General features: G+C 40.8%; 1 long non-coding RNA gene across 2 annotated transcripts; it reads right to left on the bottom strand.

Annotated features, from left to right (window-relative positions):
• Nucleotides 1-7,209: 7,209 nt before the first annotated feature.
• LOC736199 (uncharacterized) lies at nucleotides 7,210-55,308 on the bottom strand. Of its 2 annotated transcripts, XR_010148118.1 has the most exons (7): nucleotides 54,951-55,308; nucleotides 53,284-53,322; nucleotides 49,352-49,430; nucleotides 48,133-48,278; nucleotides 13,478-13,677; nucleotides 9,811-9,891; nucleotides 7,210-8,988 (listed from the first exon to the last, which is right to left on the bottom strand). It is a non-coding gene; the product is annotated as an uncharacterized LOC736199 (long non-coding RNA). The 2 variants fall into 2 exon arrangements; XR_010148117.1 differs by lacking the exon at nucleotides 7,210-8,988 and having other exon boundaries at nucleotides 9,027-9,891.
• Between the last annotated feature and the right edge of the window lie 16,781 nt (nucleotides 55,309-72,089).

Genomic DNA, 72,089 nt, shown 5'->3' on the forward strand with positions numbered 1-72,089 from the left:
GGCATTAGCCCTAAGGACTTACAAAGCAAATGAATGTATCCGTAGAGCAATGGGTAAAAATAAACCGAACTATTCTTGTAACACTATCAAAAATGATCTGACCAAATAGAAGATCACATTTCACGAGGTAAAATAGTCAAATGAAATGTTTCCTCACGTTTTATGATTGGTTTGGCTTATTTACTGCGTATGAAATAGCTGACCTTCATTCCAGGAGAATGAGCAGCAACCAAATTTAATGCTGTTTGCTCAGGGGTTCAAATCTGGTTTAGCTGGTTTCATTGCCTCTGAGGCAAAGTTTCTAAATGTGCTACTGTTACACAGAGACCCAATGCTTGGCACATAACTAAGGAGGAACATTTAAGTCAATGGACACTATATCAGCTTTGTGGGTTAATCATGTGATTTCAGTGTGTTCATCTCTTTGGGAATAAAGTTCAAGTAGAAGTTGGATAAGTTATTAGCTTTTGCAGTTAGCATATATATATATTTTTTGAGTAAGCACATATATATATTTTTTGAAGTAAGCATATTTTTGTGCTTCTTATATATGTATAATGCTTATTATATATATAAAATATATATATTATATATATAAATTATACATATATAAAATATTCTCTATAATAAGAAGTTCCCGGCTGGGTGCAGTGGCTCACGCCTGTAATCCCAGCACTTTGGGAGGCCGAGGCGGGTGGATCACGAGGTCAGAAGTTCAAGACCAGCCTGACCAACATGGTGAAACCCCATCTCTATTAAAAATACAAAAATTAGCCAGGTGTGGTGGTGCACGCCTGTAATCCCAACTACTCGGGAGGCTGAGGCAGGAGAATCGCTTGAATCTGGGAGGCAGAGGTTGCAGTGAGCCAAGATGGTACCACTGCACTCCAGCCTGGGTGACAGAGTGAGACTCAGTCTCAAAAAAAAAAAAAAAAGAAGAAATTCTCCAGGACAGACAATTATAAAATCAACTAGTACTGTCACTCCCTGGCTCACTATTCTTTAGCCATATTGGCAATGGATTCCTTGGAAAACCTAGATGTGGTTGATTGAATCATTGTTCACAATTTTTCACATCTTTCCTATATTAAATAATGTATCCACATTCATCTACATTCTTCCAAAATACCATCTGCTATGGGTAAAATATTTTCCCCATCCCATTGATTTTGGGCTGGGCCATGTGGCCTCCTTTAGCCAATGAAGTGTTGCTGAACATGTTAAGAGGCCTTAAATGTGCTTGTGTGATTCCATTTGGGCTCTTGTGCTCCTGTCATGTGCTATGTAAGAAACATGTTCCTGGAAGCTATTGGTCAACACAGAATGAGTAACACACAAGGGAGACCTGAATCCTGGAGTCCAGCCAAGCCCTACCAGTTGCAGCTGGCTCACAGACCCATGTGGAAGGAATAAATGCTTATTGTTTCAAACTAGAGTTGTGGATAGTTGGTTGTAGCACACTGCTATAGCAAAATGTCATCTCAGTGCCTCAGCACATTCCCTTCCCTCTACCAGAAATCATCTTCCACGACCACTCTTTGCCTAGTTAATTCCTACTCATGCTTCAGAATTCAGTTTAAATGTCTTGACCACAGGACAGATGTCACAAACCAGATTACCTGCCCCTTCACATCCTGGGTTTCCTATTTTGTGAGATTCATCACATTTACAATGTTTTGCTTCATGTCATTCAACTAGAATATAAGCTTCTTTAAGCGGTGGGACCACAGTATATTTTTCATTGGTATTATTCTTAGCACACGACACACAATGCTAATACAAAGTAGATTTAATAAATATTTGTTACCTGATTTTTAAAAAAGGCCATGTGGTTCTACTACTTAAGAGTTAGAAAAGAAACTTAATTTGTATGAGTTTTGGTTTTCAGCAACTATAACATGAACACAATAATACCTATCTCCTAAAACAGTGAGGATTAAATAAACCAACCATTAAATTTAATGAATTTGAGGAAAGACTTGTAAGTATCTGACACATGGGTACATAAAAGGCATTTGACAACTGACAGCTTTTATTATGGTTGGAAAGATAAATATATTTGCCCTCTGTCTAAGAACTTGATTTATTTTAAAGAGATATTTTTGCAACTCAAAAAAGAAAAAAATTAGATTAGGTTGCAACTTATGATTATTTAATTTGGACATTTCAAAGTATCCTGTTTACTTCCCAAGCTCTAAGTCCCTTTTAGAAGCACTTTCAGGTAGAATTCAGCTAAGAAGAAACAGGTTGGCGATTAATACTTGGTTTATTTCAAACATTTGTCATTAAATGACTCTATCCTTTTAAAAAAGAATGAAATTCATTTTTGCTATTTATATTTATTTCTATTTGTATTCCTTCCCACTATTTTTGCTATTTAAAATTTTTCCCTGCTTAATTAATTTTTTAGAGTTGGCACTTACTTATTTTCAAAATGTTTTTCTTCATTCCTACAAATAGCTTTTGGAATAGGATTTTATACAACCCAAATCAGTTTTTTTCTTTTGCCAAAAACAATATGTATCCACTACAAAAAAATTAGAAAATACAGGTAAGTGTAAGGAAGGAAGATTTAAATGTTTGTAATCCTGCCACCCAGAGATATCCACTGAACATTCCTCCAAATAGTTTGATTCAAATGCATATATTTAATAATGGTGGAATTATGTTGTACATTTGCCCTTTTGAAGTTAATATTTCATTTAATTACCACAATTATCTTTCTATGCCAAGAAATATTCATCTACATCTTTTATTAGTAGCCTTCCATCATAACATCATTTACCTGAGCAATTCCCTTTTGTTGGAAATTTAGTACATTTTACTTTTTTCTTTTACTGTTATCAGCAGTATCTTCGTGAATAAGTGAAGAGATAAAAATGAGTTACTCAAACCTTTAGAAAACACCACTTAACGGGGTCTTGCAGTTCAGAGCAGAACAGATCATTATCCCAACTGTAATCCAACCCTTTCCTTGCATTTCTTATTGTGAGTCTAGGACCATCATTGGAAAATAATCAAGTTTGGCAGGTGGGCTAAACTAGAATCAGAGAATTTGAGGCAACACTTTCATTTCTGGTCTCAATAATGAATGTGTAAACCAGAACCTACAAATCGACTCATGATCAAAAATATCATAACAGAAAGCAGGAATTCTGAAATGGGAATAAAGGAAAGAGAAGGAGACCTACAGACCACTGTTGCTCTCCCTATCTGCGGCTACCATGTCCATATTTGTTTTGACAGACACACCTTTACCACAATCTGGTCTCTGGTATCATGAGCACTGACTTTCCCATTTTACAGATAAAGGCACTGAGGCACACACAGAGGGGCTGACAACAGTGTCCACAGTGCCACAGTTAGTAGCACAGCCAGGGTCTGAGCCTGTGTGTTCTGCCTCACAGACAAGTGCTCTTTTTGTGCTCACAGAGTTCTCAGTAATACCGGGAATTATTCAGAAGAGGGAACAGGATGCAATGCAGCAGGGAGATTAGCAGAAACATAATTCTCCTGAGAGTCAGCATGGAGGTATTTGTTAGCTACTCCACACTGGTCTAACATCCTCGGTAAGAGGATCATAAATACCTCTATCCACCTCCCTAGGGCAATATGAGCATTATTGCTTACTTAGAAATTTGTCCCTGTAAGAGCTTTGATATTCTCAAAGGAAAGGTGCTGCCAAAAAGTGAAAATATTTTCTATGCTTCCACTATGCACGTGAGAGAAAGGAGATTTGGATCAGGTAAAAGAATTATTGGCAGGCACATAAAGTCTTTATCTAATCATATTAGGATAATACTCCTGAGCTCCTTGGATGGAGGCATCATGAGTACCTGCTGCGCTTAGCACATACCTTACAAAACACTGAAAATCTTACTCAACACAATCAGAACTGCTCATTAATGAGCTCATCAGTAATGTCAGTCAAGAAAAAAAAAGGGGATACATTTATGTTGTAAATGTAATCACTCGACAGGTTCTTCCCGCCTGATGCACAGAAGAAATCAATTCACTGACACCATGGTATTGGAGTAAAGGATGAGTTTAATTAATGCAGGGCTGCCCAGTGGAAGGACTGGCGTTATCACTCAAGTTGGTCTCCCGGAAGGCTCAGAGGCTAAGGTTTTTCAAGGATAGTTTGGTGGGCGAGCGACTAGAGAATGGGTGTTCCTGACTGGTTGGGGATGCAATCAGAGGAATGTGAAAAAATTATCTTCATGTGCTAAGTCTGCCTCTGGGTGGGGGCCACAGGACAGGTTGAGTCATGAGTCACAAGTCCAGGTGGGGTTAGTAGGTTGCCAGAATGCAAAACCCTGAAAGACATCTCAAAAGACCAATCTTAGGTTCTACAATAGTGATGTTATCTATAGGAGCAATTGGGGAAGTCATAAATCTTGTGACCTCTGGCCACATGACTCCTTAGCAGTAAGAGATGATAGATACTCTGCCTATACCTTAGCAGAATTCAGGCCCCTTCCATAATCCTAATCATGTGGCTTTTCATTAGTCTTGCAAAGGCAGTTTCAGCCCCTGAACAAGGAGAGGATCAGTTTTAGGTAGGTACTATTATGATCCTTGTTTCAAAGTTAAACTATACACTAAATTTGTCCCATGGATAGCTTGGCCTACACCTGGGAATGAATGAGGACAGCCAGCCTGTGAGGCTAGAAGCAAGATGGAGTCAGCCATACTAGACTTCTCTCACTGTTATAATCTTTGCAAAGGTGGTTTCATAAACATTGTATTTTATTTTATTTTTTAATCTTTTTAAGATGGAGTCTTGCTCTGTTTCCCAGGCTGGAGTGCAGTGGTGTGATCTCAGCTCACTGCGACCTCCATCTCCTGGGTTCAAGTGATTCTCCTGCCTCAGCCTCCCAAGTAGCTGGTATCACAGGCATGCGTCATCACACCCAGCTAATTTTTTTTGTATTTTTTAGTAGAGGTGGAGTTTCACCATGTTGGCCAAGATGGTCTTGAACTCCTGACCTCAGGTGATCTACCCACCTCAGCCTAGCAAAGTGCTGCAATTACAGGAGTGAGCCACAGCACCTGGCCCATAAACATTATATTTTAAATTAAATAAATATAAATGTATTTACCAAACTGGTGGAAGGCCATGGTTCTTTCCCTCACTATAGATTCACTGGCAAGGGTCCAATACCACCTTTTTTTGCCTAAACCACACCGATAAGATCTCATTTTTCATTTCCAACTTTTCTTTCTTTGTAGAGGGTGAGAACTTAAAGACACTCATGAGCAAAATACTGTAGAGTTTATTATTTTTCCTAATCTCTTATTGTTAACTAATTTAACATTAGTGAGTCTTTCCAAAGCATTCCATTTAAATGTCATTGTAATAATTCTCTCTCTCTTCACCCTCATGTTATTAAAGTAATATTAAAGTAAATAGCATAATTTTAATAACAAGTAAAACCAGCACAAATATGTCAGGGAACAAACAATTCTGATTCTCATAAAGCACAAAACTCAACTCCTCAAAGAAGAAAGGGATCAGTGAGGACAGATGGACAGCTCTGTTCAGTGTGTTTTGAGCACCAGCCCAAGCCTTACAGAGGGAATGGATGCTGGTTCCCTCTATGAATCTCTTAAGTAGAAGTTGGTTTAAAGAGTGCCCACCATAGTTTTTTTAATTAGTTAATTATTAATATTAAACAGTGTATTTGTGGACAATGACTGGTGACAGTCCCAGGTAGGAGTTTAAATCATATGTATCCATTCATACTCAAAGTTTTAAAATCCCATCCTCCCTACCCAAATAAATTTCCAGAGTCTGTCAACTTGCCTCTCTACATAATACATTTGAGTTCACATTATCCTGCTCGTAGGACCATAAAAGACCCAGTTACTCACCAGGGAAGCCTCTTAAGATGAGAGGGAAGAGCTAGAAGAGCAAATTAAATCTCAACTTTTATTTTCTTCCTACTACTTACAAACATTGTAAGCTTTCTTATTATTTCTTATTTTCTGTCTCCCAACTTTGGAAGGTAAGTTCTGCGAAAGGAAGGATTTCATCTCCCTCACCTACCTCTGTATTCTTGGCACACTTAGAAGAGTGCCTGGCACAGAGAAGTTACATAATAAATGTTTGTTAAGTGAATGATTGATTTAATCCAGGTAAACACAACATGGATGTTTGCTACACAAATTTGATCCCACTTAATGGTTAACTTTTTGTTTTTCCATTTTTTAAATAAATTTCTACACTGTTAGAAATTTTTCAAATTTCTTGGCAAAAATATAGCATGCAAAACACTAGCTAGATTTTAATCTTGTCTAAATCAGGTCAGAAAAATCACTTTTATTCCAGAAAACACAAAGGGCAAAGTACAATGGCCAGAGCTACATAACAGCTACACTCACCAGGTGTGCAAAGCGATTTAATATTGTCATTCAGACTCAGCCCTAATGAGCAATCTTGTTTATCTACAAAACTGTGAACAACCAGCTGCTAACAACCGGACATTGTCCCCAAGCCCAGCACACTTCATGTCACCTCTTGATGCACCCACAATCTAGGACCGTTATTAGAACTTCTAATAAGGACCATGATAGAACTGCTGAGAAATAAAGAAAAAAATGGATTTCATGCACGTGCTTTAAAACTTCATGTTTAGTTATTTTAAGTATATGTTTTGTTCTAGTACACTTAGATTTGCAACTGAAAAGAGAAAGGCATATCAGAAAGAAGCTTTTTGTTAAAGCAGACTGATGAAGAAACCAATGCTAGACGGAAAGCACAACTCATTTTAAGTTACCAGAGAAAGCAACAGAAAGTTTCTCCAAAAGAAAGAAAAAATAAAGAAAGAAGCAGCCAATTGGAGAATTACTTATTTTTATTATGCCAACTAAAAAGATAGTCAAGGGGCCAGGCACGGTGGCTCACTCCTGTAATCCCAGCACTTTGGAAGGCAGAGGTGGGTGGATCATTTGAAGTCAGAAGTTCAAGACCAGCCTGGCCAACATGGTGAAACCCTGTGTCTACTAAAGATACAAAAATTAGATGGGTGTGGTGGTGGGTGCCTGCATTCCCAGCTACTTGGGTGGCTGAGGCAGTTGAACCTGGGAGGCGGAGGTTGCAGTGAGCCAAGATTGCACCACTGCACTCCAGCCTGGGCGACAGAGTGAGACTCCAACTCAAAAAAAAAAAAAAAAAAAAAGTCAAGGGATTCATGCCACATCTTTTTTTTTTCTTTTTTTTTTTTTTTGAGACAGAGTCTCACTGTGTTGCCCAGGTTGGAGTACAGTGGCTCAATCTTGGCTCACTGCAATCTCTGCCTCCCGGGTTCAAGTGATCAGCCTCCTGAATAGCCGGGACTACAGACGTGTGCCACCATGCCCAACAAATTTTTGTATTTTTAGTAGAGATGAGGTTTCACCATATTGGCCAGGCTAGTCTCGAACTCCTGACCTCAAGTGATCCGCCCACCTCGGCCTCCCAAAGTGTTGTGATTACAGGTGTGAGCCACCACGCCTGGCCCCACATGTCTCCACAGAGTGAACATGACCACGATCTTTCTTCAAGCATCACCTTTGATAGCCTTTCAATATAGAGTTATGGGCTTTACTTCAAACATTAACTCATCTTCCACATTCAGTTATCAAAACCATTGAATACAACCTTTAAAACATTTTGCAAGTTCAGCACTTCTTCTCCATCCCATTGATACTGATTCAGACTCTGCTCCTCATTGCAATGAGCTGTTATAACAGCTCCTGAATGATATACTTGTCAGTGCTCTATCCTTGTGCTAATCCATCTCCATGAAGCCACCAGGCTTCCCTCTGACCCAGACTCCCTGGCATACCATTTAAGGCTTTCACCCCAACTCAACTTACCTCCAAAATCCTTTTTTTTTTTTTCTGCTCTATCGCCCAGACTGGAGTGCAGTGGCGCGATCTCGGCTCACTGCAACCTCCACCTCCCGAGTTCAAGCAATTCTCTGCCTCAGCCTCCCGAGTAGCTGAGATTATAGGCGCCCACCACCACGCGTGGCTAATTTCTTTGTATTTTTCAATAGAGACAGGGTTTCACCATCTAGGCCAGGTTGGTCTAGAACTCCTGACCTCATGATCCACCAGCCTCGGCCTTCCAAAGTGCTGGGATTACAGGTGTGAGCCACCACGCCCGGCCTGAAATCCTATTTCTAGTCAATCCCCCTGCAGCATATATTTTACGCTTTAGGCACAATTAGTAGATAGTGGGCTACATGAGTCTGAAGCCCAGTGGGACAATCTGGAGCAACTGAACATTTGTAAATTGAGTAGTTCACGATTTCTGTGGTGGATACTGTGATGTGCCACTCAGATCCTTCAAGAGCATGATGCTCATTCTTCCAGCTGCAGGGAAGTGCTGACTCACAGCTAACTCTCTTTCCAAAGAAGCTGCCTTACTCAAGCTCACATGCCCTCCAAACTGGCAGCCCATATCCAGTGACTGGTTGAGGCAGAGCACAGAAGCCCAGACCCCTTGCCTTGATGGCAGATAACTCTGAAGGGTGATCCCAGCTTGAGGACTCATCCTGCGCCATGGGCTCTGTGTTGGCTATATTATAGCTTACCTTCTCCTTCTGTCCAGTCCTGCTTCCCTTACTTCCAAGGAATTCTTCCCTATAAAGCTCCTGCATAGGAATCTTAGGCACAGGGCCTGATTCCAGGAAACCCCACCTGAAGTGGTTTTATTTACATTTTACTCGAAATATTATTATCTTATAAAAATGACTTGCTTTTTAATTAATGTTTATGCTTGACCATTTCAACTTTTTTAAGTTTTCATTTTAATTCAGAATGTTTAATTGAAAGGAAGGAACATCTGTATATTTTTTAAAAGTATTAATTCCTATCCAGCTCCACAATCAGATATTGCTTAAAATATTGGAGTCAGAACTCTGAAACCTGGCTCCATCGTTTCCCGGCTGTGTAATCTTCAGTAGGTTACACAGCCCCTCTGTGTTTCCGTTTCCTCACCTATAAATTGAGGATAATAACAATAAAATGATCCTAAATAAACTATTGGGAAGACTAAATGAGTTATCATATATAAAGCGTTTAAGAATGATGCTTAGCAAAAATACATGTGCTAAAATTCATTAGGGTAACACTAGCTGCTATAACAAACAGACCTAAAATTGTTCAATGACTTGACTATATAATAGATATTTCTTCCTCATTTGTCTACATGGTTTTACAAGGACTTAGGTTGATAGATGCACAGTTTTCTTCACTACATAGTTTCTCCATCCCAATTGGCCAGAAAAGGGAAAGAACATGAAGGAGTATGTACCAGAGAATTCTACGGAGGTCATTCTTCCTGCTCAAATCCCATTGGCCGGAACATAATCACATGGCCACACCTAACTGCAAAGGAGGGTGGGAAGTGTAGGCTAGACAATGGATTGTAATGACTAGCTGTCTATACAGCAGACTTTGCTGTACTGATAATTATTGTTATCATCTCATTATTACCAACTTTCGAGCTTGGGCTCTTATCTCCACTTACCTAGAATGTTGCAAAAGCCTCCTCACTGGTCTCTCTAACTCCAGGCTATTTGCCATCCCAAACCCTTCCTCCACAACAAACCCAGAGTTATTTATGTAAAACACCAAGTCTGATCTTTTCCCTCACCATCCTCCAACTTCAGTTTAATATCCTTCTGTGACCTCCCCACTGCCTCAGGTTCCAGTCAAGTCCCCTTCATTGCCTTCGTGACTCAGTCCCTCCACATCCCTTTAGTTCATCTCCAAAATCCCCGCCCACCTTGCAGCGGGTGTTTGCGATTTGACACCCACTTTGTGCCTGCAACAGTGCTGGACATAGGCTACTCCAGTGAAGAAAGCGGGCGGGATCCCTGCTACATTTTAATGAGGTAGCTGAAAAAACAAGTAAACAAATAAATATGTAATATTAAGCTATAAGGAGTACAGTGAAGAAAGATACAGGGTAAAAAAAAAAAATGGGGGCGGTGAGCTAAATGAACAGGTAGTAAATAACAGCTTAAATTTCACGTGCAAGTGTTAGCCATTCTGCAGCAGGATGCATTGTGGACTTTTTATCTTCACTATCATTACCCACACCCCTGAGACTGCATATTACAAAAGAGTTCTTATCATTGACCTATATTTGCATTCCTTTTAGCTTCTTTTATGGCTGTTATTCAGGGAAATAACATAGAGCACTAAAGATTGCCTAATGTGCTATTTGTGTGGGATGTTGAGAGAATATCATTTGCTATTGCCCCACGGGGCAGTGACGGTACAAATGACTCAATTTTTTTCCCTGCAACCTTCTTTGCAGGAAAATTCAACTAAAAATATTTAATAAAACCAAGTTTTACTCAAGTATGAAAAACTGTTATTTTTTAAAGTTCCCTGGGCTATGTTACTGTCACTGTGGTAGCTTAAAAAGTATTACATATGTGATGTTCCTATCACTTTACTGTATTTAGGTTTTCAAATTCAGAGCAGGTGAAATTGAAGGTTTTCTTTACAGAGGCTGTTCTTTTAACCAGGGTGATTTGCTCCCACCCGACTTAGTCATTTTTAAAAATTTTTGTTTTCGTCTTTGTTTTGAGATGGAAACTCGCTCACTGCAGCTTCAAACCCCCAGGCTCAATCAATTATCCTGCCTCAGCCTCCCAAGTAGCTGGAACCACAGAAGGATGCCACCAAGCCCGGCTAATTAAAAAAAATTTTTTTGTAGAGATGGGGGTCTCCCTATGTTACCCAAACTGGTCTCAAACTCCTGGGCTCAAGCGATCCTCCTGCCTCAGGGAGGATCCTCACGAAGTGCTAGGATTACAGTTGTAAGCCACCGCACCTGGCCCCGACTTAAATTTGTATTGGTCTAACATAAGCACATGCTATAATGTGAGATGCACATTAAACCATGGATTTCCTCTTATAATCCTTCTATTAAAACACTGGAACTTTTTATTCAAAATGATTTTTTAAAATAATCTAATCATTGGCCAGGCACAGTGGCTCACACCTGTAATCCCAGCACTTTGGAAGGCCGAGGTGGGTGGATCACTTGAGGTCAGGGGTTCAAGACCAACCTGGCCAACAAGGTGAAATCCTGTCTCTACTAAAAATACAAAAATTAGCCAGGCCTGGTGGCACGTGCCTGTAATCCCAGCTACTTGGGAGGCTGAGGCAGGAGAATCACTTGAAGTGGGAGGCAGAGGTTGCAGTGAGTCGAGATCATGCCACTGCATTCCAGTCTGGGTTGCAGAGCAATACTCCATCTCAAAATAAAATAAAATAAAAATAATAATCCTAATTGTTAAATAGTTGAGGAATCATTAAATAAAACTTGGAATATTGTACAGCCATCAAAACTCAAGTTTGTGGGGCCAGGCATGACGACTCATGCCTGTAATCCCAGGACTTTGGGATGCTGAGATGGGAGGATTGCTTAAGGTCAGCAGTTCGAAGTCAGCCTAGGCAATATAATAGTGAGACCTTGTCTTCACAATTTAAAAAGAAGAAAAAAAATTAGCCAGATGTGGTGGCATGTGCTTGCAGTCCCAGCTACTAGGGAGGTTGAGGTGGGAGGATTGCTTGAGCCCAGGAGTTCAAGGCTACAGGGAGCCTTGAACTTCATTGTGCCACTGAACTTCAGCCTGGGCAACAGAGCAAGACTCTGTCTTTAAAAACAACAACAACAAAACAGTTGTTGTAAAACACTTAAATACTTAATAGCATGGAGAAATAGTTGGGACATAAAACCAAGTGGAAAGGGGAGAACATTAAAAAAAAGTGTAAAGGGTATAATTGTATCAGTCAGATTTAGAAAACCCAAAAGAACCTCAAAGAACTCAGAAGAACAATAGTCTAGGACTGGCAGAGTAGCTCACAAAACTGTTAGGATCTCAGAGCATTCAACCTTGCTCCTCCCCTATCTTCAGCCCGTGACTTCTAAACAATGGTCCAAGATGGCTGCTTGAGCTCCAGCTGGTATAGCCACAACCCAGCCATGAGAAGAAGAAACAGGTGAGGAGGGCCATGCCCCTTGTGATAAACAGAATAATGACCTGCTGAAGATGCCCAGGTCCCAATCCCTGAAACCTGTAAATATGTCATCTTTCATGGAAAAAGGAGCTTTGCAGATGTGATTAAGTCAAATATCTTTTGATGGAGAGGTTATCCTGGATTATCAACATGAATTCTGGACAATGTATTCACAAAAGTCTTTATAAAGGAGGATCAGATTCAGATAAGGAGATGTGATTACAGAAGCAGAGATAGTAATGTGAGGAGGGCGCTCCAAGTCAAGAAAAGCATGTAGCCTCTAAAAGCTGGAAAAGGCAAAGAAACAGATTATTCTCTTGAGCCCCCAGAAGGAAGAGCCCTTTCAACTCATTTTAGATTTCTGACTTCTATAAAAGTAAGATAATAAATGTATATTGTGTTAATCCCCTAATTATATGACAATTTGTTACAGCAGAAATACGAAACTAATCTATTCTCCCTTAATTTACCAAGGAAGAAGATAAAATTGATAATGGGGCACAACTAATATATTCTGCCACAATGTTGTCCTTTAAAAATGGGAATATGTGACCAGCCTGGCCAACATGGTTAAACCTCGTCTGTACTAAAAATACAAAAAAAATAGTGGGGCGTGATGGCATGAGCCTGTAATCCCAGCTACTCGGGAGACTGAGGCAGGAGAATCGCTTGAACCCAGGAGGCAGAGGTTGCAGTGAGCCGAGATTGTGCCATTGCACTCCAGCCTGGACAAGAAAAAAAGGGGGTGGGGAAGAGGAATATATATCCCAAAGGAAAGGTGCTAATTGTGTTTTACTAGAAGTCATTGGTTATAAATATGGAACCCCAATCCCAATTCTAGTTAAGGCTAAGGAAGGGGAGGGTGAGTTTATTTATAATTTATTTAAATGGCTCACCCCATTAAGGAACAAATGAAGGATAAAGTATATACCCATAATGCCTGTAACCAGGATTTGTCCAGCATGCTCTCTCTCTCATTCTATTCCTTCTGCTTTTCTCTGTTTGTATTCATTCTCTTCTACTGAAGATGGACCTAATTCACATGATGAGAATCAAGGCAGTGGGCATCTCTGGGTCATTCAGTCCAACTTAAAGATCTTCACTTGATCATTCATTCATTTGCCATGTATTTACTGGGTCCCTACCATGTGCCAGGCTAGTGACCAAGACAAAGAAGTCCCTGGCCTCAGCCTGGTAGCTAATACAGATCATAAACAAATGCATAAACAATATCTTCACAGATTATATCAGGCGTGATGACAGAAATGTTCAGAGATAAAATACACTGCAACTGGGGGGACCATTCTAGAATGGGTGGTCATGGAAAGCCTCTCTGAGGAGTGAACATCTGAGACCCCAAAGATAAATAAGGCAGACAGGAGCATGACTGAGGGGACAGTGAAGACTCCAGAGTGATGTCATTAAACAACAAGAAAGGGAGTCATACCTGGAGCAAAGTGGGCAGATGAGGACAGGGACAGTTGGGGCCGCAGCCAGATCTAGCAGGGTCTCATGGATACATCTTGGTTTTCCTGGGAGAGTCCTCCTTGCATCTGTTTTCCTTACATATGTATTAACAGCCATCCCAGTTTGAGTATCAGTCATACAGTCACCCTACACACGCACTACAGGAGTCAGGATTTTATCCTAAGAGAAATGAAAAGGCATTGAAAAGTTATAAGCAGAGCAGTGAAATGATCTGATTTTTGTTCAGGATCCCTGGAAACCAGAGAAGGAGGTAGTAGATGCAGGAAGTTCAATAAGTCAACATTCAGGACACTAAATTTTTTATTTTTTTGTTTTTCTTACTTTTTAAAATTCTTATTTTTATTTTAGAGACAGGGTCTTGCTCTGTCACCCAGGCTGCAGTGCAGGGGCACCATCATAGTTCCCCGCAGCCTCCAACTCCTGGGCTCAAGCAATCCTCCCACTTCAGCTTCCCAAGTAGCTGGGACTACAGGTGCACATTACGATGCCTGGCTAATTTTTTATAGAGACAGGGTCTTGTTTTGTTGCCTAGGCTGGTCTCAAACTCCTGGGCTCAAGCGACCCTCCCACCTCAGCCTCCCAAAGTACTAGGATTATATGCATGAGACACCACGCCCAGCCTGAATTTTTTTTAATATAAGAAATCAATATAAAGACAAAATAAAAACAGGTAAAATGTGTGCCTTTAACCTAAGGTATAGACAAACCCTTATTATCCTCATCTAACACACAGACCTTAATTCTACTGCTGATTTCCTTCCCACTTCTCTTCAACTCCGAAGCACTTTCTGAGGCAAAACATAGCTCCAGCTTTCTGGTCTCATGGCAACTTGGCAGCACAAGGCTTCTAGGCTAAAATCCCAGCTTCCATGGATCCACGCTGTTTCAGTCACAAATATTTACCTTGCCTGGCTCCGCAGGCTAATTAAAGGGGTAGGCTCTGTTCCTCTTGGCTCTCCTCTAAATTGCTTTTAGAGGAAGAAGCAGTGGCGGGACCAGAATGGCAGCCCCATCACTCATCTCCACAGCCACACGGTGACTACCTTACAAATATCCTGTTCAGATCAGAAAAGGGGTTTGCAGCCACGCCCTTGCCTCTCTCCAGCGAGATCTGAAATTGCACCTCCCAGCGATGATTTCCCCTGGAAGCTGACATTAGCCCTAGCAGCGTATTTGACTGATGGTGCCTCTGAAAGAGGGACTCTCAGGATCAAATACTAAGAGCTTATTATACCAGTTAGAACACAGTGTTTCACTGTGAATATATACTTTTATTATAAAAATGACATATGCTTATTATAAACAATTCAAGGTGAAGAAAACGTGGGAAGTTCACAGGGAATTTTTCTTCTGCTCTCACTCAGCCCCAGCACTGATCCAAAGACTGCCCTCCCTCTAGAAACCTCTGTTATCAGTTTCTGGCATTTTCTATGCATCCACAAGCAAATGGATATATATATACATATATATATATATACACATACACACAAACATACATATATATATATGCATTTAAATAAATCACTCTAAAGGCTTTAAAGTGATTTCATAATAACAAGCAAGTCCACATTTGATAAACCATAAAATGGAGTCACATAGTTCCAGTCAGCAAAGGGCTTGGCCCTTCCTACAAAGCAGAGTCACTGGGTGAATCCTGCTTACAACTCACAATCGAGTCAAGAAGCCAAAATCAAATTGCCAGGCCCAGGAAGCAATCAGAACATGAGGTGAGGTTACAACTCTGAAAACAGATACTCAAAGTCTGGGCAGAGGAGGGAAATCAATGGAAAAGGTAGAAATACACTCTGAAAGGCAAGGGGCTCATAGTGCTGGGTCTAGTTGGAAGGGGAGGTGATATGGTTTGGCTGTGTCCCCATCCAAATCTCATCTTGAATTGTAGTTCCCATTATCCCCACCTGTCTTGGGAGAGACCCGGGGGGAGGTAATTAAATCACGGGAGCAGTTTTTTCCCATGCTGTTCTTGTGATAGTGAATAAGTTTCACGAGATCTGATGACTTTATAAAGGACAGTTCCCCTGCACATGCTCTCTTGCCTGCTGCGATATAAGACGTGCCTTTGCTCCTCCTTCAACTTCGCCATGATTGTGAAGCTTCCCCAGCCATGTGAAACTGTAAGTCCATTAAATCTCTTTTCCTTTATAAATTACCCAGTCTTGGGTATTTATTATAGCAGTGTAAAAACAGACTAATACAGGAGAGAAAGCACCCCAGGGTTTACTGTCATCACTGGGGTGATGGGTAGGGAGCAGAAGTGGAGAAGTGGCAATTTGAGTTTGCCTTACAGGAAGAAGCAAAGATACCACTGGAAAAACAGAACACATCCATCCACAAGTTGAGAGGAGACAGAGAAGCCCACAGGGGCTGAAGCTGGATGGCGTCTACCTGGGAGGCAGTCTCCCTCTGCCTCCTCTTTGAGAGACTTCTAATAATATTATAAGTTGCCTTTCAGCTTGCTTTTGTTGCTTTCTTGTTTTAATATGGTAAAATGTATATGTAATGTAAAATTCATCATTTTAGCCAATTTTTTAGTGTACAGTTGAGTGGCATTAAGTATGTTCACAATGTTGTACAACCGGCACGATTGTTCATTTCCAGAACTTTTTCATCTCCACAAACTGAAACTCTGTCCTCATTAATAACTCCCCATTCCCTACTATATTAGTTCATTTTCATACTGCTATGAAGAAATACCTGAGACTGGCTAATTTATAAAGAAAAAGAGGTTTAATGGATTCGCAGTTACACATGGCTGAGGAGGCCTCACAATCATGGTGGAAGGTGAAGGAGGAGCAAAAGCATGTCTTACATGGCGGCAGGCAAGAGAGTGTGTGTAGGGGAATTGCCCTTTATAAAACCATCAGATCTCATGAAGCTTATTCACTATCATAAGAACAGCATGGGAAAAACTCAACCCCGTGATTCACTTACCTCCCACTGGGTCCCTTCCACAATATGTGGGGATTATGGGAGCTACAATTCAAGATGAGATTTGGGTAGGGACACAGCCAAACTGTATCACCTACTTCTCCCAGCCCCTGGCAATTATCATTCTAGTTTCTGCTTCTATGAATTTGACTACTCTAGGTACTTCACATAACTGGACTCATACAGTATTTGTACTTTTGTGACTGGCTTATTTCACTCAGCATAATGTCTTCAAGTTTCATCTATGTTGTAGCATTTGTCAGAATTTCCTTCCTTTTTACAGCTGAATAATATTCCATTGTATGGATATACCACATTTCATTTATTCATTTATTAGTTGATGGACACTTGGATTGCTTCAACGCTTTAGCTATTGTGAACAATGCTGCTATGAACATGGGTGTACTTTCAGGTGCTGTTCTAAATGAAGTATTCTAAGCTGTGAAAGGTGAACAGGGTTTTTCTAAACAGAAGACATTCCCAAGTGAGGGAAAGTGTGGTGTGAGGAAGCACAGCTTGTTCAGTGAAAGGTAGGAGGCCCCATGAGGCAGCGATATGAAAGAGGGGAAGAATGCCAAGTGAGATAAAAAATGTGGGTCAGGCCATTAAAGTTAAAAATACAAAGAAGAATAGAATATATTCACCACCTAGTTGTGCTGTGTCTTAATATCTTGCCCTATTTACTCATTTTTCAAAGAAATATGGTATTACAGATACAATTGATCCTTCCTGCAAAATCCCTCATCTCATTCTTTCATTCCCCTTCATAATGGCAACCATTTTCCCAAATTTTAAATTTATTTTTTCATGTTTTATAAATTTACAACGTATATGAACCATGTCATGTTTTGCATACTTTTACATTTTATATGAGTGACATTGCACTCTGTATATATCCATTTCCAACTTGCTTCTTTAAATCAACATTATGTTATAGGGTTTTACTTAGATTATTTCATATTAATACTTCATAGTATAAATATTTTACACTGTATTTTTGTACCATTACAAACAGTGCAGCAATAAACATTCTTGTACATTTTCCATGTTTATATGGGTATGACTTTAGGCTATGGACCTAACAGCCTCAATTTGTAAAGGCGAATTTCTCTCCAACTAAGTGGTTATATCAATTTGCACCCCAACAAACGGGGTTCACTTGTTCCCATTCTGCCACATCCTTAACAACAGTGAGTATTGTCAAATGTTTAAATTTAACAAGTTGATAAAATAGAAGGTAGTTAAGAACTCAGATTTTAGAGCCAAACCACTAGTATTCAAATGCTGGCTTTACTATTTACTAGTTGTATGATTTCAGCCCTACTTTCCCTCTCTGGAAGAAAAAAGAGGTCATAATACCTACCTCACACACTCATTGCCAGGAATCTGTGTGTTAACATATGCAAAGCATTTGGAATTATATATATATAGTTAATACTCAGTAAAGCCTTTAGAATAATACACAGTGAGTGCTCAATAAGTGTGAGCCTTGTTTTAACATTTTGAACTGGCCATTCAAGTCTGGTCTCCTGTGAATTTTCTATTCCTTTCCTTACCCTAGGACTTATCATTTTGACTTGTAGGTATCCTTTAACTATTCTGAACATAATCATTCATTTGTGGTTATATATTGGAAATATCTTCTTTTAGTCTGTGGCTTGTCTTTTTGATTTTATGACTTTTTTGTTAAGAAGTTTTAAATTGGAATCTAGTCAATATATCGTTTTTTGTACTCTTTTTTCTCTTGTTTAATCAATCCTTCTCTTTGGTGCGGTCATACACATATTCTCCTATACTTTATTTGTAAAAGTTTTTAAAGTTTGTTCTTCACATTTAGGATTTTATGATTTAATCCATGTTGAATTTAATTTTGTGACTAGTGTGAGGTAAGGAGTTTTTTCAATCACTTCTCCATATGAGAAACCAAATATTGTGATATCGTTAATGAATTTGTAATGTCATTTTTGTCATGTTATTTCTATATATGAATAGGTCTGGTTTTAGGCTTTCTATTCTATTACTCTATTTTGGGGGGTTTTTGTCTTTTTTTTTTTTTTTTTTTTTTTTTGCCTACAACAAACATTTCTTTTTTTCTTTTTTTTTTTCTTTCTTTTTTTTTTTTTGTTTGTTTGTTTGTTTTGAGACAGGGTCTCATTCTATTGCCCAGACTGGACTGCAGTGGCTTGATCATAGCTCACTGCAACCTCAAACTCTTGGCCTCAGGCAATCATTCTGCCTCAGCCTCCTGTGTAGCTGGGACTACAGGTGCACTTCACCATGTCCAGCTAATTTTTTTATTTTTTGTAGAGATGGGATCTCACTATGTTGCCCAGGGTGGTCTGGAACTCCTGACCTGAAGTGATCCTCCTGCCTCTGCTTCCCGAGTAGATGGGACCACTGGTGCATGCCACCACACCTGCTAATTTTTTTTTTTTTTTTTTTTTTTGTAGAGACAGGGTCTCCCTGTGTTGCCCAGGCTTCCACTATCTTGATTACAATAGCTTTAACATTCATCTTGACATGCTAGGTTATTTCATTACCACTTTGGTTGAGCTAGGAATTCCCTTTCCTGTCTGGTTCCAGGTCCAAGTTGGCCAAGAGAAGACCTTGTGTGAGACTTTGGGATGTGGAAGTGAAGGGCAGTCCTTTACTCTGTGAAGCTCTTCAAAGTTAGATGGGGTGACAGACACAGAAGTACCTAACACATTCCAACTTGCCCTTGTTCTCCTCTGCTTTGCATCCTGCTGTTCTTCCCAAATTCTGGTCCTGCAGCCCAAGACCTACTACCAGATACTTGGCTAAGAGCCACAGAGAAGGTGGCTTCACAAAGGCAACAGCTTCACACAGACGTCTCCATGAGTTCCCTTGGCAGGACAAATTCAGTAGCTGGATGTGTACTTGGCTTCTTAGATTTTTTTCTGTAAACTCTATGTTGTCCACTTATGCCAGTGCTTTCAAAAGATGGTTTAGACTCTTCTCTGAGCTCCCAGCTTCTCCTTCCAGATCTTCATCTCCCCAGCTCCTCCCACAATTGGATAAAGTCTGCTTTCTAGAATAAATCCCATGTCATAACACTCTTTGTGGCTCTAGTTCCTTGATTGAACCCTGACTGACATATTTGATAGGTTAAAGTGAGCCTTCCTATCTTGGTCTTCTATAAACTTCTTGGTCCTTTGCTCTTCCACATGGCTTTTTAAATCATCTTGTCAAGTATCAAAAAAAAAAAAAAAACTAGTTGGGATTTTGAGTTGGGATTGTTTTGAATTCATTAATTAATTAAGGAAGAACTAACTTTTTATGATATTTAATATTTTAAAAATTATTTATTGATGTTGATAGAGTGTAAATTATCTTTATACTAATGTTGTGCTTAGTAACTTGTTGATTTTTTATGTTAGTTCCAATTGCTTGCCTGTATTTTCTCTTAGACTCTATGAGGGCAATTTCTGTAAATAGCGATTGTTTTGTTTTGTTTTTACAATTAGTATGTCTTCCTTTTACTGCCTTACTGTTCAACTAGAACCCCCAAATAATGATTGGCTACAAATAGTAATTGTAGGCATCTTGTCTTGTCCCTCATATTAAAGGAAATAATTCTAAAGATTTACCACTAAATATGATGTTTGCTACAAATTTCTGATAGACATATTTTACTCTGTAAAGAAAATCTGCTTCTATTTGTATTTCTTAATTTTTTTTAATATGAAAGTGTTAAATTTTAACAAATAATTTTTCTGCCTCTATTGAAGTAATCATGTGCTTTTTCTCTTGCAATTTGTTAATGTGGTAAATTATATTAATAGATTTTTCTAACACTAAACCATCCTTGCTTTCCTGGGAACTCAACCTGGTTATACTGTATTATTATATAGTATATAGTATAGCATATTTTTGTTTTTAAACAAAATATAGTGTGTTTTTATTTTTAAAGTTACCAATTTTGCTAAATATCATTAGAATTTATAACTTGATATTTAGAAGTGAGGTTGGCTTACAATTTTCATTTATTTATTTATTTATTTTTGAGATGGAGTTTCACTCTTGTTGTCCAGGCTGGAGTGCAATAGTGCAATATTGGCTCACCGCAACCTCCACCTCCTGGGTTCAAGCAATTCTCCTGCCTAAGCCTCCCAAGTAGCTGGGATTACAGGCATGTGCCACCACGCCCAGCTAATTTTGTATTTTTAGTAGAGACGGGGTTTCTCCATGTTGGTCAGGCTGGTCTCAAACTCCCAACCTCAGATGATCCACCCACCTCAGCCTCCCAAAGTGCTGGAATTACAGGTGTGAGCCACCAAGCCTGGCCTACAATTTTCTTTACTGTCCATGTCTTATTTTGGAGTCAATCAAGCATACGTCAGTCTAATAAAATGAGCTTTGGAATACTCCTTCTTTTTGTAATCTTGTTATAGTCTCTGGAATAGTTTATATAAGATTGGGATTATACATTCCTTGAAAATCTGGTAAAACTCACCTGTAAAAAATTATCTGTGGCCAGGTGTGGTGGCTCATGCCTGTAATCCCAGCACTTTGGGAGGCTGAGGCTGGAGGGTCACTTGAGGTCAGGAGTTCGAGACCAGCCTGGACAACATGGCAAAACCCTGTCTCTACTAAAAATACAAAAATTAACCAGGCATGGTGGTAGGTGCCTGTAATACCAGCTACTTGGGAGGCTGAACCAGGAGAATTGCTTGAACCCAGGAGGCAGAAATTGCAGTGAGCCGAGACTCTGTCTTAAGAAAAAATTATTTGTATGTTATTTCATAATATAGGTAGCTATAATCATTGATGTCATATCTTTCAAGATCATATAATTTAGGCTATTTCTTCTTAAGTTTATATTGATTATTGTTTTCTGGAAGTTAACCATTTTGTATGTCTTCCGAATTAATTGACATAAAGTCATACCTGATTGTCTCTTGTTACGTGTTTTAATTTCTGGTATATTTGTGGTTATGTCCCTTTCTAATTCACAATTTCAATATTGCTTTGAATATCTTTTGTATGTAACATCATGCTGAAACCGGCTGTAAGAAAGCCAAGTTTTAAATAGTTTTAATAGCTAATTCTTCCGAAAACCCAGAGTTGTAAAGAGGAATAGAAACAGAAATGCCACTAAAACTACTCCTCTATAACTTCTACCTACTGTCCCTAATTCTTCCCCTGGGAGTCACATAACCTCAAATGTGTACTTCTACATACTCCTTAGAAATTGTTACTCTTAAGTAAATCCAAAGCGGTGGTGTTTTGTTCAGTCCATTCAAGAAACAAGAGACAATATATATCTCTCCTGAAATACATCTTTTGCAGTTTAAGGAGCCTCAGTTTTTCTCAAAGTTACTCAAACACCCTGCATCCCAAGCTCTTTGCTAGCACTCCTTTCTGATGATCCGTCCCCAGGCATCAGCATCTGGAACTGAGTCCTTTAGTCCAAGCGTAGTCTGACCAACATGAGGAGAATGAGTCTAAGGCTATCCTCTCACTGGACCATTCCCTTCATACTTCCTAAAATACATTTCTTGCTTGTTCATCACACTGTTGACTCATGTTAATTTTGTAATCAACCAAACATTTGAGTCTTTTTCACACATGCTGTTGAGGAATCTTTATCCCCAAGTAATAGAAGAAGACTCCATTATATAACTCCCTAGTCTACAGACTTCAAAAGAGAATTTAAAGCATGTTTGGGCCTTGAGCAAAGCACTGAGATAAAAAGTTGAGGGTGAAGGAATAGCAGACAGTACTATCCTCAGCAATTAGAGGAGGAGTTCTTTCTTTATAAAGGAAGGCATCTCAGCTGAGTTATACCATAGTCCAATTTCCACAAACAGGGAAGGAAAGAATTCCCTTTTACTGAGTACCGACTGGGTGCCAAGTCTAGGTTAGGTGCTTTATGTGTGTTTATCTCGGCTTTCGTGCTGATAACATCATTGGGTCAAGGTGCAGTATAAATAAAGAAGGATGTAAATAAATGCTAGGTAAAGTTATTCCCATTTTATGTATGAGGAAACAGAAATTCACAGCATGACTCGCCCCAAATGATACAACTAAAAAGTAATGGGCCTTGTTCAACTTCTGCACTCTCAGCCAGGAATGAATGACTACAAGTAGAGGGGAGGCAGCAGGCAACAAGAGCAATTGGATGATGCTTTGTGGTTTAATGAAGGACAGGACTTTCACCTACATTAGCTCTTTTGGATCACCTGCTCCACCTACCATAAGAGGCTGATTCTCACAACAGCCTCTTATGGTAGGTGGAGCAGGTGATACAATCTTTATTTTACATAAAGATTACAGGGCTCAGAGAACTGAGGGACCTACCCAAGGTTGCCCAGCTAGCCAGTGGTAGACACTTTGACCCCTGGCTTTCTGACAGCAAGCATCTCTTTTGGCAGCAGGTATGGGGCAAGGAGAACAGCAAGGGCCTGGGGCAGGTGTTGACAGATCAATGTGGACATGGGGAAAGAAAGCCCCAAACCCCTCACCAAGGAAATGTAATGCTCTGTTATTAAAAAAAAAAAAAAAAAAAAAAAAAAATCTTCTCAAGCCTTTGAGATGCACAGAAGAGGCCTGGCGCCGTGGCTCATGCCTGTAATCCCAACACTTTGGGAGGCCAAGGCAGGTGGATCACTTGAGGTCAGGAGTTCGAGACCAGCCTGGCCAACATGATGAAACCCCATCTCTGCTAAAATACAAAAATTTAGCCAGGCATGGTGGCTGGCACCTGTAATCTTAGCTACTTGGGAGGCTGAGGCAGAGAACTGCTTGAACCCAGGGGGCGGAGGTTGCAGTGAGCCAAGATCACACCACTGCACTCCAGCCTGGGCTACAGAGTGAGACTCTGTCTCCAAAAACAAAACAAAACAAAACAAAAAAAAGATGCACAGAAGAAAGCAAGCCCAGTGTATTAGTCTGTTCTCACGCTGCTAATAAAGACATACCTGAGACTGGGTAATTTATAAGGAAAGAGGTTTAATGGACTCACAGTTCCACATGGCTGGGGAGGCCTACCAATCATGGCAGAAGGCAAAGGAGGAGCAAAGTCACGTGTTACATGGCAGAAGGCAAAAGAGCATGTGTGGGGGATCTCTCCTTTATAAAACTGTCAGATCTCATGGGACTTATTCACTATCATGAGAATAGCACAGGAAAGGCCTGCCCCCATGAATCAATTACCTCCCACCGAGTCCCTTCCATGACACATGGGATTTGGGTGGGGACACAGCCAAAGCATATCACCTAGGTCGATGACAGAAGCAGCAGAGGTGCCTAGGGCAGAACACATCACTCCTTCTGCCACAAGCATGTGCTGGAAATGCCTCCAGTCAAGTATCCTTAGAACAATCGTTTTCCCAGCTATTTAAACTCCACTTAAGTCAAGCACCAGCTTATTCCAGGCCAGGCTTTGCCTGCTAATTAACAATTCAGCTGTTGGTTACTAGTTCCCACAGGGCCTCAAGTGAGACCAAATCCCCCAGCTGGAAGGTCCTCTTTTTTTCCAGCACTGCTAATTCAGATCTGTTGCCCATCTCAAGCCTGGCTGAGAAGTTGTTCCCCTGAAGCCCCCTTAGTTGCCCCAGGGATTCTAGATGCCCTCAATATTCAAGCCAACATTCATCGTCTGTCAACAGGTGGTGGACATGTACTTTTATGATTGTACTCAGGTTCCTCTGAGTTTTGTTTTTTCAACCCACACATTAAGAAATCCATACTTCCTATAGAGGATTTAAGAAACAGAAAAATGGCATGAATCTGGGAGGCGAAGCTTGCAGTGAGCCAAGATCACACCACTGCACTCCAGCCTGGGTGACAGAGTGAGACTCCATCTCAAAAAAAAAAAAAAAAAAAGAAATAGAAAAATGAAATTAAAAAAAAGATAAAAGACATTAAGAAATCCAGAAGCAGAAACACAACTTCTCCAGTATTTTCCAAGCCTGGCTATGGATCAAATTCACCCAAGCACCTTAAAAGAATATACAGATACAGAAAGGATTCTGCAGCAGAGAACCACGTTAAACATTACTTGGATGCCATCAGCAAAATGCAGACTCTGGAAAAAAAGAAAAAAAGAGAGAGAGATGAAGGAAGATGAAGGGAGAACTTGTACATTAAAAGAGACTTAAGAAACATAACAACCAATGGGATGTTTGAACTTAGTTGGTTCCCATTTCAAAAAACACAAGGTAAAAACAGACAAATGAAAAAAGAAAATTTGGGACATTTGGGAGACAATTAAAATTTTGAACACTGGCTATATGATGATATTAAAGACTTCTTATTATTTCTGTTTAGATGTAATAATGGTATTGTGGTTATATTTTGAAAAGATTTCATATCTTGAAGAGAAATGTACTGAAATATTTTTGGCTAAAATGATGTGTCTAGGAATTGCTTCAATATGGAGGAGAGTGAGTGGAAATCCAGACGAAGCAGGAATGGCCATCAGTCGATGATTTTTACAGCTGGATGTTAGGTTCATGGACGAAAGTGGGGTTCATTATACTTTTTGTTCTACTTCAGTATATGTTTGAAATTTTCTGTAATAAAAGTTTAATCTCCCCAGTTTTGTGAACTATTCTATTTATTTTATCCTCATCCTTTAACACACCTATGTACACGGAACTTCCTGCGTAAAATGTTTATTGAGTGTTTATTCCCCAGAGGAGAAGCAAAGAGGAAGTAAGAGTAGGATATTTTTGAACTATGTACAAATACAACCAGTTTCAGACCCTTTTATATGATCTATACTCATTCTAGACTGAGCCACATAGAAGAGCTGTTCCTGAAGTCAGATCAGCCTGGTTACCTCTAAAAGACCAAAAGACTAAACTAAAACAGCCTTTTTTTCCTTCTGTGGAAGTGTACATGTGTGTTTGCATGTGTACGTGTACTGAACAGCTGTCATGGACCTTTGTGCAGGCTGTGCACTGCACAAGTTTGTCACATCTAAGGGGGCATGCTTCACCTCATCAACACATTGCAGATCTATATATTTATTGTGACAACAGTCTTGTAAGTGGCAGCAAAATGTCTTCTTTTAACAAAATTAGTATTTTTGATAACTTTCCAAAAGATGGAAGCAAAAATATCTTAAAGTAGGGACTTCTTTTCTAATTATGTACTTATGGTATGGGCTAGCAGTGGACCTGAACTGACTGTCTTGCCTGAGTTTGAATCTCTTCCCCCAAACTCACTCACTGAGTTTGTTATTTAATAGCCTTGAGTTCAAGTTTCTTCATCTGTAAAATGGGATGATAATATTATGTACCCTGAGAGCACTGTTCAGAGCATTAAATGCATATAGACAGTATCTGGCCCATAGGAAGCCTTCAAAAAGTGTTAGAGATTAGCTATTACCATATCTGTTCACCCATATCAAATTTTATAGGTGTCGGTATGTTGCGTTATTCATAAACTCAACTAATAAATTTTGCAGTGGACTGAAAAAAGACTGTCTCCACTATTTCATGAATCCAAACTATTTTAAAAAGAGGATTTTCCCCTAACCATCAGTTCTGAAAAATGCAAGGAAGCTCAAGCTCCAGGTAAGCAGCCAGGGTTTCTAAGCCTCTCTGCGCACAGAAGCTGTGTGCATATGCTAATGAGGAACCTTTGAAGAAAAGTGCTGGGGTTTTTCCAACGCTCTAACTACTTGGCCAGTAAGCCTTTAATGATGGGAAAAGACCCAGTGGGAGTTGCCAGCCACAAAAGGGGTTTTACCTCACAGGCAGAATAGTCAAAATGCTTCAAGACGTTAAAAGCCTATTTTTAAAAGGAAAGAACACCGAGTATGTCTTTAACTTGATGTTAAAAATAAACTCAGCCGCCTCCTCTGCGTTTCCCACCCTCTCCCACTGTCCTTCCGTCCCCTGCACTGCCCTAAAGGAAAGAAAGAGTGCTTTTGTTTCATTTTTATTTTTCTCATGAGCTTTTCTTTCATTATTATTTGTTTACTCTTAGCCAAACTTGTTTTTCCGTTCACAAAACAAGTTGCATTTTTCTCTTAAAAATTCCTCGGGGATTCCCAGGAAGCAAGACGGATTATCAATTAGAACTAGCCCGTGTCAGGATGAGTAAAAGATTCGCGCGGAGATAAGCAAAGGGACGCCCTTACGGCGTCCCTTGTGCCCAGAAAGTATCTGCAGGGGACGTTGTTCAAGCAAGGGGGCCTTTTATTTATTTTTTATTTTTTTATTTTATGTATGTATGTATTTATTTATTTTTGAGATGGAGTTTCACTTTTGTTGCCCAGACTGGAGTGCAATGGCGCGATCTCGGCTCACTGCAACCTCTGCCTCCCGGGTTCAAGTTCTTCTCCTGCCTCAGCCTCCAAAGTAGCTGGAATTACAGGCATGCACCACCACGCCCGGCTAGTTTTGTATTTTTAATAGAGACGGGGTTTCTCCATGTTGGTCAGGCTGGTCTCGAACTCCCGACCCCCACGATCCTCCTGCCTCAGCCTCCCAAAGTGCTGGGATTTGAATGCTTTTTCATATTGACACTTAATTTCAAGTGTCATTAAGTACAGACACTTCCTGAGGCATGACTAGACATAGAAACACTACTTTGCTGAGCTGCCTTCAATAAATTCCATTAAGCAGCCATAAAATTCCAATAGATCAGATGTGCCAGTTTTTGTTCATGAAAAAGCTAATCTGTGTAGCAGAAAAACTGCCAGCTGGAGTGGATAATCTGGATTTCTTATTGTATATTGATGGCGGAGGGATTTCAAGACCCCAGTGGAAGCCAAAGCTGTTGAAAGACAAGGAGACCCAGGCCTGTGCATAGTACTATGATTTCACTGGAGGGAAATGTAAGAGATGAAGGGGTGGCTGAAGGCTTGAGACCCTGTTTACTTAAAAATATTAAAAAAAAAAAAAAAGAAAGCCCTTAGGCAATATAAGATAAAGGAAAAAACAGCAAAAATCATTTTAAGAAATAAAATTCTGCCAGCGTGGTGGTAAACACCTGTAATCCCAGCACTTTGGGAGGCCAAGGCGGAAGGATCACTTGAGCCCAGGAGTATGAGACCAGCCTGGGCAACATGGTGAAACCCCATCTCTACAAAGATACAAAAGCTAGCTGAATGTGGTGGCATGCACCTGTAGTACCAGATGCTCTGAGGGAGTGGGGGAGGCTGAGGCGGGGGATGGCTTGAGCAGGGTAGAGAGAGACCTGGAAGGAAGGAAGGAAGGAAGGAAGGAAGGAAGGAAGGAAGGAAGGAAGGAAGGAAGGAAGGAGAGAAAGAGAGAAAGAAAGGAAGGAGGGAGGGAGAGAGGGGAGGAAGGAAGGAGAGAGAAAGAGAGGAAGGAAGGAAGGAGGGAGGGAGGGAGGGAAGAAAGGAAGGGGAGGGAGGGAGGGAAAGGAAGGAGGGAAAAGGAAAGAAAAGAAGAAAAGAAAGAAAAAGCTCTAGCTGGGTGTGGTGGCTTGTGCCTGTAGTCCAGATATTGGGCAGGCTGAAGCAGGAGGATCGCTGGAGCCCAGGAGTTTGAGGCCAACCTGGGCAAAGTAGCAAGACCCCCTCTCTTTAGAAAATTAGAAAACAAAGTTCCTGTCTAGGGTTGGCCTCTAACTTGCAGCATGACCTCAGTCCAGTGATTTTCTTCCCTACAATTTCTTTTTCACAAAATCAGATCCCTCTCTTCTTGAATCTGTTCTTTAATAGGAATATATAATTGATAAATTACATATAATTGAAAACAACATATTACATCAGAGCGCTTAATAAGTGAAAATCACCATACAAACGCATGCTTAAACACTGTTGAAATTTAATGAAGTAATTTTGACACATGTCTAGAAAGTCAGAAGGGAAATTTTGTTACTAAAGGTTGAGTTTGAGCCAATTGTTTTCCAATTTTCATGAAAGTGAAGCACTGTAATACAAAAGCATGCCTAGGGACACTAGCACCTAACTCAATATGCCTTAACAAATGAGTAAAGGAAGAATGCCAAGATTTCCAGCCTGCAAAGCTTTGCCTCTAGGGAATCTATGGCCTTCTTGCAATGGATCTTCTAGTTTATAAGCTCACCAACATAATTTGAGACCCAGTGAAAATGATATTTTCACCATATGTATATGCCACCATTTTCAAATGTGTGTAGATTGGTTGTGACTAATAAAATACAATAAAAAATTATAAATTTATCATTTGTATATGTATTAATAAAATACAGACTCATTTAAAACATTACCAAAATTGAGTCGATTGTCAACATCTATTTCTTGATCAACCAACTCTAAAATTACAATTTCTTCCAGCTGGGAACTCTGGAGTTTAATATACTATAGCTTTTTGTCATAAATTGATCTCTGCTGTATTAGTTCATTCTAGAAAGTGATGGAACATTGATACTTTGAGTTACTTGTGTGCCAGTAACAAAGCGCTTCCCTAAAGCAAAGCCAGGAATCAAGTCTATGATTAAAAACATTTGAGTCAATAACTATTTATTTACTTATTTGTGTTGTCCTGAGAAGGCTTGAGGATGGCTTACCAAGATGCACAAAATTCAGCAAGATACCATCAGTTAAATAAAAGTAATGGGGGAAAATGATAGGATAGAAAAATGAGTAGCAGGGCTGTGGTTAGGACATAAAAGGCGTTCTGTGAAATCCCACATTCTTCCAAGTGCTGGCCTATTTGGCTCTGCCCTTTGTAAGCAGCCAAAGGGAAGAGGAAACCATTATTAGATACATAACTCATATTAGCTGTTAATAAATATACATCAGCTTCTTATAAGAAGCCCAACTCTTTCTGCTGGAAAGATGAGAGAAACTTCAAGAAATGGCAGCGTCCCCAACAACATACCAGTTGCAACAGATCAAAAACTCAGTTTTAGCCCATGTCCTCATGCCAGAGCCAGATTCAGTAACTAATTTTTTACAGACTTTCTCTAATGATGAAAAAGTACTTTTCCAACACTCCGTGAAAATGATCTCTTCTCTCTTGTTTAAGTGGGGAAACAGAGGCAGAGAACAGTGAATTGCTTCCACTTCATATACTAGGTCAATTGCTAAGATAAAAGTAGAAATAATTTGTCCTAGCTGGATATAATTACCTCCAGATGTGCATTTGCAGATTATATAATGATCATGAAGTGCTCTTGAGGACTCCTTAAGGTGTAATGGTGACCTTTGACTCCATTTCATTTTCTCTTCCATCCCCCTGATGCAATTTTCCTCACCCTGACTCTTATCCTCTTGCCTTGGTCACCACTGAGCACTCAAGGATGTAGAAAATAGATGGCCTCTACAAGGCGGAGGTCCAGGGGAAGCCATCACAGAGATGGATGAAAGGGCAGAGCTGGAACACTCGGGCATGCACTATGGAGATGGCCTGGAATGAGTTTCTGAAAAGAGTCTGGGCCTCCAGCACCTCACTGCTGACCAAGAAGTCCAGAAACACGTCTGTGCAACTTCCACTTCCACGGCACCAGCAAATCACCAGGCCATTTAATAATTCACCAAGCAAATACGTACTGAGTGCCTTCCAAGGCACCAGGTGCTGAGCCTGTGCTAGAGAATCAAAGGCAAAAAAGGCACAGGTGTGTCCCCATAGAAACTGCAGCTTAGCTGTAAGAGAGTCCATCACACAGGAATTTTAATATGGCATACACACGTTGACTCTGGAATCAAATTCTTGAGTCCTACTTCCACTTTTGCTATGTGAGTAAGTCACACTCTTGGGGCTTCAGTTTTATCGTCTGTAAAATGGAGATAGCAACTACCTTCTACAGAAAGAGCCTAGAAGAGTGCTGGACACAGTTCCCATGCCCAGACCACTGCCTTCTCCTGGGATCCTTATCTCTGTAAGAATGACCAAAATTTACTGTGCTTGTGATATTCCAGGCACTATTCAAAATATTTGAAGTGTGTCAACTCATTTTCCCTTTATCATAGCCCCATACAGAGGATATCACTATTATTTTCATTTTACACATCTGAGACATGTGATTCAATGCCTGGCCCCAGGTTCTCAGAGTGGCAGTGTACATCAGTGGTTAAGGGGACACACTCTGGGACCAAACTACCTAGACTTTGCAACTTAGAAGTTGTCAGAGCTTGGAAAAAGTAATGAACTTCTCTGGGCCTATCTTCTACCTATTTCTGTCAGTTTGTTCCCCATCTTTACCGCGACCTCTGCAGACTACATTTTCCCAGGCTCCTGCCCATGAGTGTCTGGTTAGCTCAGCCAATGGGAAGCAGTGGTGGAGCTTAGCAGTAGGACGAGGGAATGTCAGGGTACTTAAGCCCCTCTCAGTTTGGGGTGGCTGCTCTGACAGTGGCTGCACCTCCTCTAGAGCTCCAGTTCCCGCTGGGCAGTCCCAGTGCCTCATCTCTGGTGACATCCCCACTTCCTTCTGTCCCTCCAACCTGGAGCAGCAGCTTCCTACTGTTTCTCATCTTTGGATTGTCTTGCATCCTCCATTTGTTTTTTGTGTTCTTGCAACAGACTTATAGTCAGAGCCCCATGTCAGACTTCCTCTGGTGAACTACTAGAGTGGCAGATGCACCGTGCTCCAACAGTCTCATCTGCTAAGTGGAAATAATAATTGTGTCTACCTCATATGGTTTTTGCAAAATTAAATGAGTTAATATATTTAACGTGCTTGGGACAAACCATGGCACACAGAGTGACAGCTATACTGTAACACACAGCCAAGGCACCAAAGTCCCTTTCTAGACCCCAGAGAGGAGATCCCCAAAGCCTTTGAGAATGAATAAGAGTCAAGCAGGTGCAGAGAAGATGGAAGGACATTCGGGCTGTCTTAGTCCCTTTGTGTTGCTATAAAGAAAGACCTGAGGCTGGGTGATTTACAAAGAAAAGAGATTTCTTTGGCTCATGGTTCTGCAGACTGTACAAGAAGCATGGTGCCAGCATCTGTTTCTGGTGAGGTCTTTAGGCTGCTTCCACTCATGGTGGAAGGTGAAGGGGAGCTGGTGTGTGCAGAGATCACATGGTGAGAGAGGAAGGGAGCAAGCAGAGGAGAAGGAGGAGCCAGACTCTTTTTAACAACCAAATCTTGTGGGACCTAAGAGTAAGAACTCACTGATTACCACAAGAATGGCACCGTGCCATTCATGAGCCATGTGCCCTCATGACCAAACACCCCCCACAAGACCCCACCTTCAACACTGGGGATCAAATTTCAACATGTGATTTGAAGGAGACAAGTATCCAAACTGTATCATAGGCAAAGGGATCAGACAACTAATTGGCCAAGAGGTGAGAGAGAGAAGGGGGCCTTCCGGGAGCCAGGAAAGGGAAGAAACACAGGAAGACGGGGCATGCTGACAGAGCAAGGGGAGGCAATGGAGTCAGGGAGAAGGATGAGGCTGGAGAAAACAGAGCCCAGAGCATACCTTTTTAGGCATATTGGAGTCCAGACTTTGCCCTGACAATGGGGAACCACTGGAGCATTTTACTGAAGTGACACATTTGAATTTATGTTTTAGAGAGGTTTCTTTGGCTGCAGTATGGAAAATAGATGGGGTGGAAAGGAGAGATGAGAGAACAGCAGGAAGAGCTGTTAGGAAGCCATCGTGAGTGCCCAGGCAAGAGATAATAGCTTGGACTATAGTAGTGACCCAGGAGCAAAAAAAAAAAAAAAAAAAAAAAAAAAAGAAAGGCTCAAGTTATTCAGGAGGTAAAAGGAACTGGATTGGCATTGGATTGGATGTGGGAGCCAGGGGAGAAGATGACATCAAAAATGATGCTCCAGTTTTTGACTTGGGTAAATGTACAACAGCAAGCAGCCCAGCCGAGTGATTAGAAGCATGGGCTACAGTTTCAACAGCCTACATTCAAAGTCTGGCTCTGTCCACAGCCAGCTGTTGAACCTGGGGCAAGGCACCGATTCACTGGGTGCCTCAGAGTATAAGAGAGGGATAATAATTGTATCTTCTGTACAGGGCTCTGGAAAAGGTTAAATGAGGTAAAGTATGTCAAATGCTTGGAACGGAGCCTGGAATATCACAAGCACAGTAAATCTTGGCCACTATTACATAGACAAGATCTCAGGAGCAGGCATAGTTTGTGGGGGTGGGAGCATCATGAGCTAGGTTCAAACACACTGATTTTGAGACATCTAGGGAACCACAGAACAAGTTCTGGGCTGGAGATGTAGATTTCATTTGAGAGCTGCCAGTAGTAGAGATGGTAATTGAAGCCATGGGAATGGAGGCGATTGTCCAGGGAGTGTAGGTAAAGTGAGAATAGATAAGTGCCAAAGGGCACAGTCTGGGTATGTCAACATTTAAGTGACAATTTCAGAAAGAGAAGCCAAGGAAGAAACCAGAGAAAAGCAGTTGGAGAAGCAAGAAGGCAACCAGAAGTGGTCCTGGTACAGCTGTGATGGGGAGACAATGACGAAACAGCAGGAACTGGCACTGAGAGTTTTTGGTGTAGCTTGGGCTCTCCCCTCATCATCCTCTCCAGCTGGGAGTCATGTGACAGAAGCAAGAAGCCTGTCACAGCGCACATGTAAAAGAGCAAACTCCAGACACCCACGTCTTATCTGTGCTGACCCACAAGCGTGAGGTGGCCCACCTTGGTGACTGGAAATGACACCATCCAATTTTTTCTGGCCGCTATGTTGCACCCCTGATTTTTTCCTTCATATGACAGACTTCACAGCAAATACTCCTACTGAGTCCAAACAACCGCTACGATTGAGAACAAGCATGAATCCGCCACCCACCTTCTCCTGGAAATAAGGTGATGTGTAGGTTCCTCATCTCCTTTCCAGTGTCCACAAACCCATCTGAGTAATCGCAACTTCAAATTTTTCTTTTCTTCTTTTCTGTTACAGACACTGATTCCAGAAGAGTGTTCCATATGCTATGCTTTTTAAAATTTATTATTTATTATTTTTATTTTTTTGAGACAGAGTCTCGCTCTGCCACCCGGGCTGGAGTGCAGCAGCACAATCTCAGCTCGCTGCAACCTCTGCCTCCTGGGTTCAAGCGATTCTCCTGCCTCAGCCTCCTGAGTAGCTGGGATTACAGGCACACACCACCACACCAGGCTAATTTTTGTATTTTTAGTAGAGATGGGGTTTTACCATGTTGCCCAGGCTGGTCTCGAACTCCTGACCTCAAGTGACCTGCCCACCTTGGCCTCCTTAAGTGCTGGGATTACAGGTGTGAGCCACCGCACCTGGCCCATATGCTAAATTTATTAGAACCCCCAAGCCTGGCCAAAGGCCTCACTCCTAAGATTCTGGTGGCAATGCCAGCATACACTGGGCTCAGAGGAGGTCTTCAGATACCAGGAGGATTACTCTAATTCAACGCAGAAATGTTGTGAAACTGCTTTATATTCTGTCTAGCACAAGCAAGTGGGGGTTACTATTTTTGTAATCATTATAAGAGCCTTCAACTATATAATTTTGGGAAGTGGTGATAAAAAACAGAGTACTTCTCCCTTGAATTCTACCAGCCCCAAACTTTCATTAACATCCAATTAATTTTCTTAAAAAAGTTCAGCATGAAACTCTCTGCAGCACTTTGGCACAGTAGTATCTATGCATTTGGAATGACACAGTAATTTCTTATCCTAGGGAAAAAAAATTACTCTGTCAAAATGAATCTTTTAGCCTAAGATGAACTGGTTCCATTTCTCATTTCTCTTTTCTCAAGGTTATTGGGTTGCTGAACTCCCATGAACCAAAAAGAAAACACTGAACGGTATCCAAACCAGCCTGGAAGGGACAGCGAGAAAAGCCAGAACCAAGGCTGACCAGCCTGAATGCTGGTAAATGTTATCAAGGTAACAACTTCTCATGTATCGGTATGTGACCAATAAAAAGGGAATGTGCTTGATTAGCAAAAAGAATCTCCATGAAAAATAAGGCATATTAGCATGATGACTTTATTATACAGCAATAACATAAATGGCAATCCACTCTCATAGAATATTTGTGTTGAAATTAGGAAATGGCAGCAGATTCAAACACAAGAGCTAATGGAAGCCCTAAATATAGATGATATTCCATCTGGCTGCCAAGAGCCTGCCTCAGCACATTAACCAGAAGACCAAACCAGAGAAGGGAAATAGCTTTTAAAAGTGCAAAAGAGAAAAGAGATTCACTTAGAATTTTATCTGGTAAAAAAAAACATCTAGTCATAGGATGAGGAGTCATCTGTTTCATGGACTATTTATGACTCAGATGTTAATTCGGATGCTGTCTTTAAATACATGGAGAGAAGAGAGAAATTTTCCCCCTTTATTTAGGCTTGAAAGAGTTTTGTTGAAGCAGGTAGCTCACAGCTGGTAAGTGGCATTCAGTTGTTTAAAATAATTTATATGATTTGGCTTTCATATTTGCTACATTTGCGCAATAAACAGAGCTGCTGTTTTGATTCCTCCAGAACCATTTTAAACTCTAGCACCATGGGGACCATGTACCCTTAGCATTTTGCAAGAGTTATACTTTGCACTAAATGAACAGCAAGCCTGTGTTTACAAAACAAAATTATTTTTTTCCAGTTTCAGTTTTGCTTATTAACAAAGTAGATATTTCTCAAGTCAAAATTTCTCCTTTGTTTATGGTTGGAGATCTTGGCCCTGATGAAAAAACAAAAATCCACTGATGAGTACAGAAAATCACCACCATGCAGACATCTCTCTTTACAACAATCCTGTGGCTCACAGAGCCATCATGATTGCCAGTGTCCTCGTAGAAAGTCAACAATAGCTATTTGCAGTTGATTCGGTTCCTCTGTTTAGGAGATTTTTTGTAGCATAAACAGATTACAGTGTTTGCAAAAATGTGCGTTTATGGTTGACCCTTATGCTTCTCAGAATCTGTTTGGAGTACTAAGGCATGCTATCCTGGGTGTGTTGATTTCTCTTTGTGCAAACTCTGCTGAAAACCAAGGGCAATCAACAGGATGAAGAAAGTTTAATTCAGGACCCCGGTTGATAGAGATTACCTCTGGGTCTAAGGTCAGGGATGCTTTAGTCCTCCTTGTTAGAATCTCCAGGGAAACCCTACTCCCAGATATTAATCAGATCTGTAGAACCCTGCTTAAAACCTTCCAGTGGCTCTGAATTACTCTTAAATAAAATTCCTTACCCTAGCTGATAACACAGTGTACAATCTGACCTCTGTTCAGACCTTACCAGACCTATTATGCGCTGTTTATCCTGAGGCCTCTCACCTTGACCTGCAGAAGGCTGTCTTCTCCCTTTGTCTTCACATGACCTTTCCTCTGTGTGTAACTGTGTCCTAAGCTCTCTCTTCTTAGAAGGACACCAGTCTTACTGGGTGAGGGCCTACCCAGAGGACCTCTTTTTTGCCTTAATTACCTCCTTAAAGGCCCCATATTCAAAGACAGTTACATTCTGAGGTACTAAGGGTTGGGACGTCAACATATGAATTTTGGGGGGCTATAATTTGCCTATTCTGCACATTTCATATAAATGGAATCGAGCAAAATGCGGCCCATTGATTCTGGCTTCTTTCACGTAGCACAACGTTTTCAAGGTTCATCCAAGTGGTAGCAGGTATCAGTGACAGAGCAGGAGCACCGTCATCTTGGACCAACATCGCCATTTCAAGTTCCGGCTCCTTTTCTAATCTCAGGCATTTCAAGGAAATCACTTCTCTTCTAAAAACAAGCAGCCAGAAAGAGCAGACAGTAAAACACAGATAAGACAGCTCAGGCACAGAAGGTGGGGGGAAAGTCTCTTGGGTAACTGCCAAACTTCACACTCATACAATGGGCCCCAGTAAAACAGTGGGCCCTAATAAGCACATTCCTTTCCCTTTAGGTGCACTAAGATAGGGAAGCTAAAAGCAGGCTTGGGTATGCCTGCAGCTGAAAAAAAAAAAAAAAAAAAAAAAGGATAGAAACAAACACAAAAATTCCCTCTCAAATAAGCAAGACAAAGAAACACAGAACTATTCTGAGCCTGTGATAAGCTCTCCTGCCCTAAACCCTTAAATACTCTTAGTCTGTAACAGAGAGTGCCCCTGACCTAATTCAGCCAGAAGCCCCTCTCGGGTTTATTCTCCAAAATAAACCTGTCTTTAACTGTGAAGCCACTTTTCATGTTTCTTTCTTCCTTATTCAACTCTTACTATCAGTACTTTATTCTTTTTTATGACTGAATAGTATTTCACGGTACGGCTGTATCACATTTTATTTATCCATTCCTCAGCTGACGGAGATTTGGATTGTATCCGCTTTTTGCCTGTTATAAATAATGTTGCTATAAATGTTTGTGTACAAGTTTTTGTATGAACATATGTCTTCAGTTATCATGAATATATACCTAGGAGTGGAACATTCTGGGTCATAAACACACATAACTTTGTGTTTCCCTTTTTGAGGACCCACCAAACTGCTTTCCCCAGCAGCTGCCAGCTGCATCATTTTACATTCCCACCAGCAATATATGAGGGCAGGGCATGTTTCTAGAGATTAGATAGTCACAAACGAAGGGCATTGTCCTTTATAGCCTGCTGAAGTTCAAAAGAGAGAGGAAGAGATGTTCAAGTAAGGAAGAGATGTTTTATTAGGAATATGAAGGGTTCACAAAGTCCTGCTTACTCATTTTCAGCCAACTTTGCCATGGCATTATTTAATTAGCATTTTCACCTCATCTTCAATCTTAACATGAATAGCCTGGGTCTCAAGGCCATCTTTTCCCAACCAGTATAAGCACCTTCGAGACAGCATTCAATATGTGTCAATTTATTTCCTATTCAGTAAGGAAAATTAGGTCTTGCTTTGCACACTCAGCTTTATTCCTGGAAATACACTTTTCAAAAAGTAGAAAGTTCAGTCTTGCTTTAAACCACCAAGCTGCCTGAATGGATTTCATCCATTATTTGGGCTTTATTTTAAACTTTGCTTTTAATAGGCACAGAACCAATGCATATTTTAAACTTTTGACACAGGCAAATTTTATATGTCCAAAAGACTCTTGGAAGTTAAGCAGACATAAGGGGTACCGTGTGTGTGTGTGTGTGTGTGTGTGTGTGTGTGTGTATCACAGAATGAGGGGCACATGCTGCCAATTTAGTAATTAATTATCAACTAACAGAAGGCCACTACCTATACTGTCTGTGGCAGCCAGAGCCTCACCACACTGACACCAAGTTGCTGTGCCTCCTTGACAGAAAGTAACACAGATTGCCATCAATGGATAGACAAAAAAACTCTGAATCTATGGTTATATGTGTGCATCTTACAAATGGAGTAACAACAAATAGAAGAAATATATTTACAAATGAAAATGAACCTGCATTTATTTACTTCACTAAAACTGTTTTTTTTTCTTCTCATCAAAGATTTCTCTATTCATGCTACTCAGCATCCCAAAAAGAATGAGCATAAGGCCACAAACTCAACAAAATTCCTTCTCCTGTTCATTAAACTCCTGTCCTGACTCCAGGTTCACACCTAAATAAACAGGCAAGCCTGTGCTCTGCACCCTGATGAACAGTCTCCTAGGCTTTGTCCTTTCAGAGAGCCCATTTCCAAGGACAGGCCGTCCATCTACCCAGCTTTTCTCAAGGCCACATAGCTCCTCTCTAAAGACAGCCATCCCCAGTGGTTCAGTTGATCCTGACAGCTGCGCCTACAGAGAAAGAAGGGAAGAGAGATGGGAGAGGAAGATCTCCCAGGAGTCAGGATGCAAGGTGAAGCCAGCTGTTGATCAGCGGTCACTCAGCAGCTAGACCATGTGACACTCTCCTTCTGAAGGCTGTAGGCTGTGAGAGTGTTCTGAGTGGCATTTAAGGATAGCTCCCATGCAGCGTGCCAGCTTCGGCAGGGCCTCCTATGGTAAGCCCTAAAACGCAGAGGGAAAAGAATAACCAAGTGGAAGTGGATCATCATGCCATCTATCAGAGACAATGCATGTGAGAATGCTGCTACTAATGAATGAAAAACTCTTTGTAAACTCAAAGTCTGTGGTTCTCAAACTTGAGCATGTATCTTTTTTTTTTTTAAATTAAAACGCTGATTTACTTGGCCTTATTCTAGAAGTTGGATTCATTCGGTCTGGGGTAGGACCTAGAAATTTGCATTTCTAACATTGCATTTCCCAGAGGATCTGATACTGCGGGTCAGCGGCCACACTTGGAGAACTACTTGCTAAAACACAGGATCCATGTCAGCTGAAGCTATAATGGGCAATCATGAGCCATGCCCAGACTGAGCAGTAAAAGGAAACAATGTTACTGTCTAAAACAAGCAAGAAAATAATAGAATATTTAAAAATAACAGAATATATAATGCTTGAGTTGCCAGTAGCAAAGTGTTATGATTAGGTCCTTGAAGTCGGAAAAAGCAGAGATTAACTAGACATTTTTGAACAAGCGCTGTCCTCTAACTCAGCAGAAAAGAAGAGACCAAGTCCATCATCCTCTCAGTAAACCATTAGCCCCGGAGCATTGGCTTTCCCTCTTCACAGATGAGGAGTTCCATCTTCTAACTCACACAGAGCAGGGAGAGGATAAGAGCTGAGGAAATGCCATCAGCCCTCAGCTGGTGACTGTCTCTACTAGTAGTGCCTCATATGGGTATAAGGCTTTGTGGTTTTGAAAAGCTTTCCAGTGATCAAAACAATGTGACATGGGTGAAAGAATAGACAAATGGACCAAATGAACAGAATAGAGAGCCCAGAAAAAGACCCGCCCAAATTTAGTCAACTGAGCTTTGACAAAGGAGCAAAGGCAATACAGTGGAGAAAGGACAGTTTTTTCAATAAATGGTGCTGGAACAACTGGACATCCACATGCAGGAAAAAATAAACTAGAATCTAAACCAAGACCTTACATCTCTTTCACAAAAATTACCTCAAAACGGATCAAAGACCTAAAGGTTAAAATGCAAAACTGTAACTGGTGACAGCCAGAAAGAAAAAAATAATAACTGAGTGACTACTAGTGCCAGCTATCGAGTTAAGTACTTTTAATAGCTTATCGCATTGATTCTAAACTCTGTACACAATGTATTATTCCCAAATTGCAAATGATGAATTTTTTGCCAGTGATAAAGTATAATTTCTCTATGTTATTCCCTATAGAATCTGGAGCAGGAGCCTCAGTCTCATATCAAAAGGAGAAGAACCTGAAGAAAACACTTCTCTTCCTTCTCTCTGCCTAGGGGCAGTGACCTTGGATTCAACCACCATCATCCCTTCCAGACACCAGAGGGGGGAGTCCCACAAGGCAGAAGGTGCCCCTGTGACCCATCCACTTCCCTTCCATGTTCTTTACCTCCTTGCTCAGGAAGCCATAAAGTTGAGCTGAGTAGAAGGTGAATTTCATTGCAAAGTTTACACAGACTCTGCTGACAGGTTCATGAAAACACTACTGAATATGTTACATACCACCAATGCTCACAGCACATCCTGTGTTGGAAGTGATACTTTTCCATTACCAGTAACCCTCCTTTTGTCCTAGGAGCTCACTGAACAGCTAAAATCAGGTGATATTTTTATGTGGAACATGCAACGTATTAAGTCCTTTTGCTCAGTGACCCAAAAAGGAACTAAACGGTACCCAGACTAGAAATCAATGTCAAATTATTCAAATAAATTCCACTTAAAGAATGGTGGTTTGGGAAGCGCTCAGTCAGAAAGAATTCTCCCAAGATTAGTTTACTGTGAAGTAGAAGGGAAGAACGTTTTAACTTTGGTTGGAAATCTGATGACATTACATAGAAGGTGATGAAACATCCTCTAAGAAACGTTCTGATCCATTGCATGGCACCCCCCTCTCCCATTCCCCCATTTTACCCACTAAAGAAGTTCTTTTACAAGAGGCTAAGGAAACCAAGCAACATAAGATCTAATCAAAACTGAGTGCTGGAAATGTGTGGGGAGAAATCCGTAATTAAACTGAGCAATTAACTCCAGAAAGTTAACTGGGGCCAACTCTGACACTGCTATAAAGTTATAAAATCTCCAGCATCTCATTTCTTTGTCCCTCTACCCAATTTCCCCTCAAATGTAAGCCTCTCTTTCTCTCTCCTCTCTTCTTCATATTTAATAAAACTGTTTGCCAGAAAGGAAAGAATCTTAGGTTAGTCATTTACACTTTAGTGTGAATTAAAGCCAGTGTGTCAACTCTCACAGGAATGAGAATTTCAAGCCATACTTCTAATTGTGGAATGGCTGTCATTGAATTCTTTTAAGGGTATTTCATGCAACAACTAAATATAAGGAAAAGGAGAGAAACTGCCCAAGTCTGCCTATGCCTAAAGTCAGCCTTAAGTTCAATCTTGAGGGTGACAGCTTTCATCTGCCACTCCCAATTGAAAGTGAATTCAGATTAATTCCTAGATGTTGAATGAGAGTTATAATTTATCCTTTCAGGATCTACTGGTTTTCTTTTCTTTTTTTTTTTTTTTTTTTTTCTTTTTTTAGACAGAGTCTTGCTCTTGTTGCCCAGGCTGGAGTGCAATGGCATGATCTTGGCTCACTGCAACCTCCGCCTCCTGAATTCAAGCTATTCTCCTGCCTCAGCCTCCCGAGTAGCTGGCATTACTGGCATGTGCCACCATGCCCAGCTAATTTTGTATTTTTAGTAGAGATGGGGTTTCTACATGTTGGTCAGGTTGGTCTCAAACTCCCAACCTCAGTTAATCCACCTGCCTTGGCCTCCCAAAGTGCTGGGATTACAGGCATGAGCCACCATGCCTGGCCGGTTTTTCTTTCTTTTTTACTTTTATTTTAGGTTGAGGGGTACATGGGCAGGTTTGTTATATAGGTAAATGGGGGTTTGTTTACATATATTTTGTCACTCAGGTACTAAGCCTAGTACCCAATAGTTATTTTTTTTCTGATCCTCTCCCTCCTCCCACCCTCCAGCCTCCAAAAGGCCCCAGTGTCTGTTGTTCTCCTCTTTGTGTTCATGTGTTCTCATCATTTAGGTCCCACTTAGAAGTGAAAACAGGTGGCATTTGGTTTTCTGTTCCTGCATTAGTTTTCTAAGGATAACGGCCTGCAGCTCCATCCATGTTCCTGCCAAAGACATGATCTCATTCTTTTCTATGGTTGCATAGTATTCCATGGTGTATATGTACCATGTTTTCTTTATCCAGTCAGTCATTGATGGGCATTTAGGTTGGTTCCACATCTTTACTGTTGTGAATAGTGCTGCAACAAACATTCGCATGCATGTGTCTTTATGGTCGAATGATTTATATTCCTTTGGGTATATCTGGGATCTACTGGTTTCAATATCCACCTCTTCTCCTCTAGGCCCAGAAAACAGGTCAATTTCTGATGGCTTTTAAGTGTCAGCCCTATAGGACCCATTCTCACTTGACACCAGGTATCTCCACTCCAGATGCCCTTCCCCCTACCAGGTTTTACTTGAAAAGCACAACATGAGTGGCTTGGGCCAAATGTGGCCATAGGTCCTTCAACAAATGTTGAGTGAGTGCGACCCTTGGAGCAGAAAGTTGACAGGGATCTGACACATGGCTGGTCCCCCAGAGGCTCTCACTGCTCTCTTAGCTGGAAGAACTTCAAACTCTCAGACAGTGGAAAATTCAGTCTGTTCCAAGCAAGAGACACAAATGTGCTCTTAAAATTCATACTGGCGTTTGGAACTGCCCAGGGTATTATGAATATAATCGTTCTGAAGTGTGAGTGTGTGTCAGGGAGAGAAAGAGATGGAGAGAGAGAGAGAGACAGAGTGTGTGTGTGTGTGTGTGTGTGTGTGTGTGTGTGTGTGTGTGTGTGTGTGTGATGACAGAAAGGAAAGTGAGAGCAGACCCAGGGCCAGCAAGTATCCATGCCAAGAACACAAGGCCAAGCACAGAGAAGAATGTCCACCAGATGCCCAGTGACTACATTCTGGATTTTCTACTGCTTCCTCCTCAGAGAAAAGGGGGGGGGGGGGAATAGAGAGAACGCAAAGGGAGAGAGAGAGTGAGCAAGATGGGTGGGGATGGAGAGAGAAAGGAACAGGAAGTGGGAGCCTTACTAAACATAGAGCAAGAGGCCCAGACTGAGAGAGAGAGACTGTCAGAATTAGGAACTACTGAGAGATCACAGGCTTCTCCACCAGTTACAAGTGATTAATATCTACATTTATTGTGTTTTGAAGCCATCAAGTTCTATGTCCAAATGACCCCATCCCTCCCATAATGCAGCACCAAGACTAATCCACCATCCACAGGGCATTCTGTTTCCTGCCAAACAGATGGGGCTTATTGAGGTTGGTCTTACACAGCCTCTTCCAGGTCTTGGACACATGCTGGCCAGCCTCTGTGGCTGAGGAATAGAATAAAGTTAAGTGAACTGACCCTACACATGGGCCCCTATGACCTTCATTGCTCTTGAACTAACTGAGCTGACCAGCCAGCCTGAAGCAACATGGCCCCAGGGCAGGGGCTCTTAACCTTTTATGCACCAGGCTTCCTTTGGCAGGCTGGTAAAGCCACAGACTCCCTTCTCAGAATAATGTTATTAGGCATAAAATGAAATACATAAAGCTACAAAGGAAATCAGTTACAATATCAAATATTTTAAAGATTACAAATATAGCAATATTTTTACTCTTTTAGCAGTGCTTTAAATAATAGGATCTGGTGAGAGGTCAACTAACAACCATCATTTCAAAGAGTGATGAGAGAAGGAGTGTTTCCATTGTCTACAACAACTACCAGGTGATATGAAAAGATCTGTTATTTCTGTGGCAAGAGTCATAGACGCTGCTAATACCAGTGCAGTTTCTTGCCTACATTCTTAATAGAAACAAAAAGCTAGATTTCAGTGAGAGGTTAGATAAAATAAAGATGCAATTTTTCCCCATCCAAATTTATGAACCAGAACAAAGGCAATAAAAGGAAGGGAGCCGCAACAACAGTAATTGTAGTGACAAAGCAACATCTGCTACAAGAACAACAGCAAAAAATGGCTGCCATCTCTGCTCTGTATCAGGCCCTGGGTTAAATGCTTTCTACTCATCTTTCTCTTTCATTCTGAGGGAGGCATCATTTTGCCCACTTTACAGATGAGGAAACTGAGGCTTCAGGACGTTAGGGAACTTGTCTAGGACCATAGCCAATAAGTAGCTGTGCCAAGAATGGAAGTCAAGGCTGTCTGACACTGAAGTCCACATTCACTGTGCACTGTGTCTTCAGAAAGAGATAGGGTGTGTGTGTGTGTGTGTGTGTGTGTGTGTGTGAGAGAGAGAGAGAGAGAGAGAGAGAGAGAAAGCTGTTTCCTTTTTCTCATTCATGCCAGAAGAATTGGACTGGTTTAAGCATCTATACTTTCACCCATCTTGACTATCCATTTCCATCTTTTTAATGTTTGCTCTTTTCAGTTCAAAGACCCTTATGCTTCATACATTCAATATATGTTAGGTACTGGCTATGTTTACTGACACCAAAAATTCAAAGATAAATATATTCTCTGACTTTCAGGAAGCTTATAACTTATTGGAGAAAACAGATATGCAAACAGATAAATTATAATATGCAGCAATTAGAATTCAAGGTAATTTGCACAATAAGGAGAATTTATTGACTCATATAACTGAAAAGTCCAGAAGTAGACAGGCTTCAGGCACTGTTTGATTAGGGCTTCATCAGCAGTGTGCTAGGAAGTATGTCACAACTAACTGACTTTCCAGAGAAAAAAGAGCCATGAGTTTGTCTATTTCCATGGTGTAAATACTCCCACCACGACCTATTTCAAGCTACCAACATGAAGTCACTGAAGATAGAATTAGGAAGAGATGTGCGCAGTCACCCCTTGCCTGATGCAGGCTAGCTCCAGCATGCTATGACCATTCTCATTTCTTCACAGTTCTCTCAGTTTTTCCATCCTCTGTATGCTGGTTTTGTCCTGATGATGCAACCAGCAGCTGGGACTGTACACTTTCCTTCTAGTGTCTAGCAAGCTTCTCTTCTACTAATCACCAAAAAAAAATTCCTGAGCTCTTCTGAAAGAATCGCTGTATCCAAGGAATATCATCCAGCTGGCTTAGCCTTGGGTGGCATATTAAAATAAGCAATAGCTACCTTCTCTCAAGGCTCTTCATTTCACCTGTCAAGTACTCCTTGTTGGATAAAGCTATGGTCTGAATGTTCTTGTCCCTTCAAAATTCATATGTTGGAACCTAATACTTAAAGTGATGGTAATAAGAGGTGGGGGTCTTTGAGGAAGTGATTAAGTCATGAGGGCTCCACCCTCATGAATGAGATTACTGCCCTCATAAAAGAGGTTGAAGGGAGTGTCCTTGTCCCTTCCACCATGTGAGGTCATAGCAAGAAGGTGCCGTATAAGGAATGGGCCCTTACTAGGTGCCTTAATTTTGGACTTCCCAGTCTCCAGAACTGTGAGCAATAAATTTCTATTGTTTATGAATTACCCAGCCTAAGGTATTTGGGTATAGCTGCCTGAATGGACTAAGACAGGCAGAATTAGCACCAAAAACCTATCCTCTAGAAGGTGGAATTATCAGCAAGACAAGAAAATGATATTCTTGTTTACCCATTTTAGTGCCTGTGTCAACCAGATGTTCCCTTCAGAACTGAGACCCTCATTTTCCCACTCTGGAAGTATTGATGGCTGATGGCTCACAGCTGAGTTCCTCCCAAAGCTGCTCTGACCAAAAGGAGCTGCCAGACTCGAGGATATTGTCCCCCTTGAGAGGACACTGCCTCTAATGGCTGATCAATGAGTGAGTATAAAAGCCTGAGGTCACCTCAATTCAGGCATGTCTGAAGGATCATCCTGGCTCCAGCGCTTCCAAAGGGGAATCAGATAAAGCCTCTGTTGAAATCATATACTGGGTCAATTTCTCCCTCTGTGCCATCATCCTTCCCTCTCTTGCCTACATCATTCCTATGTGCCCTCCCCACTAAACCTCCTGCATGCAATCTCAGTGTCTGTTTCCATGAAACTGAATATTCAATGCCTATCTCTAAACAAGTCACCAGATGTTCTAGACAAATCAGGGCCCATCCTGGAGCTGGGAGTGGAATCAGTCCCACCCACATCCCATGGCTGCCCCACGGTGGGAGAGGGTTGGGATGTATCTTGAGAAATAACTGCACTGTCTGCTACATAATAAGGCATACTAGGTGATGTAAAAGACGTATGAACAATATCACAGTCCAATGGCTGAGCCATTATAGGCATAGAGAAAGAAAAAAGCAGGCCCTGACATCCAGAAATAGTCACCGGTAGACCTCAATATTATTACAAGCTGATCTGACACTCACAGCCAGGCTATTGTTCCCCTATTGGACATAGACAATCTCACAGAACACCAACCTCAGACAAGCTTATTCTGAACCACGATAAAATGAAACAAAACAAGGTCACTACATAATTTTGTCCATGCGCAAAAACAAGGTCACTCTGCCCCCTGTAATGCACTCAATCATAGAATTGCCTGGATTTCTGATGGTATCTGACCTAGAGCAAATCCTTAATTTCTTAAGCCCTCCACAAATCACCCAACCAAAGTCCAAATCTTCTAGTAGTTTCTTTCTAACACAGTTGCTAAGATAGTGTCCTTAAAGTATGTTCTCCCTAAATCAATGAGTAATAAGCCCAGCTTGTTTAATTTTCAGTGTGTTCCTGATGGTCTTTGGCTGGAGGGCATTGGTAGCCTTCAATCAGTGTTTGTATGGTGAATAACTGGGTGTGTAAATGGCTATGTTGCCCCTCTTTCAAGAAAGGCTTAACAGAAGACCTTTGAGCTGGTTCTTAAAGGAAGATTGAGCTTTTCCAAGCAAAGCAGGGTCAGAGAGAAGTCATTCCACACAAAGGAAGCAAGATGTGCAAAGGTTGGCATCACTGAAATGAAGGATGAAGAGTCCATATGGGTGGGGTGTTGGGTGGACTGGAAGGGTGCTAGGACCAAATGTGGATATCCTTGTAAGTCACAACTAATCCTTTAGGCAAAGAGGACAGAGAAGCAGGAGAGAGACAGAGAGCTCGAAATTTGAAATCTGATTGCAGAGAGTATTACTGGAGTAGCCATAACTATTTTTCCTCCAACCCTTTCTTTCTTTTTTGGAGAGAAGGAGAAGACATTTGCTTTGGTTAAAGCAAAATTGCATATTTTGAGTTTTCTCAGTTTTCCCAACCTGACATTTAAGGCGCACACCTAACAACACTGAGCCCTTAATTCCCTGGATATTGTGAAAGCTTCGAAGACATCATGGCCTTCTCTCAAAGGTTTGATAACTTGCACTTCACTATATAATTCCTCTTGCTTGTCAGAAGTGCAATTCAGCTGGTCACTTCCTCTGTTATTTATAATTAAATAACTTACCATACATTCTTTAAAAGAGACTTCCAGATGCCCTGATAGAAAATGCCAATGTCTTCCCACTTCCTTGTGTGTGTCCACCTTTGACTCTCCATTTGTGGCGCCCCCAAAATGACCTTCGTCGTCTAGGGGTCATCCCCTAGGACCTCCCAGGCCGTACGATTCCTGCAGTCCCTCCATCTGTGTTTAAGTCTTGCTTGTGCTCCACAAAATCCTTCTGCCTTAACAGCCCTACAGCTGCACGGCCTCCTCTTCTGTTCCCTTCTGTCTGTCTTGCCCTGCCCTGCCACTGAGCACTCAGATTTTATAACATCTTGCCTTGCCAACTGGTTTTGTGAGTATCATATAAGTATCTGTTAATTATAGATCTTTTACAAACAACATATACCTGATACAGCTGAAGGAGACTGAAATGTCCCCACTCTTACAAATCCATGTTAGTGCTGCCCTAGACTACCCTTAAAAAGAATTTTGTGTATATTTGTGACATCCACATTTTCTACTTTTACTCTCTCTATATATATCTCAATAACCTATGTATTACTTTGTGCTTTTAAACATAAAGATAATCATAGTGTTGTATCATTTTATTCTATGCTTTTTATACTCACAATTATGTTTTAAGATTCAGTTTTGTTAATATATGCAAAGCCTTTAGAACAGTGCCTGTAAACACCATATAAGTATTAGCTACTATTATTTTCAGTATTATTATTATTGTTATTTTGAGGCAGCATCTCATTCTGTCACTCAGGCTGAGTGCAGTGGCATGATCACAGCTTACTACAGCCTCAACCTCCCAGGGTCAAGTGATCTTCCAACCTCAGCCTCCTGAGTAGCTGGGACTAACTACAGGCATGCACCCCATGCCCAGCTAATTTTTGTATTTTTGGTAGAGATGGGATCTCACCATGTTGCACAGGCTGGTCTCAAACTCCTGGGCTCAAGCAATCTGCTTGCTTCAGCCTCCCAAAGTGCTGGGATTACAGGTGTGAGCCACCACACCCAGCCTATTATTTTCAATATTATTAATAAATGGATTTACATCATTCCTTATAATTATAGTAAGCTAACATTGATCATACAACATTGTATTTATCCCATTCCTCTCTTGATGTGTTGGGACTTAGAAAACGACACCCCAAAGTGAAGGCCTCTGAAGCAAAGTCTCTCTCTGACCTTCTCCTGCTCTCCTGTCTCTTGCCCCTCATTCTTCCCTAAGGCAAGCCATAGAAAATATAATTCCTCTTCCCCAAGGCAGATCATAGAAACCAAAACAGATTTTACATGAAGCCAGTCATAAAACCTAAAAATATTACTGTAATCTTCCCCTGCCTTTCTGTGTAAGAACTGGCTGTAAAGAAATTAAGACCCTCATCCCAGAGGGTTCCTATTCCATACCTGGGAGAAGGAAATGCTGCACGGAGAGGCCAAGAAGAAGCTGAGCTGACGGGGCTTGATAGGTTTCCCGACTCGGTCTGTTTCCATTAGATTATTCCTGTTTTCCCCAATTGTAGTTCTACATGGCTGTACATTCTTCATTGAACCTAAGCATAAAAAAAGGGATCAATTTTTCCTGGATCTTTGGTCTCCATTCTGAAGGCTCTCATGTCTCATAAAACTGTGATCAAATAAATGTATTATGCTTTTCTCTTGTTAGCTTGTCTTTGCTATAGGGGTGTCGGCCATGACCCTTATGACAGGGAGGAAAGGGATCACCTTCTTTCTGCCCCTAAGGTACATATTTAGGTTGTTTCCAATTTTTCACAATTAATTATAAGCAGTATCCCAAAGAATATCCTTAAATATGCCATGTTCATATGTTCAAGAGTTGGTATTTGCTTAAAAGTGGACTTGCTGGGCTGTAAGGAGAATGTATTTTAGGTTTTGCTAGCTATTGTCAAATTGTTTCCCAAAATGTCTGTACCCTCAGCAGTGTACGAGAATTCTTATTTTTCTATCTTTGCCAACCACCACTGATTTTTTCAAAAGTTTGTGAGTACAAAGTAATAATCTTCTTTTAACTTGCATTCTTCTTTTCATTAATACGTGATATTTGTACATTTTTTTCTCTCCATTTATTGGCCATTATGCACTGGGCCTTAACCTTTGCTGGGGTCTTAGACACCTTTGAGAATTCACTTCAGAAAAATACACACACACACACACACACACACACACACATATATATATATATATATATACACACACACACATACACTTTATAAACACATTGAGGGGCTTCACAGAGTCCCTGAAGACCCATCCACAAAGCCCCTTCAGAGCAGAGACTCTCGAGCTTTTAGTAGATATGAGAACCTTCTAGGAAGTTTTTAAAAATGCAGATTCCTAGGACCCATCTTTGAGGATCCTGACTCAGAGGGCCCTAGCTAGGAACTGAAGGGCTGGTGCAGGTGATTAAAAAAAGAAAGAAAGAAAGAAAGACAACCAAGACTATAATTTCAGGGGCCATTTCTGTAGTTCGTTAAGAAAGACAATCTTGAGTTTCTGGATTCCCAGTAAGAACTCCTATTTCTGCTTTCCAAAACGTTCCCTTCTCCTACAGCTATGAAGCAAAGGATAAAGTCACCAAGTTTAATGTACTAAAGCTGTAACTTGCCTTTAAATTGATGCTGTAGCTACTTTTAAATCCATGGGGTTACTTCTGCAGATATACCTTGTGCCTCTCTCCTCCTTAGCTGGAAAGGTCGGTGAGGGAATGAATAAATAGGGTGACACGTGAGACAAAGAAAAACACAAGGAAAGGAAAAAAAATTAGGAAATTCGAAGCTATTCAGAAAATGCTACATAAAAAGCATCATCCTACTAAATATGAACAGCTTGTGTTTGGAATGGTTTGTGTTTCTAATTTTATTACATGAGCAAGCTCATTTTTTTTTCTCTGCCAGATACTTCAAAGATTCTCTTGCAAAAAGAAGGAAATAAATTTATTTTCCTCTTGGATCCAAATTCACATAAATGATTCTGTTGTAAGATGAAGAAAATTGATTGCTTCAATGGCAAATAAGATATTTTTTTAATTTAAAAATTTAGTACTAAGGAAATCATGTGCCAGGGAATTCTCAAAACATTTTGAGAGAGGTTGAGAATCCCGGTATGATGAGATGATGATGTTACTCGTGCACATATTCCCCCGCTTTCTTTTTCAAGCCTGCAAGTGTCAAGACAGAGTTAATCCTTATTTTTGACTCAGTCACACGCAAATGCGTTCTTCTCTGAGCTGGTCAGTGGCCAGTATCCTCTTGAACCTTTGGTGGAATTCAGGTCCATGAATGATGCCAGGAACAAGAATTAGGATCTGATTATAGGACTTTAGAATGACTCACTCGGTACCTTTGTCCAGTAACAATAGAAAAATGACTCGGTTGCTCTATCCATGAAACTAGGGCAGTGATGCTGGCTGCCTGCCTCACACAGGGTTGAGGGGAAACCAGGCTTACAAAATGACAGAGGTCTCCGGAGCACGGGCATCACATGGGAGGAGGTGGGAGTATCTTCACAGAGCCGGAAGACAATGGAGGGAGCAACCTGACACAGAACCAAAGGAGGTCCTTGAACCCTGCCACGCCAGCCTGGATGGAGGGTATTCTGTATACACTGGAGAAAATGGAATGAAGTCAACTTACATCTTTTGTCTTTCTGGACACCATCTTTTTACTTTCACAGGTTACTCATGGATTAAGAAGAAAAGTGGTGGCCATGACATTTTCTAACATTTTCTGGTATCCATTATCTTGTTCGCTTGGCCATACAGTGCTTCTTATACTCTAGATTTTCAGATTCTAGACAGTATGTTCATTAAAAGCAGGAATTAAAGTTGACATATAGATATACATAGACGTGTGTGTGGTGGGTAAGGTGCCTGGCACTCAATATAAACACTGGATATAATAAATGAGTGAATTCCTACACACAGAGAAACACAACACACACAAACACAAATAAGTCAGCATTTTTCCAGGACCCAAGCCACAAGGAAGAAGATTTGGGCAGTGGGAGACTTCTGCTGACAACCTCATTCCTGCCTGTATTATTTAGGATATAAATACCATTGCAGTAAAGGAGACTGAGTGACCATAACTTAAACAAAATAGAAGTTTGTTTTTCTCTCATATAACATGGCTGCTCTGTAGTATCACAACCCCAAGTTCCTTCCACCCTTCTTAGAGTGTTATCTCCATCTGCATGGTCCATGTAGCTCACCACAGCATCTGCATCCCAGCTGATAGAATAAGGAAAGGAAGGAGAGCATATCTTCCCTTTCAAAAAGGCTATATCTTTCCTCTTCACAGGTCTTGGGCCAGAACTTAGTCACATGACCACATCTAGCTGCAAGGGAGGCTGGGAAATGTAGTCTTTATTCTGAGTAGCTATAGATCCAGTTGAAAAATAAGCATTGTCTTAAAAAAAAAAATAAATAAATATTGGGGGAAGTAACTGTCCCTGTCACACTGAGAAAATAAAAGCACAAAGATGTAGGTTTCCCAGAATCACTAGAAAAATTCCCAGTAAACCTAGGACTAGTACTAGGCTGGGTGCAGTGGCTTGCACCTGTAATCCCAGCTACTTGGGTGGCTGAGGCAGAAGGATGGCTTGAGGTCAGGAGTTTGAGACTAGCCCAGTCAACATAGTGAGACTCTCATCTCTAAAATATAAATTAACCAGGCATGGTGGCACACATAGAACAAGATCCTATCTCTAAAAAGGAAGTAGCTAATACTTAGTTGGTCTCACAAGCATGTCAGTCTACTAAGCAGATGTTCACTCCAGAGAAAGACAGTTCTCAACTTCTTATATTTGCCTTTTAAACAATTTACACTTTCATCTATTAATCTCTGATAAATTTAAGCTTCATTTCCCATACCAAATTTGGGTTTTCATACTGCAGGTAGAATTTTATATTTTCTGACCTCTAGGAGAATAAATGCCCAACCTGATCACCACACATACAAGGCTAGAAGATGAATACATTTGGTGTGAAATCAGAGATCTGCCAGCATTCAGCTTGGGAAATAAGAATAAAAAGCCAAGGAGCCTGTCCAGAATAGGTAAGGTTACGAATGATCAGACAACCTAATAGTGATAATTAACGTAACCATAACATAGTTAAAATCTATGGAGGACTTACTTTGCATCAAATGCTTTGCCCACATCATTTTATTTAGAATTTTCTTTTAATGTTGGAGGGTGTATTAGTCTACTTTCATGCTGCTGATAAAGACATATCCAAGACTGGGCAATTTACAAAAGAAAGAGATTTATTGGATTTACAGTTCCATGTGGCTGGGGAGGCCTCACAGTCATGGTGGAAAGTGAAAGGCGCATCTCACAAGGTGGCAGACAAGAGAAGAGAGCTTGTGCTGAGAAACTCCTATTTTAAAAACTATCAGCTCTCCTGAGACCCATTCACTATCATGAGAATAGCACCAGAAAGACCGCCCGATGATTCAACCATCTCCCACTGGGTCCCTCCCACAACATATGGGAATTATGGGAGCTACTAGAAGAGATTTGGGTGGGGACACAGAGCCAAACCATATCAGAGGGCTATCCTGTTACTAACCCTATTTATAGTCAAGGAAATGGGCTTAGAAAAAAGTCGAGGAACTTGGCCAAGATCACACAAATACCAATTGACAGAGCCTGGACCTTAACTCAAGAATCTAACTCTACTGTTGGTACCTGAAATCACTGATCACTGTGGAGTCTCAATTAAAGAAAAAGACAGGCTGGTGGGAGCAGGGAAAAGCAACAAAAAAAGGCAAATACACTATAAGTCTGCCTTTCTTCATGGTCCAGGACATACAGCCCTCCTGTGCAAATAATTCATAATCTTCCTGTGTCCAGCTATCACCAGACCCTCAGCTAATACAAAAAATGCAAGTTAGCTCCCTGCAAACTTGGCATTAGCAGTACTGCACGTAGCATTCTGCAGCCCAAAACCATCCTATAAAATCTCCAGCAAGCCTTTGTCTCCTGGCAGTCAGCTTCTCTTCTGCTGATTTGCCCGTTGCTTTCTTGCAATGTATTTTCATACTTTCTCTAATAAATTTACCTTTCTTTATCTACAACTGTCTTGGTAAGTTCTTTTACCTCCACGCCACTGGCCCAGATAATCATCACTCCCCAGCAATAATCTCTACCACTACGCTGATGGCAAGGAAGACAGTGAGCAATGTCCCACGCATCCTTCCCGCCCACCATCACATGGATAGGTATCAATCTTGTTGTTCATCCTATCTGGGAGTATTGAGTTGGGTGACCTAAAAAAGAATATAAAAGTTCCAACCATCAGTATTTAAGAAGTGATCTCAGAAATTTACTTAAATCTCCATATAACCTTTGTAAAACAAAAAAATCCAGAAAAAACTTGAAATATATTAAAAGAGACTTCAAACTTTGATGAAAATGTTTTGTAATTACTAAAGTTTACAAAATCTACACTATTGCAGATGGTCATATCTACAAACTACTCTTTTATGGCACTTACTGCTATTGGAATTCATCACGTAATAATTTGTGTAAGTTTACCTTGCCAGTGGAGAGAAGACTCCAAGAAGGTGTTTGTTCCTAAATTGGGAACAGAATAGGTGTCCAATAATTATTTACTGAGTGAATCAATGTTTTTCTTTCAACATATCTTTTTAGAATTATTTGCCACTTATTAGAAATAGTTAATATAAATAATTATATTATTAGATGTTGCTGTGCTTCAAAATTTGATACTAAGAGCTTGCACTATAAAAAGTTTTGCTTAATCCGTGTTAACTTATCACAGGAATTTAATATCCCACTGACTTGTATGTGTCTGTGTTCCCTGTGGGATTTCATTTCTATTAATAAGTTTGTTTACTGGACTACTTTTTGCCCCCAACATTTCGTGTGGTCGGTTTTAAATTTGACACTGCTGGATATGAAGGAGTCAAGTCATTAAGAACTCAAACTGCTTTAGAACATGGTAATTATGCTCCAAGTGGAATGAACCCTGGATCCATCTGACTTTAATAAATCCATTCTTGAAAAGAAATCCCTTCCTCCTGAGATATATAATTAATGTAACATGAAGTCTAAAACTAAATTTCTCCCCAGAAATTCCAGGTGAAAATTTCAGGACACTTTTTACCCTAGAATTTTGATTCTTCGTCACATAGGCAGACAGATTCTTACTAAGTATGCACAAATGCTTAACAGGCCCAAGAGACTTTGACTTCCTTAAGGTTTTCTAAATGGTTGCTCTCTCAAATGCATGTTCATGTTACTGTTTCCTTTCGTGAGCAAGCCCTCCCTCCACAGCTCCCTCTCAATCCAGCTTTTCAGCTGCAGGATTGTAAAGAACTGAGGATTCCCCAATGTGAGAATTGACCAAGAGTTTATATACCCCACTACCTTTTATAGGTTGTGGGAGCCATTCGTCTCAAAAGGAGAACAGCGCCCTGGTGTCTTTGTGAGTTTGCATCAAGGGGTCCTCACTGAACAGAATGTTTGCTAGAAAAAGACATGCAGATTGGTTAGCTAGTTTTTTTCCATGAAGATTTCCCCCCACCCCAACTTTTTATTTTGAAAATTTTCAAGCCTACAGAAAAGTTGAAAGCACAGTTCAATGAACACCCATAAACCTTTCACAAAGATTAATCAGTTGTTAACATTTGTCGTGTCCCAAAGAACATTTTCTACCTCTTTACATATCTGTATGTGTGTGCTTATAAATATAGAAACAGGGTCTTGCTATATTGCCCAGGCTGGAGTGTAGTGGCAATTCAGAGCCCCAAGCATGGCTCACTACAGTCCCAAATTCTTCAGCTCAAAAGATCCATGATCTTCACCTTCCTGAGTAGCTAAGACTATAGGCATGTGCCACACACCCAGCGTGTGTGTGTATGTGTGTGTGTTATTGAACCATTTGAAAGTAAGTTGCAGGAATCATGATGCTATACCCTTAAATACTTACTCTTATTTGTCCTAAAAAAAAAGGATACTTTCCTACATAGTTATAATATCATTGTCATACCCAAGAAACTTTCCTTTGATTCAATAACATTATCTAATATACAGTCCATAATCACATTTCCCCAGTTGTTCTATAATGTATTTTACAGTTGGGTTTTCTTAGGGGAGTGCCTATCTGTATTCATTCAAGATTCATGCATTGCATTTAGTTATCATGTACATTTAGTCTCTTTTAATCTAATTCTACCTACCTCCAGCCCTGCCTTTTTGGTTTTGCTCTGTCTTCCAAGTTTTTTGAAGAGTTTAGGGCAGTTGTCTGGCAGAATGTGCCCTAATCTGGTTTTATGTGATTGTTTCCTTGTGATTCAATTCTGCTTAAGCAATTTTGGCAAGAATGATACAATGAGATGCTGTTCCCATGAACTTTGAATAAACTCAAGGACAAGGATTTTACCAAGCCTGAGTGATCAGATTCAAAGAGGTTTAAAAAAAAAAAGGCATTTTTGAAGATGAGAATTTAGTAAGTATATGGCTTTTCATAGCAGGGTGAGATGTCCCAAGCAAAATGAAAAAATGGAGCTTCTAAGATTAGTGTCCAAGATTATTCATGACTTGAAAGAGGCCCTTGTTATGTCAAATCTAGCAACCTTTGTTGAATCATCAGGACTGAGATTTGGGCAGGGTCAACCTCTGCTCTTGTAAAGTGGATAATTACTAACTTGGTGCAATTTCAGGAATGCAGAGGCCACTCTTCCCCACTCAGCTACACTGCCTCTATTATGGGAGTGGTGACGCCCGTCTGCTATTATTAAAGATCAGAGCTGCTCTCTAATGACTATCTACTATATGTCAGGCCTTGTGTTTAGTGGTTTATTAATCTGTTCCTTACAAAAACCTCATGAGGTAAACATTATTATTCCCATTTCCTAGGTGGGAAAGTGAGGCTTAACAATGTAACTTCCCCAAGGACCCAAGCAGCTAATTTAAGATGTGAACCAAAATCTCCCTCCATAACTAAAGTTCCATAATTCCATGTTCCATGTGATGCTCCTCTATTCCCCAGTCCCAGTCTTACCTCATTCCCTAAATGGCTTTTCCTTCTCTCTCTAGAGCATACATTACACTGGACATCTGATTACCCCATTTTATGCCAATAGATCCTTCTACAAATGCTAACCATTATTGTGTGTGCCAAGTCCAGTTTGTGCCAGGCACCTTGCTGAATGCTCTACACACCCAAACTCATTTACTCTTCCCAAGAACCCCAGAAGGAAGGTGTGCATCAGTAATGTCCTGTGACCACTCTGATAGTAGATGGCAGAAAGAGAATCTGAACCAGATCTGACTTCAAGCCTGAGTTCCTAACAAAGATAGGAAGAACAAGGCAACCCCGGATGATACAGTAGCCAGACGCTTGCTAGTAAAGGCCAGAACACTGACTCACTAAGCTCTGAACTCCTCTGCCCCCATGCTGCCAGGGGCACAACCCCAACAGACTGCCCAGCACACTGCCCTAATGGCCATTGACTCATCTGCTCCAACGAGCAAATCACTGCACAAAACTCCTCCCCCACAGAAAGGTGTTGGTCCTCCGGCATTCAGAAAGAACCAGGAGCCAACATACCATTCACAGGAAGAAAACGCACACACTGTCTCTATTTGTTATTCCTCCTACACAAACTCTTTAAAATGATTGAGTTTAATAAAAGAAGATGTTTCCCTGCAGCTGTAGAGAGGAAATGTTCTAAAGTAAAAACCAGAACAGTCTGACTAGGATCACTATGCCTATAGCAAGGATGTCCTCAAGGGGGGAAAATGAACTTGGCTAAGTGCATCCAGTCTGTTCCTCTGGCCCTTCTAATGAGCAGGACCTGAAGAAGGTGAGGAAGGTTATGGTTGCACCCATAAACACCTCTTGGAGGCACCTGCCTTATCCATGCCCCGTTCTTTCACAACTGCACCCCACTCCCGACCCCACTTCCCTGACAAAGCTGACAGCACCAACAGTAGACGCCTGTTAGGGCATCTTTCCTAGATTCTCTCCTAGAGACTGGTATTTAGTAATTCCTGCTCTTGAAGGTTCTTGAACTTAGAGCAGTAGAAAGGCCAGGAGGAAAAACCAGTCTTGGGTGAGCAGAATAAAGCAGCCTCAGTGAGAGATGAGATGAGAGATAGACACGAGCCCAGGTGGACCCGTCACAGCCCCGTCTCAACACCGCCCAGTGAATCTATCACACATGCCTAGTACATTTGTCTCCCCATTTCCAAAATGAACATTCTCCTCTCTTGAAACCCCAGCCCACCCATGCCCGCCCTACCCTTCCTTTGAGTCCTGAATTGTATTCCTTATTGCCTTCTCCGGGACTCCTCTGTCATAATTATGCCCCCTCGTGGATTATTCCCATGAACATGGAGTAATTACTGCCCATCTTTTAAAAACAACCTCCAGCTGGGCACCATGGTTCATGCCTGTAATCCCAGCACTTTGGGAGGCTGAGGCAGGTGGATCACTTGACGCCAGGAGTTAGAGACCAGCCTGGCCAACATGGTGAAACCCCGTCTCTACTAAAAATACAAAAATTAGCCAAGTGTGGTGGCACAAGCCTGTAATCCCAGCTACTCAGTAGGCTGAGGCAGGAGAATCGTTTGAACCCTAGAGGTGGAGGTTGCAGTGAGCCAAAATCGTGCCACTGCACTCCAGCCTGGGTGACAGAGAGAGACTCCATCTTAAAACAAACAAGCAAACAAACAAAAACACACACAAACAACCTCCCTTTTCCACACATTTTCTTCTAGCCTCCACTTCATTTTCTGCTCCTCTTCAAAGCAAAGAGTTGTCTCTATTTACCACCTCAACATTTTTAAAAATTTTCTACTCTGTCTTCAGTCCACTTTAGCCAAGCTTCTTTCCCAATCACCTTGTTGAAGTCAGAATTAAAATATAGAGACAAATCTCTACAAGTAATGTTTTCTTTGGCAAGAAAAGATCCCAATGTGGGGTGTACACACAGTCTGGGTGGTTTTTGGTATGTCCAAAGAACAAATAGAAGGTTGGGGATTTTATAAAAAAGAGAGAGGATCGTTATGTGTGGTCCTGAAAGAAAGTTCATTGCGATTAGCAAAGATTTGGGGAGCTGGCAAGCTCCAATTGGTGGGCGAGGGTGGTGGGCAAAGTTAGTCCTAGAATTGCAGCAAGTTATCTTAGCAGCTGTAGATAAAACTGGTTTCAGGTTACAACCAGCAGTTTCAGCTGCTGGGCTTGCAGAAAGTAACATTTCTAGAGCAAGGTGAGGCATCCTGAGTGCTTTTTCCCCAGGCCCCTTGACTCTGTTTTAGTTGAGTATGACAAGAATGACCCAATTCATATGATCAACTTTCACGACCCCATGAAGACTGGTGTCATTAAGGTTACTAATGGCTTTGATGTTTGCCTAATCTAAGGATCACACACTAGTCTTTTCTCACTTGGATGGCCTGCAGCATTTGACAAAATGATGATCATTGTCTCCCATGCAAGATTTGCATGACACTCCCTTCTCCTGGCCTTCCTTCTCCTTTTCTGCCTCCTTTTCCATCGCCTTTACTGTGTCCATCTTCTCTTGTTCTCCAAATATTGAGGGAAGGGAGAGTGAGGCAGGAAAGGAAGGAAAACAAACACAATGTTGCATCCCTGAGCTGGCTTTCTCTCAGGATCATGCATGGCCAGTTACTCCATGTCCCAGGACTTTCGTCCAAGAGACCACAAGAATGACCACGTCTGAGCACTGGCTGTCCAAGGAAAATAAGAGGGAGGAATTTATACACCAGCTCCCATTCCCCAACGGTCAAAAGTTTACTCCACAGGGTGTTAACTCCTCCTCACTTCTCAGTCACTTCTACAGAGGCATTGAGCACGTTTCTGTCATCAATAAGAAATCCCCGAGATGGAAAGTGACACCCATAAAAGGCCAGTGGGAGCAACACAGAGCCAGCCACAGAGGCAGAACAAATCTGCAAGGCCCCTGAGGCACGTGAGCCTGAGAGCACCTGGAGTAGCTCATGACAGGTGTCTGACACCCCAGTCCTCTGTGCACAACGCCAGACTTGCCAACTTCACATTTCCTCATGAATGTCTAATAGGTATGTGAAGCTGAACGTGGCCAAAAGAGAACTTTTCTTCCTCTATTCCCCAACTTGCTCTTCCTATATCTTTTCTATCTTGGTCAATAACATCTTAATCCAGCTAGTTGCCAACCTAAAAAGTGAAGGGTTACCATAGACCCCTCTTGCCTCCTCACCCGACTCATCTATCAGTAGGTCTTGTTGGCTCCAGCTACAAAATGTATCCCAAATCCATCCACTTCTCCTGTCTATACTACAACCAACCTAACCCTGCCCATCACCATATCTCAGATAGATTCTGCTTTGCTTAACTGGTCTGCCTGCTCTTTGTCCCTCTAAAACACAGTCTCCACACAGTTGCAACCAGAGATACTTTCTTTTTTTTTTTTTTTTTTTTGCAACATCTTATTATTTAAAAATTTCAAGCATATACAGAAGTAAAAAGAACAGTAAATCAAAACCCCCACTACCCACCATTAACAAGCATCCAATCATGACCAATGTCATTCACCTCTATCTCTAATTTTGAGGTAAATCTCAGATATTACACCATTTGGTCTATAAATGATTTGATTTTGCATACGTTTGCATCTCTTAAAGATAGGAACTTTAAAAATAACCACATCTAAGGAAAAAATCAATAAAAATTCCAATTAAAAAAACACAAAGTGTTTTTTTTTTTGTTTGTTTGTTTTTTGACAGGGTCTCATTCTATTGCCCAGGCTGAGTGCAGTGGCACAATCATGGCTCACCCCAGCCTCGACCTCCTGGGCTCAAGCAATCCTCCCACTTCAGCCTCCTGAGTACCTGGGACTACAGGCATGTGCCACCACACCCAGCTAATTTTTGTATTTTTTGTAGAGACAGGGTTTCACCATGTTGCCCTGTCTGGTCTCGAACTCCTGGCCTCAAGCTACCCACCTGCTTCAGCCTCCAAAAGTGCTGGGATTACAGACATGAGCCACTGCACCTGGCCCAGAATGGTCTTTTCAAAAAGTAAAGCAGAACATGTCATTTCTTTGTGAAAACCTTCCCGTGGCTTCCCATCATGCTCTGAACAAAGCCGAACTCCTTCTTAAGACTGCTTTCACATGGCTCCTGCCTATGCCTCTGGTCTCATTTCCAGCCAGGCTCTCCCTGTCCGTGCACACCAGCCACCTTCGTTCTTCCCTGGGAGCCCTTGTTCTAGTCGTTCTCTCTACCTGGGAGGCTCATTCCTGTCATCTTCCTATGCTTGGCTCCTTCTTGTCACTCAGGTCTCAGCTTATATAAGGACATCTCTTATCACCTGTGTCAAGTAGGCACCCAGCCCTCGCCACATGACTCTACTCTAATTCTCGCCATAGTCTTTTGCCCATGACATTTCCAGTGTGTCCTGGACAGGTTTACTCTTATTGTCAAGCATGACTATTAATAGCACCTCATTCACTCTCAAAAGTAGGCAACAAGGCTGGACACGGTGGCTCATGCCTGTAATCCCAGCACTTTGGAGGGCCAGGGTAGGAGGATCGCTTGAGCCCAGGAGTTCAAGACCATCCTGGGCAACATGGTGAAACCTCGTCTGTACAAAAAATACAAAAATTAGCTGGGTATGGTGGCACATGCCTGTAGTCCCAGCTACTTGGGAGGCTGAGTGGGAGGATCCCTTGAGCCAGGGAGTTTGAGGCTGCAGTGAGCTGAGATCATACCAATGAACTCCAGCCTGGTGACAGAGCAAGACCCTGTCGCAGAAAAAGAAGAAGGAAACAAATTTTATGATCACTCTACTTATAAGAAACTTATTTTTATTTGACTTTGACTAGCTTGTCACCTATCTCCTTCTATGAGGATATAAGCTCTTTGACAGGAGGTCTCTCTGATTAGTTCTTTACTGTATCTACAGTACTTGGCTCATAGGAGATGCTTGATAGGTATCTGTGGAAGGAAGGAAGAAGGAGGGAAGGAAGGAAGCAAGGAAGGTAGGAAGCAAGGAAGGAAGGAAGGGAAGAAGGAAGGGAGGAAGGGGGAGGAGGGAGGGAGGGAGGAAGGAAGGGAGGAAGGAAGGAAGGAAGGAAGGAAGGAAGGAAGGAAGGAAGGAAGGAAGGGCATGAGGAAGGGAGGAGGGTGGGTGGGCTCAGGCCCTGACTTTCCAGTTCCTGGTTTCAGTCATCTTTTGTAGTACGTACTGGGCTTCCATAATCTCCCGTTAAAATTCCTGTTTTGCTTAACATAGATGGAATGGTTTTCTGTGACTTATAACCAAGCAATTCTTGACACCTGCTGATTTCTTTTAATAAATTGTCCACTTTCCTCTTCATGCTATACTTTACTTCTAGTGAATTGCTTTATTTAATAAAGAAAAAGAAACTTTTATCAGCACCATCCTTTTAAAAAGTGTTTTCTTTAATCGTAAGCTGTTGAGAAGTCTGGAATTGCAAACAAACAATCCTAATACAAGGTAATTCTTTCTGCTCCAAAATCTACGATAAATATTAGTGACACTGGCAATAAAGCTTCAGATCCTGATTATGCATGAACCTGTTTTTACAAAAACGTTTCAGTGGAAGATAGAAATGCATTGTCAAAACAGCATTAAACCCTTGAAATAAGAGCCAGATTTTTTTTATAATTCAAGTATGTAAAGCATGTGTATTGCCATGGCCTTTGCATCATTCCATTTCAGGAAATTCATGCTTTAAAATAGTCATTGTCAAATAAGAGCCATTCTTGGAGGAAATGAAAGGTTGGGTATTACTCATTCAAAGAGAACAATCCAAATATCAAAACTCATTTTGTTTTGTTTTTAATAGGGAATGCTGGGGGTTGGGGGTTTTCTCTGAACTTCAGATAACAGATAATGACAGGAATGTTGATTCATAGTGCACAATATTGAGAAAAAATAAATAAGCTCATTCCCCAAGTAACAGTAACAGTCTTTGAACAAAGAATGAGGAAATCAAGCATGGAAGGAGATAAAGAAGTTTTACTAAAGAAATGTGCCCCATACCACTTCTCCAACCTCAGCTCTGCTCTCTTTCCCAAAAGAAAAGATTATATTTAACAACCAAAGAAAATTAGAAGATCATCGCACCTCCTTCCAGTAGCCCACCCCCAAAAGCAACAAGTGCCATTTCTGTAAGAAAGGCACTATAAATTCATTTATTTCATGAAAATCCATTGTACTGAACTGTGCTAGGATTTGGATGTACAGTGTGAGTAAAACAGACAAAATCTCTGCTTTCTTGGGGCTTGCAATCTTCTTGAACCCTCAGAAATGGCCCAAATCCCAGCCTATGTGATTTTTCCATCAAAGAGGCAGCATTCCATTGGCCCTATAGTCAGTCAAGGGGCCTGGGTGAAAATCCTGGCTTTACAGTTTACGAGCTGGGTGATCTCAGGCTAGTTACTTAATCTCCCTATGCCTCAGATTCCTCATCTGTAAAACTAAGATGGTAATAACATCTACCTCATAGGGTTGTTGGGAGGATTACATGAGGTAAGCAATGTAAAGCACTTAGATCAGTGCCTGACATAGATTAAGCAATATTTAAGAGTTTGCCATTTTTATTATTAGTACAGCAAAGTGGCATTGACCGAAAAGGTCTGTATTTAGAACAGTTAATCAATGAATATAATGCACCAAAACATCCCTGTACACAGTTTCCTGGTAGCCAGGCCCAGACAGGAATTATGAGGTTTCTTATTTGGAGAAACTGAATGGCTCCAGAGAAAAGACCTTGATATGGTTAGGCTTTGTGTCCCCACCCAAATCTCATTTTGGATTATAATCCTTATAATCCCCATAATCCCCACGTGTCAAGGGAAAGACCAGGTGGAGGTAACTGAATCACAACAGCAGTTTCCCCCATGCTGTTTTCATGATAGTGAGTGAGTTCTCAGGAAATCTGATGGTTTTATAAGGGGTTCTTCCCATTTTGCTTGGCACTTCTTCCTGCCACCTTGTGCCTTGCTTCCCCTTTGCCTTCCACCATGATTGTAAGTTTCCTGAGGCCTCCCCAGCCATGTGGAACTGTGAGTCAATTACACCTCCTTCATTTATAAATTACCCAGTGTCGGCAGTTCTTTATAGCAGCATGAGAATGGACTAATACAGACCTCCATAGGACAGCATTCAGAAATTTCTCAGTTCACAAAGCATTCGGCTCCTTAATTTAAAAAGAAGGAAAAAAAAATTTCCAAGTATTGCGGCCAACTCCCTGCTACCAATCGTCCTAAAACAACTACCCTCAGAAAGTTAGCCCCGATGAGGTCTGAAGCATCCCCGCTCCACCCTCCAGCAGCTCACGCTTCATTATGCATGAAGAGCTAAGGGTGACCAGAACTTTGATAATAGAGAGACACCAAGAAAAGCAGGCATCTCATCAAAAACAAAGAAAACATAAGAAACTGAAGAGAACCTGAAGCCCCTGAAAGATCAGGGGAAGATATCGCAACTATAAAATAACATCAAAATTCTATGGGGAAAAAAAAAAAAAAACAATAGAGAACAAGAAAGTTTGGGGAGCATTAAAAATAAAATTGCTCAAATTGAAAATTCATTAGAACAGTTGGAGAATAAATTAAAAAGCACACACACACATACACACACACACACACACACACACATATACACATATTAGTCAACCCTGTTCCCCTCCCTTAACAGTGGCATCAAGAGTCTATCTTCCCTAACCCACTTTTCTTCCCTATCCCGTGCCCTGGGCTATATTAGAGTGCTCTTGACACTAGAGACATCTGGCAGATGAGGCTGGAAAATGTCCAATGAGGGATGGAAAGAAGGAGTGATGGCAGAAGTGGAGCCCAACTTCATACCTTTGCAGCTGCCTGGGCTCAGTTTCTGCTGCCCCTCCCTAGACATGCTCTTCCCCTCTGCATAGAGGCGACACCTGATGAAGTTTTCATAAGTACACAAACACTGGACTGGAATTACACAGACTGGTTGTGTGTCCAGGCTCTGCTATGAAGTTTCCAAAGAGGCAAGAAGCATGTCCATCAGAACAGCTATTGGCTTGCAATCTTGTTGTCACCATTAGCCAAAAAGAAAGTATCAATTTTATTTGAATGGCCTTTGGCAATGTTGGTCTGAGAATATGTGGCATGAAATAATAATGATTACTATTAAATTGATTCTAAGTAAATACCTGTATCAACTGATATATAAAACAAATGATTGAGCCAGGCACAGTGGCTCATGCCTATAATCCCAGCACTTTGGGAGGCCAAGGCAGGAGGATAGCTTGAGGCCAGGAGTTTGAGGTCAGCCTGGGCTAACATAGTGAGATCCTGTCTGTACAAAAAATTTAAAAATTAGTTGGGAGTGGTGATGTGCACCTATAGTCCCAGCTACTCAGGAGGCTTAGGTGAGGGGATCACTTGAGCCCAGGAGGTCAAGTCTGCAGTGAACTGTTATAATAATAATAATAATAAAAAACTGATAATGTGAAAGAAAAGATTAATATGTAAGGGGTTGATCCAAGATCTCAAACATTTGATAGGAGTTCCTGAAAGAGAAAAGGAAAGGGATAAAATAATCAAATAAAGAACTTTTTCCAAGGTTTGAAGAACATAAATCTTCAGATTGGAAGAACTTAGCACAGAAGAAAAACCTATACCAAAGAAACAGCATCATGAAATTCTAGAGCATGAGACACAAAGAGAAGAAATAACATCCCTACTTCACACGATACACCAAAGTTGATGCCAGGTAGATTAAAGACTTAAACGTGGAAGTCAAACTTGAAAACTTTAAGAATAGAATATAGCATAGTATCCTCATGTCCTTAGGATAGAGAATGATTTTTCAAATAAGACATCAAATGTACAACATATAAAGAAAAATCTGTGGCTGAGCAGGATGGCTCATGCTGATAATCTCAGCACTTTGGGAGGCCAAGACTGGTGGGCTGCTTGAGCTCAGGAGTTGGAGACTAGCCTGGGCAACATGGCAAAACTCCATCTCTACAAAAAATACAAAAAAATGGCCAGGCGTGGTGGCTCATGCCTGTAATCCTAGCACTTTGGGAGGCTGAGGCAGGAGTTTGAGACCAGCCTGACCAACATGGTAAAACCCACTGTCTACTAAAAATACAAAATTAGCTGGGCATGGTAGCACGTGCCTGTAGTCCCAACTCGGGAGGCTGAGGCAGGAGAATCACTTGAACCTGGGAGGTGTAGATTGCAGCGAGTTGAGATGGCACCATTGCACTCCAGCCTGGGCAACAAGAGCAAAACTCTGTCTCAAAAATACAAATAAATAAAAATAAAAACAAATTAGCCAGGCTTGCTGGCACACACCTATAGTCCCAGCTACTCGGGAGGCTCACGCAGGAGGATCACTTGAGCCTGGGAGGTCAAGGCTGTGGTGAGCCATGATCGTGCAACTGCACTCTAGCCTGGGTGATAGAGTAAGACCCTATCTCAAAAAAACAACAAAACAAAAAACAAAAAACACCCAAAGTGACATATTTGACTACATTAACTTTAAAACTTATATTTAATCAAAGGAGACTGACATGATTTGGATATTTTTCCTGCCCAAATCTCAAATTGAAATGTAATCCCCAATGTTGGAGGTGGGGCCTAGAGGGAGATGATTGGGTCATAGGCTCAGATCCCTCATATCTTGGTGCAGTCCTCATGATACTGAGTGAGTTCTCACGACACCTTGTTGTTTAAAAGTGTGTGGCACCTTCCCTCCCTCTCTTACTCCTGCTCTCACCATGCGACGTGCCTGCTCCCACTCCACTTTGTACCATGACTGAAAGCGCCCTGACGCCTCCCCAGAAGCTGAGCAGAGGCTGGCACAATGCTTGTACAGCCTGCAGAACCATGAGCAAACTAAACCTCTTTTCTTTGTAAATTATCCAGTCTCAGGTATTCCTTTATAGCAAAACAAGAACGGCCAACACAGAGAACATATCAAAGCTGCCTGATTGTTCACTCATCCTTTTTTCCTTTCCTCCTGTACTCTGACTGCAGTTCTCAGCCTTACTTGCAGCAAGTGTAGCCATGTGATGGCATAGTGGTCAATGAAATGCATCCATGTGGGACAAGGCACCCTCCATCACTTAAAGATACACAGCTAACAAGACGTGTGTTTTGGGTTTTTTTGTTTTTGTTTTTTTATTCTCAGTGTTTAAGACATATTTGAAGGGAGGAGGAGGTGGAGGTTGCCATGAGCTGTGATGGTGCCACTGCACTCCAGCATGGGTGACAGAGCGAGACCCTGTCTCAAAAATAAAAACAAAAATAATATGGAACTCAGAATAGCAGCATTTAACTGTTTCTAGAACTTTCTAGAAATGATCATCATTCAACTTCCGCAACACGTATGCATTACTACTACTTCACACCAAAATCCCCATAGTTGCAAATAAAATATGAAAGTGCTTTGCAAGTATAAAAGGTAACATAAACAGAAGTGTGCTGCTAAGAGGAAAGAAGTGCTAAAAAGAGAGTGAAACCCACAAAAAACATTATTTTAATTTCAGTAAGAAGAAACAATTGCAACGTCCTTAGCAATTCACTTACCCTCACTTGTTCTTCAGTGTCTAAGTCTGTAACACGGAGGTAATAATAATAATACCTCCCTTATAGGATTGGCGTGACAATTAAATGGGTCAATAAACTTTGGAGCTTAGAACAGTGTCTGGCATTTCAGCGTAATAAATAGTTTGTTTTTTTAATACTATTGCTTTAAAAATGTCAATGCTGACAGCCCTCAATAAAAGGAAAAAAAAAAAAAAGGAGAATGAGTTGAGAGAAGAGGGGGGCGGAAACATAAAAGGGGCTGGGCACTTTTTATAGGCAATCTGACTTGAAGCCTCCCTACAAAATTATGAAGCAGATAACACTGTGCCTGTTTTATAGATAAGGACAAAGAGGCTCGAAACTATATGGCTATTAAGTGTACTTCAGGCACATTTTCATTTCATTTTACTTTTTTTCTCCTTTTATTTTATTTTTCCATAATTTATTGGGGTACAGGTGGTATTTGGTTACATGCATGAGTTCTTTAGTGGTGATTTTGGTGCAGCCATCACCCAAGCAGTATACACTGCACCATATTTGTAGTCTTTTATCCCTCGCCCCCCTCCAGTCCTTCCTTCGAAGTCCCCAAAGTCCATTTTATCATTCTTATGCCTTTGCATCCTCATAGCTTGGCTCCCACATATCAGTAAGAACATACGATGTTTGGTTTTCAATTCCTGAGTTACATTGCTTAAAATAATAGTCTCCAATAATAGTCTCCAATCTCCTCCAGGTCACTGCAAATGCGTTAATCATTCCTTTTTATTTTATTGCTGTGTAGTATTCATACACACACACACACACACACACACACACACACACACACACACACCACAGTTTCTTTATCCACTCATTGATTGATGGGCATTTGGGTTGGTTCCATGATTTTGCAATTGTGAATTGTGCTCCTATAAACATGCGTGTGCAATCATCTTTTTTGAACAATGACTTCTTTTCCTCTGGGTAGATACACAGTAGTGGGATTGCTGGATCAAATGGTAGTTCTAATTTAAGTTCTTTAAGGAATCTCCACACTGTTTTGCATAGTGGCTGTACTAGTTTACATTCCCATCAGTAGTGTAGAAGTGTTCCCTGTTCACTGCATCCATGCCAACATCTACTGCTTTTTTATTTTTTTATTATGGCCTTTCTTGCAGGAGTAAGGTGGTATCACACTGTGGTTTTGATTTGCATTTCCCTGATCATTAGTGATGTTGACCATTTTTTCATATGTTTGTTGGCCATTTGTATATCTTCTTTTGAGAATCATCTATTCATGCCCTTAGCCCACTTTTTGATAGGATTGTTTGTTTTCTTCTTATTGATTTGTTTGAATCCATTGTAGATTCTGGATATTAGTCCTTTGTCAGACATACAGATTGTGAAGATTTTCTCCCACTCTGTGGGTTGTTCATTTACTCTGCTGGCTGTTCCTTTTGCCGTGCAAAGCTCTTTCGTTTAATTAGGTCCCAGCTATTTGTCTTTGTTTTTATTACATTTGCTTTTGGGTTCTTGGTCATGAAATCCTTGCCTAAGCCAATCTCTCGAAAGGATTTTCCAATGTTATCTTCTAGAATTTTTATAGTTTCAGGTCTTAGGTTTAAGTCCTTAGTCTATCTTGAGTTGATTTTTGTGTAAGGTGAGATATGAGATCCAGTTTTATTCTCCTACATGTGGCTAGCCAATTATCTCAGCATCATTTGTTGAAAAGGGTGTCCTTCCATGGAATACTACACAGCCATAAAAAAGGATGAGTTCAGGTCCTTTGTAGGGACATGGATGAAGCTGGAAACCATCATTCTCAGCAAACTATCATAAGGACAGAAAACCAAACACCGCATATTCTCACTCATAGGTGGGAATTGAACAATGAGAACACTTGGAGACAGGAAGGGGAACATCACACACCAGGGCCTGTCGTGGGGTAGGGGGAGGGGGAAGGGATAGCATTAGGAGACATACCGAATGTAAATGATGAGTTAATGAGTGCAGCACACCAACAAGGCGCTTGTATACATATGGAACAAACCTGCACGTTGTGCACATGTACCCTAGAACTTAAAGTACAATAATAAAAAAAAATAATAAAAAGAAAATGTCCTTTCCCCATGTTACATTTTTGTTTGCTTTGTCAAAGAGCAGTTGACTGTAAGTATTTGGGTTTCTTTCTGGGTTCTCTATTCTGTTCCATTGGTCTATGTGCCTATTTTTATACCAGTACCACGCTGTTTTGGTGACCATGGCCTTAGAGTATAGTTTGAAATCAGGAAGTGTGATGCCTCCAGATTTGTTCTTTTTGCTTAGTCTTGCTTTGGCTATGCGTGCTGTTTTTTGGTTCCATATGAATTTTAGAATTGTTTTTTCTAATTCTGTGAACAATGTTGGTGGTATTCTGATGGGGATTGTGTTGATGGCTTTTGTTAGTATGTAGATTGCTTTTGGCAGTATGGTCATTTTCACAATATTGATTCTACCCACCCATGAGCATGGGATGTGTTTCCGTTTGTTTGTGTCGTCCATGGTTTCTTTCAGGAGTGTTTTGTAGTTTTCCTTGCAGAGTTCTTTTGACTCCTTTGTTAGGTATATTCCTAAGAATTTTATTTTATTTTTTTTATTTTTTTCAGCTATTGTAAAAGGGTTTGAGTTCTGGATTTGATTCTCTGCTTGGTTGCTGTTGGTGCATAGAAGAGCTACTGATTTGTATATATTAATCTTGTATCTGGAAACTTTGCTGAATTCTTTTATCACTTCTAGGAGCTTTCTAGAGAAGTCCTAAGGATTCTCAAGGTAAACAATCATATCGTCAGCAAACAGTGACAGTTTGACTTCTTCTGTACTGATTTGGATGTCCTTTATTTCTTTCTCTTTTCTGATTGCTCTGGCTAGGACTTCCAGTACTATACTGAAGAGGAGTGGTGACAGTGGGCATCCTTGTCTTGTTCCAGTTTTCAGAGGGAATGCTTTCAACTTTTTTTCCCCATTCAGTGTTATGTTGGCTGTGGGTTTGTCATAGATGGCTTTTATTGCATTAAGGTATGCCGATTTCGCTGAGAGCTTTTAATCATAAAGGATGCTGGATTTTGTTGAATGCTTTTTCTGCATCTACTGAGATGATCGTGTGATTTTTGTTTTTAATTCTGTTTATGTAGTGTATCACATTTATTGACTTGGGTATGTTAAACCATCCCTGCATCCCCAGTATGAAACCCACTTGATCATGGTGGATTATCTTTTTGATATGTTGTCGGATTCAGTTAGCTAGTATTTTGATAAGGATTTTAGCATCTATGTTCATCAAAGACATAGGTCTGTAGTTTTCTTTTTTGGATATGTCCTCTCCTGGTTTTGGTATTAGGGTGATGCTGGCTTCATAGAATGAATTAGGGAGGGTTCCTTCTTTCTCTATCTTGCGGAATAGTGTCAAAAGAATTGGTACCAATTCTTTGAATGTCTGGTAGAATTCTGCTGTGAATCCGCCTGGTCCTGGACTTATTTTGAAATGGTAATTTTGGTTATTGTTTATTGGTTATTGGTCTGTTCAGGGTAGCTAATTCTTCCTGATTTAAGCTTGGAAGGTTGTATTTTTCCAGAAACTTATCCATCTCTTCTAGGTTTTCTAGTTAATGCATGTAAAGGTGTTCATAGCAGCCTTGAATGATCTTTTGTATTTCAGTGGTGTCAGTTGTAATATCTCCTGTTTCATTTATTAGTGAGGTTATTTGGATTTTCTCTCTTCTTTTATTGGTTAATCTTGCTAATGATCTATCCATTTTATTTATCTTTTCAAAGAACCAGCTCTTGTTTCATTTTTCTTTTCTATTTTTGTTTTTGTTTTTTTCCATTTCATTTAGTTCTGCTCTGGTCTTGGTTATTTCCTTTCTTCTGCCGGATTTGGGTTTGGTTTGTTCTTGTTTCCCTCGTTCCTTGATGTGTGGCCTTAGATTGTCTGCCTGTGCTTTTTCAGACCTTTGGATGTAGGCGTTTAGGGCTATGAACTTTCCTCTTAGCGCCGCGTTTGCTGTATCCCAGAGGCTTTGATAGATTGTGTCATTATTGTCATTCAGTTCAAAGAATTCTTAAATTTCCATCTTGATTTTGTTTTCGACCCAATGCTCATTCAGGAGCAGGTTATTTAATTTCCGTGTATTTGCATGGTTTTGAAGGTTCCTTTTGGAGTGGATTTTCAGTTTTATTCCACTGTGGTCTGAGACAGTGCTTGATATAATTTCAATTTTATTACATTTATTGAGGCTCGTTTTATGGCCTATCATATGGTCTATCTTGGAGAAAATTCCATGGGCTGTTGAATAGAATGTGTATTCTGAGGTTGGATGAAACATTCTGTATATATCTGTTAAGTCCATTTGCTCCAAGGTATAGATTAAATCCATTGTTTCTTCGTTGACTTTCTGTCTTGATGGCCTGTCTAGTGCTGTCAGTGGAGTATTGAAGTCCCCCACTATTATTGTGTTGCTGTCTATCTCATTTCTTAGGTCTATTAGTAATTGTTTTATAAACTTGGGACCTCCAGTGTTAGGTGCATATATGTTTAGGACTGTGATATTTTCCTGTTGGATGAGGCCTTTTACCATTATATACTGTCCCTCTTTGTCTCTTTTAACCACTATTGCTTTAAAGTTTGTTTTGTCTGATATAAGAATAGCTATCCCTGCTCGCTTTTGGTGACCATTTGCATGAAATGCCTTTTTCCACCCCTTTATTTTAAGTTTTTTTGAGTCCTTATGTGCTAGGCGAGTCTCCTGAAGGCAGCAGATGGTTGGTGAGTTCTTATCCATTCTGTGGTTCTGTACCTTTTAAGTGGAGCATTTAGGCCATTTACATTCAATGTTAATATTGAAATGTGAAGTACTGTTGCTTTCATCGTGCTCTCTGTTGCCTGTGTACTTTGGTTTTTTGGTTTTTGATTTTGCTTTTTAACTTGTATTTTTGTTTTATAGGTCCTGTGTGATTTATGCTTCAAAGAGATTCTGTTTTTTTTGTTTCAAGATTTAGAGTTTCTTTTAGCAGTTCTTTTACTAGTGGTTTGGTAATGGCGAATCCACTCAGCATTTGTTTGTCTGAAAATGACTGTATCTATCTTTCCTTCTTACATGATGCTTAGTTTCACCGAATACAAAATTCTTGGCTGATAACTGTTTTGGCTGAAGATAGGTCCCCAATCCCTTCTAGCTTGTAGGGTTTCTGCTGAGATACCTGCTGTTAATCTGATAGATTCTCCTTTATAGGTTACCTGGTGCTTCTGTCTCACAGCTCTTAAGATTCTTTACTTTATCTTAATTTTGAATAAGCTGATGACAATGCCTAGGCGAAGATCTTTTTGTGATGAATTTCCCAGGTGTTCTTTGTGCTTCTTGTATTTGCATGTCTAGATCTCTAGCAAGGCCGGGGAAGTTTTCCTTGATTATTTCCCTGAACATGTTTTCCAGGCTTTTAGAATTCTTTTCTTCCTCAGGAACACCAATCATTCTTAGGTTTGGTCATTTAACATAATCCCAGACTTCTTAGAGGCTTTGTCCATATTTTCTTATTCTTTTTTCTTTGTCTTTGTTGGATTGAGTTAATTCAAAGACCTTGTTTTTGAGCTCTGAATTTCTTTCTTCTACTTGTTCCATTCTATTGCTGAGACATTCCAGAGCATTTCACATTTCTAAAAGTGTGTCCAAAGTTTCCTGAATTTTTGATTGTTTTTGCTTTAAGCTGTCTATTTCCACGAATATTTCTCCCTTCATTTCCTGAAT

The sequence above is a fragment of the Pan troglodytes genome, chromosome 10 (genome assembly GCF_028858775.2).
Source record: "Pan troglodytes isolate AG18354 chromosome 10, NHGRI_mPanTro3-v2.0_pri, whole genome shotgun sequence".
Lineage (NCBI taxonomy): Eukaryota > Metazoa > Chordata > Mammalia > Primates > Hominidae > Pan > Pan troglodytes.